Consider the following 72,089-nt stretch of genomic DNA (forward strand, 5'->3'; position numbering starts at 1 on the left):
ACAGGACAACGCCAGGTCCCACACAGCACGTGCCACCGTGGACTAGCTGGCCAATAACAACATCAATACCCTCCCCTGCCCCTCCAGATCCCCGCATCGAAATCCCATCGAACACCTTTGGGATCAGATACGGGTACGTCAACATCGTAATCCACCACATAATCTTCAACAGTTGTTCCACATGCTGCAGGAGGAATGGAGACGAATTCCACAACAAAACATCCAACGACTGATTCGATCTGTACCCAGGAAGTGTCGAGCAGTGGTAGCAGTTGGAGGTGGTCATACGAGGTACTGACGTCAACACCACCTGTTGGACAGCAGTAATAACTGTGATGACTGGTATTCTCATGAAATATGGACAAGACAGCGATGCATTACTCCACAAAATTTCATTTACGTATCTTTGATCTACACGTTCTTGGATTTAGGTTTTTTCGTTTCAGTGTACATTCCAGCAAGATGTTGGTGCAAAGAGCTTTTGGGGAAACGGTATGTTTTCAAATGACTCCAAGACTACTTTCTAGTTTGGTGTGGACTGAATGAGTGGAATTACCTTCGACAAAAGGGTCGTTTGGGGAGGTTCAGAAATGAGTGGGTTTACGTCACTTTTAGCAATATTTCAGCAGTATCACTGCCCATTATGCCAGAAATGGGCTTCACATATTGTACCCATGTGGGGAATCGAACCCTGGGTTTTGCGTGAGAAGTCAACACTTTAACAATTCGCCACTATCACACCGTTCTCAGGTTCATTAATGAGGTATGGTGCAGTCACTGTGAGTAGCAGACAAGCAGAGATGAGCATCGATGCAGGATAACCCAGGTCAGCATCGATATGGGATCGCATAGATACTAATATTGGAACATACACACCAGCATCGATATGGGAGATTAACATAGATATCGGGACACGTACATCACAATCGATTTGGGATCACATGCATCGACATCAATAAACGGATCACATAGATCAGCATTGATATGGGATCATATAATCAGCATTCATATGGCATCACATACATCAGCATCTACACAGAATCATTTACATCAAAATCGATATAGGAGCACACAGATCAACATCGACATAGAATCACATAGATAAGCATCGATGTGGGATCATATAGAAAAGAATCGATACGAGATCACATAGCACATTGATGTGGGATCACCTAGATCAACATCAAAAAGGGATTACATAGATCAACATGGATATAGCATCACATAGATCAACATGGATATAGCATCACACAGATCAACATCGACATGGTATCATACAGATCAACATCAATATGGCATCATATAGATCAGCATCGATATGGGATCACATAGATCAGCATCGATATGGGATCACATAGATCAGCATGTATGTACAGTGTGTTTAGCGGTTACTTCTGAACACTTGGTTATATAGCAATGTTTAGCAGACAGCATATTTGTTCCATGTACCAACCTGGTGAGGAGTTATTCCGTCGCTAGGTGCTATCTGGAATGCAAGAGACACATCACAGTAATTTCCCTGAACAACACAAACAAGTACAACTTTTGAACACTTAAGCATTGGACTCCCGACCCACATTGACCAACCATCAACGACAATGGTGTGCGGACCTTGAAGGGAATATTTTATATGATATCTTGCAACCAGGCAGTACAAATATGTAGACTCAGAACGTGTCAGCAATCTCTTGTATATCAACACGATCTACTCAGTTGCTGTTCTTGTGTTCACTTCAGTAATGTATAGAGAGTACAAAGAGAAATTCACACACGTCAGACCATTGTTTGTGCTAATGTATATATGTGTTCAGCGCTCTATGGCTCAACAGCTGAGCAAATATGTATTGATACTTAATGTGCATTAAACACTTGAAAACTATTTGAAACGGAGACATCTTGAACACTCCACAACTGTCAAACCCGTGAAGAGTGTGTATATAACCACAACCAGACGTGTTTGTATTCAGACTGCAACCATGAAGCTACCGCTGTATGTTTCTACGATCGTCCAGGTTGGGATAGCCACAGGTATGTATTCATGTGTTTGATACGATCTGTTGCTTTATCAGTTGTCTCTACATATAATCTGAACAATCATGTTGTTTTATCAGTTGTGTCTAGATACAATCTGAACAGTCAAGTTGTTTTATCAGTTGTGTTTAGATACAAAATGAACAATCATAGTGTTTTATCAGTTGGGTCTAGATACGATCTGAACAATCATGTTTTTTTATCAGTTGTGTCTAGATAGGATCTGAACAGTCATGCTGTTTTATCAGCTGTGTCTAGATACGCTATGAACAGTCATGTTCTTAAGTTAAAAGTGTCCTCCTGCGATATGAATAATCACGTTGTTTTGTCAGTTGTGTTCACCAATGACATGAACAATCATGTCAATGGTGTTGAGTCAATGGTGTTGAGTCAATGGTGTTGAGTCAATGGTGTTGAAATTAAAGAAGGAAGTTCCTACACTGGGTATTATTTGTTTCCTTGGTCACAGCTGTGGTCTTGAATCCGAACAATGCGGACTGTCCCGCGGACCGGAGGTTCCTGCATGACCTGAAGTCACTGTTGAGGATACATCTGGGAGAGAAGATTATACCACCTGAAACTGATTCTTCACAATGGACCAGATCGGGTAAACGATTAAGTTAACCTTACAATGGCATACTGAATTCACCTGTGAAAACCGAATTACACTTCATGCTTGTCGTAAGAGACGACTAACGGGATCAGGAGGTCAGACTCGCTGACTTGGAAGACGCAGGTCGATGCTCATGCTGGTGACCCCTGGATTGTATGGTCCACACTCGATTATTTACAAACCACCGCCATGTATCTGGAATATTGTTGAATAGGGCGTAAACTAACTCACTCACTTGTACTCCATTACTATCTGATATTTTCTTTGATATTTGTTTCACTTGGAGTAGGAGGAGCGACATTCACACGATGGGGAAAGACAACATGTCCCAAAGGAAATGATGTCGTGTACAAAGGTACGTAGAAGTGGTGAAATCCTGTTTATGCCAAATATCTCAAACGTGTCTGTCATAAAACGCTTTGGAAGCTGTATTGAGACCTTGAATGATGTAGCCTTGATCAATGAACTTTTGTGTATGCTGTTGTGGCTCACGTCAATTTCAAGTGTGAATCGGATGAAAATGCAGTAGTGCTCCCGTGTTTGAATCATTTGGTTGTGTACCAGATATGCTGATCTTATTCCGAACACCCGGTCTCATACTATTCAGTGATACTTTCCTTCAGTTGTTACCGTTTTGTACACCGTTCCGATGTGGAATTTATTTAGCCTCTTTTGTTGATGTTATGGAATTTTGTAGACCCATGACGACAATGAATGTGGGCAATCGAACCGGTGTCTTTCGGGTGACGAGGGAACGCTGTCACCACTAGACTGCCTCAAAGCTCCAAAGATGATAATAGCTACATCACGTGCAGTTCAGTCAGTGTTCATCCTCATCATTATCATCGTCATCATCAATATTGTTAATTATGTACAGAAGGGCACCCATATCTTATCAATTATGGTTGGTCTAATTTCAGGTTATCCCGGTGGAAGTCATTATCAGGCAAAAGGGGGTCCGGGAACAACGCTGTGCCTCCCCGAAGCACCCATCTACGAAAAGTACACTAGTGAAGCATCAGACAGTTATATCTATGGCAGTGAGTATCAAACAAATAGAAAGGCATCTCCTCTTCATCGGCTGCTTCAAGACGATGTCCCGTGTGTGGTGTGCCAGAGTCATCACAAAACAAGTGCCATCATGGTACCTGCAAGGAACGAGTGTTTTCCGGGATGGGACCTGGAATACAAGGGCTATCTGTTTGGTGGTCCTACTGCACACACTGGTTCCAGTGATTATGTCTGTGTAGATAGTGAGCCAGAAGCCATGCCTGGGGGTAAAGCAAACACAAACGGCCATCTCTTGTATATGATCGATGCCAAATGTGGTGCCCTGCCCTGCCCACCTTATGTCGATGGCTGGGAGTTGACATGTGCCCTTTGCACTAAATAGAAATATTGTAAACAGATGTGTGTTTTCTCAAATTCTGTACGAGTCTATGTACTGAGAGAATTATTTCAGTATTGACCATACATGAAGATTAGATTCAACGCTATACGCGCTTCATAATATTTCGAAGACAGTGCAGCCAATCACCTGTTTGTAAATCGTTATCACAGGGAAACATCATTTGTGAATGAATTTGGGAACATTTCTTGTGTGATATGTATCCACCTGTCCGCATATACAACAGAATCTGTATGGATCGAAATGCGTATACTAAACTAGTGCTGAAAAGAAACTATGCAGGGTGTTTGACCAAACTTGAAAAGAAAAATATAAAAAAATTAACATCTAGTATATTTCAAAACATAGTTCAGTTTTACAGCAAATGTACACAATTTCATTTCATAATACATCGAAAGTACCGTTAGACTGACACTGGAGAACGTGGTATGGTTTTCTCCACAATGTCATCATATGTTGAATCAATAGTAAGTGTGTCCACTACTGACGTCAGTACACATAAAAACTCGTCGACATGATTCGTGGCCATTCCCATTTGAGCCATTGTTCCAGCTGTTTAGTCATCTGATTTGTAGGTAGTCCCATAAGTGTTCTATCGGTTTCATGTCGCAGTAAAGACTGGACACAACAAAGCTGTATGAGGCCTTGCGTTATCGTGTTGGCACATAATGCCACGTGCTAACTGCTTGAAAACTAGCTTCACAATTGGTTGCCAAAACCTTATCACTGTATATTCGAGCATTCAGATTGCTATCAATAAGCAAAATTCTGGTTTCTAGATCGCCGCAGATCCCATCCCTATCAAGCCACCGGCTCAAAACGGTTTGAACGCTTTTCGGCGTTAAACCCAAATCCTACTCAGGTCGTTGAACATCACACGTCGTCAATCACGCATCTGACAACGTCGATCCCGACTGGCCCATGTCAGTCTACGACGTCGGTTTTGAAGAGTCAGACGTAGTCCGCGGTAGGGTCGAAGTGCTCGAATACCACTTAGTCTCCAATGCAATGTACATCGACTGATACGGTGGCCTTGTGCCGTCGCTGTCGTTGACGTCGACGTTCTCAGATGAATTTGTCGTGGTCGACCACTTCAAGGCCTGTCTGACGTACTGGCAGTTTGTCTTAATTGTTGCATCAGCGTGATAACAATTGCTCTGATGCAGCTGAAAGTTCTGTCAATAAACTCCTTGTTCATCCATTCCCTTAGCTCTCCCTCTCTCTCTCTTACGATTTGAATCAAACATGTGTTGTTCACATCTGGGTTGCTGGCGTGTGGCGAGGGCTGATTTGTAATGTCAGTATGCATGTGCATTTCGTTGTACATCAGAAAAAGTCGATTTGCGTTTTTCGCGGGTTTGGTTTGTTCCCGGATGTGTCGGTATGTGTAACATCTCTCAGTATATGTACTTATGTGTGACATCTACTCTGAGGTAGGGTCGTCGTGCTCGAATGCGACTTTCTCCTAGTATACTGTACATCGACTGATAGGATGGCCTAGTGCCGTCGCTGCCGTTGACGTTGACGGTACAAAAAGAATTCTCAAATGAATTGTCCGAATGTGGCGACGTTGTCAGACATGTTTGACCACTTCAAGGCCTGTCTGACGTATTGGCAGTTTGTCTTAGTCGTTGCATCAGTCCGATGGCAATTGCTCTGATGTAGCTGAAAGTTCTGGCAATGAAGATAATTCCGACAGCGTTCTCTCTCTCTTATGATTTGAATCAAACATGTTTTTCATAACTTTGTTGCTGGTGTGTCGCGTTGACTGATTTGTAATATCAGTGTGTACGTGGATTTCGTGTTACATCCGAAAAAGTTGTTTTGGATTTTTCTCGATTTTGGTTTGTTTCCGGATTGACATGGTTCAATATAGTTTTATTACTTTATGTTTAACTATGTGAATCCTAAATATGCAATATTCTTCGGTGTGTAGTTCTTTTTAGCACCGGTTCATTTATCGTATTATATTGCTTTTAGGACTGAATATCGATATAGGTCCCTATAACCCTTAACTAAATAATGATCGATTTTCTAAGAATATGGGAGACGTAGCTGTCAGGAAATATGCCCCAAATCAACAAATTTAACATCACGATGTTTGTTGGAATTATTAGCAACAGCATCCTGATCATAATTTAGAAGTAGATCATTACATGTCCGAAAATTGCAGACAGTGTGAGGAACGTCTTTCCTCTAACAAAGGTTCATGTATGACATTGTCAAAATGCAATTTTCATGTCGATTAAAATCTTTTTCACATTTTGGACCTTGAGTGGCCAGGTGAATTTAAGGCACAAACTATGTTGAACAAGGGCTCGAATCTCCTATTCAGTCTGACGGTTTGGTTTGTCACGCCCAGATTCGTGGTCTTCATGACACTGGAGAAAATCTTTCCAGTTTTCTTGGCTTATCTACAAATCATAGAAATACATACATACAGGCAACTAACGAGATCGGGTGGTCAGGCTCGAAGAATTGGCTGAAACATGTCATCGTGTCCTAATTGTATAAGTCGCCGTTCATGTTGTTGATCACTGGATTGTCTGATCCTGACTGGAATATCTAAAGACAGCTTGAATGTTGCCGAGTGCGGTAACCACAGGTCAGTATGCCTTAAACGGGTTACCGTTATACATGTCATCCGTTATTGTGCATTCATTGAACGTGTCAGTGCTCTGTGCGTATCTACGTGCATTCCAGCGAGATGTTGGTGTCAAGAGTGTTTGAGGAAACGGTATGTTTTCAGCTGACTCAAGGACTACTTTCTAGGCTGATGTAGACGAAATCAGGGGAATTACGTTCGATAGAAATGTTTTTTTGTCGAGGTTCAGGAATGAGTGGTTTTACGCCACTTCTAGCAATATTTCAGCAGTATCACTGCGGGACATGCCAGAAATGGACTTCACATATTGCACCCATGTGTGGAATCGAACCCTGGGTTTTGCATGATAAGCCAACGCTTTAACCACTAGGCTGTGATACCGCCCTCAGGTTCATTAATGAGGTATAGTGCAGTCACTGTGAGTAGCAGACAAGCATCGATGAGGGATCACACAGATCAGCATCGATATGGGATGACATAGATAAGTATCGATACTGGTATTGGAACATGCAGATAAGCATCGATATGGGATGACATAGATCAACATAGATATGAGATCATATTGATCACAATCGATTTGGGGTCACATGCCTCAACATCGCTAAGGGATCGCCCTGATCAGCATTGATATGGAATTATACAGATTGACATCGATCTGTGATCACACAGATGAACATTGATGTGGGATGATATAATCAGCTTTCATATGGCATCAGCATGTACATAGACTCACACAGATCAACATCGACATGGAATCACACAGATAAACATCGATATGGGACCACATAGATCAGGATCGATATGGCATTATATTGACCAGCATTGATATGGGATCGCATAGAGCACCCTCCATATGGTATCATGTAGATCAGCATCGATATGGGATCACATAGATCAACATCCATCTGGCATCACATAGATCTGCATCGATATAGGATCGCATGTATATACAGTGTATTTGGTGGTTACTTCTGCACACTTGGTTACAGAGGAATGTTTAGCAGGCAGCATATTAGTTCCATGTACCAACCTGTTGCAGATATATTGTGCCACTAAGTGGTATCTGGAATGCAAGAGGCACATGGCAGTTATTTACCCGAACAACGCAACTTTAACTTTGGAACATTTGAAACTTCGACTCCCGACCCACAATGACCAGCCATCAACGACAATGGTGTACGGACCTTGAAGGGAATATTTTATATGATATCTTGCAACCAGGCAGTACAAATATGTAGACTCAGAACGTGTCAGCAATCTCTTGTATATCAACACGATCTACTCAGTTGTTGTTCTTGTGTTGTGTTCAGTTCAGCGATGTATTGAGAGTACAAAGAGAAATTCACAAACGTCAACCTTGTTGTTTAGGAATATACAAATGTATGTACATATTCAGCACTCTATGGCCCAACACCTGGTGAAAATATGTACGGATACTTAATGTGCATTAAACACTTGAAAACTGTTTGAAACGGAGACATCTTGAACACTTCACAACTGTCATACCCGTGAAGAGTGTGTATATAACCACAACCAAAACAACCAAAGGTGTTTGTATTCAGACTTGCAACCATGAAGCTAACGCTGTATGTTGCTACCATCGTCCTGGTTGGGACAACCAGAGGTATGTGTTCATATGTTCGCGCTTAGATGATCGATTCTCTTGTTTTCCTAAAGAGAACGACAGTGTAGAAAACAACATGATCGTATCATTTGTTAAAACTGACCCAGCCTGTAAGGGCAAATGAATCTGCAGGTATGTCTATCACACGAATGACTTCAAGAAACCATGTTGTTTTGACAGTGCTGTCCATCGTCTTTATTATACACAGTCATGTTGTTCTATCACTTGTGTGTTGATACGATGTGAACAGTCATTTTGTTTTATCATTTATGTCTAGATACGATCTGACCAGTCATGTTGTTTTGTCAATTGTGTCTAGATATGATGTGATCAACCATGTTCGTTTATCAGCTGTGTCAAGATATGATCTGAACACTCATGTAGTTTTATCAGCTGTGTCTAGATAGGAAATGAATAGTCATGTTGTTTTATCAGTTGTTTTTTGTTGTTTCTAAGTACGATCTGAACAATCACGTTGTTGTTTCAGTTGGTTCTAAACACCTTCTGAAAAATCATTTTCTTTTATCAGTTGTGTCTAGATATGATTTGAACAACCATGCTCTTTTATCAGTGGGGTCAAGATACGATATGAACAGTCATGTTGTTTGATCAGTTGTGTCTAGATACGATGTGAACAATCATATCGCTTTATCAGTTGTGTCTAGATATAAGCTGAACAATCATTTTGTTTTATCAGTTGGGTCTACATACGATCTGATCAATCATGTTGTTTTATGAGTTGTCTCTAGATACGATCTCACCAGTCATGTTGATTTGTCAATTCTATCTAGATACGTTATCAACAGTCAGGTTGTTTTATCAGTTGTGAGTAGTATCTAGATACTTTATGAACAATCATTTAGTTTTATCATTTGGGTCATGATACGATACGAACAGTTTTGTTGTTTTCTCAATTGTGTCTAGATACCACATACATTGTCATGTTGTTTTATCAGTTGTGTCTAGATAAGATCTGAACAATAACGTTGTTTTCTCAGTTGAGTGTAGAAACAATATGAACAGTCATGTTGTTTTATCAGTTGTGTCTAGATGCCATCTGAACAATCATGTTGTTTTATCAGTTGTGTCTAGATGCCATCTGAACAATCATGTTGTTGTATCCGTTCTGTCTAGATACGATATGAACAGTCATGCTATTTTATCAGTAGTGTCTATATACATTATGAAGAGTCATGTTATTTTATCTGTTGTGTTTAGAGACGATCTGAACAACCATTTTGTTGTATCAGTTTTGTGTGTAGACGATAGAATACAGCCGCGATTCTGACTGAAATAAGGCCAGATAAATTCCCAGATACATTCCTTCAATAGGCTTGCACCAACACGATATATCGCGCCACGAAATAAAAATAATACTGGTATTTTATTTTATTTCAGTAAGAATCACTGCTGTATTTTCTACAAGTTCCCAATCAGAATTCGCCCATAATCGAGAGTGGGGTGTTTGACAACTTTGTGCACGTTAGATCCCTTTCCTTCTTTATATATATATGGATATCAGTGTACGCCTGTTGGACCCAGGACGTATTATTTTCAGCAATACAAGCCCCTGTGGATTCAACGAGATACATGATATAAAACGCTTAATGATATTTCGAAGACAGTGCAGCCAATCAATGTAGCCTTAAAGGATAATTTCCGCGTTTTCTCCTGTTATGAAATCGAAACATCATTTGTGAATGAATTTAGGAAAATTTCTCATCTGGTATGTATCACCATTCCGCATATAAAACAGAATCTGCATGGGTCAAAATGCTTATACGAAACTAGTGTTAAACAGAAAGTATGCAGGGTGTTTGACCAAACTTGAAAAGAAAAGAAAAACATACATAAATTAATATTTATTATGTTTCAAAATATAGTTCAGATGTACAGCAAATGTACACAATTTCATTTCAAAATACGTCGAAAGTATCGCTAGACTGACACTGAAGGACGTGGTATGGTTTTCTCCACAATGTCATCATATGTTAAATCAATAGTAAGTGTGTCCACTATTGACGTCAGTACACATCAAAACCCGTCGTGTTGGCAGATAATGCGATGTTGTAATTGCTGGAGAAATAACCTCACAACTCTTTGCCCAAACCTGTATTTTCGAGCATTCAAATTGTCATCAACAAGCAAAATTCTCGTTTTGAGATCGCCACAAATCCCATTCCTATCACGTTACTGGCTTCAAACAGTTTGAACGCATTTCGGCGCTGAACCCACCCGTCTGTTAACACAAGCCCGACCGTCATTACTCAAAACCTACTGAGGACGGTGAACATCACACGTCGTCAATCACGCATCTACCAGCGTCCATCCCGACTGGCCCATGTCAGTCTAAGACATCGGTTTTGAAGAGTCAGACGCAGTCCGTGGTAGGGTCGTCGTGGTCGAATGCCATGTTCTTCTAGTACACTGTATATCGACTGATACGGTGGCCTAGTGCCGTCGCTGCTGTTGACGTCGACGTTACAAAAAGAATTGTCCAGATGTGGTGATCATCACCGGACGTTGTCAGACGTGGTCGACCACTTCAAGGCCTGTCTGACGTACTGGCAGTTTGTCTTAGTCGTTCCATCAGTATGATGACAATTCCTCTGATGCAGCTGAAAGTTCTGGCACTGACCATAAGCTCATTGTTCAGCCATAGCGCTCTCTCTCTCTTACCATTCGAATCAGCTCTCTCTCTCTTACGATGTGAATTAAACATGTGTTTTTCACAACTAGGTTGCTGGCGTGTCGCGTGGGCTGATTTGTAATGCCAGTATGTATGTGCATTTCGTGTTGCATTAGAAAAAGTAGTTTTGCGTTTTTGCGAGTTTGGTTTGTTCCTGGTTGGGTCGGTACGTGTGACATCTCTAAGTATAGTTTTATCACTTTATCTTTAATTATGTGTAGTTCTTTTTAGCACTGGTTCATTTATCCTATTATATCGCTTTTAGGACTAAATATAGATGTTGGTAATAGGTACCTATAATCCCTAGCTTGATATCGATCGATTACCTATGAATATCGGAGACGTAGCTTTGGGCAAAACTGCCCCAACTCAACATATTTTACGGTGACATGTGTTTGCTGGGATTATTAGCAACAGCATCCTGAACAGAATTTAGAAGCAGACCACTACATGTCCGAATATTGCAAATTGTGTGAGGAATTTAAAACCTACTTTTTTCACAAAGGTTCATATACGACTTTAACAAAATGCAATTTTCATATGAATTAAAATCTTTTCCGATCGAAGATGTTTCAGATTATTGGTGTTTTTTGGCCAGACCAAATCGCTTTCTCACACTTTGGACCTTGAATTAAGGCTCAAACTATCCTGAAAAAGGGTTCGAATCTCCTAGTCTGACAGTATGGTTTCTCACGCCCAGACTCGTGGTCTTCATGACACTGGAGAATATCTTTCTAGTTCTCTGGGATTATCTACAACATACATACAGGCGACTAACGAGATCGGGTGGTCAGGCTCTCTGACTTGGTTGAGACATGCCATCGTGTCCTAATTGTGTAAATTGACGCTCATGTTGTTGATCACTGGATTGTCTGGTCGTTTTCGGGAGGTTCAGAAATGAGTGGGCTTATGCCACTTTTAGCAATATTTCAGCAGTATCACTACGCATCATGCCAGAAATGGTCTTCACATATTGTACCCATGTGGGGAATCGAACCCTGGGTTTTGCGTGACAAGCCAACGCTTTAACCAAAAGGCTACCACACCTCTCTCGGGTTCATTAATAGGGTATGGTGCAGCCACTGTGTGTAGCAGACAAACAGAGATGTGCATCAATCAGGGAGCACCCAGGTCAGCATCGATATGGGATCGGATATATATATATATATATATATGAGCATGGACACTAGCATTTGAATATACAGTTCAGCATCGGTATGGGATCAGATAGATCAACATAGATATGGGATCACATGGATCATCATCTATATGGCATCACCTAGGTCAACATCCGTATGGCATCATATACATCAGCATCGATACTAGTATTGGAATATACAGATCAGCATCGATAGGGATCACATAGATCAACATCAACAAGGGATCGGAGAGATCAGCACTGATCTGGAATTACACAGGTTGACATCGACATGGGATCACACAGATCAACACTGATATGGAATCATAAAGTTAGATTTCATATGGCATCACGTACATCAGCATCTACATGGAATCACATAGATAAGCATCGATATAGGATCACATAAATCACGTTCGATTTGGGATCACATAGATCAACATCAATAAGGAATCACACAGATCACCACCGATGTAGAATCACATAGATCAGCATATGGCATCATATGAGTCAGGATCGATATGGGATCACATAGATCAACATGCATATAAGATCACACATATCAACATCGACATGGGATCACACAGATAAATATTGATACGGGATCACTTGATCAACATCGATAGGAGATCACATAGATCAAAATTCATATGAGATCACACAGATCAGTATCCATATGGGATCACACATACTTATGAATCTTGATAATATTAGGAATTATGGAGTACATGCTCAATACCTGTTTATCATTGTTTGACTATCACCGTCACTTTCACCGATTTGTGAATGCCTTTGAGTTCACAACAATTATGTAAACAAATATATCAGATTGGTATAAACAGTAGTAATGTATTGGTAATTAAGAACATAATATTGAGTGCAACTGGGTAATTTCGTAATTTGTATGCACATCACATGTTCAACATTCGGGTTTGAAGCATCCATAAAAGAGTGATGTACGCATTGTCTGTTATTTCATATGGATTAAAGTGGCCAAAGGTAGTTTGTATATTATTCAGTTCACGAGTAATATGTATATAGAAACTATTTACAGAACTTGTATTGTTTTTTACCGCTACAACGAATAAAGTCAACATTCCATGGGTTAACTTACTGTTATAAAATCTCGAATGAGATTGACACAGTACAGTAAATAAACCATATTATTGTCCCTAGCCCCGCCTACAGTGCTCTAAGTAGGTTATCCGAGTTATTCAGTAGCCCACGCTTGTCATAATAACCAAATAACGGCATCGGGTGGTCAGGCTCGCTGACTTGCGTTGAACGATGCTCATGCTGTTGATCACTGGCTTGCGGAGTCCAGACTCGAATATTTGCTGATCGTCGTCTTTTACCTGGAGTACTTCCGAGTACAGCATTAAACAACAATAACTCAATCAGTTAATCAATCATTTTATTCTGAACATAGCTTTCAGTCGTAATACTTTATTGGAACAGTTCTTACATTTGCCAATTTCGACATAATAGGGAACGAGACAACATTTACAGGAAGGAAACTCGGTGTTATAATTACCATAAACCAACATGTATTTAGTCCGTGTGCAAGTACAATCGGTATCCTCTTCTCTTCTCTAAATTGGGATGCTATAGTATACTTCCCTATTACTGTGTAGGTACAAGGTACTACCTTTACACTGTGTTTCATGGGATTAGTGATATTAGAGACTACCCCACCGTCGCTCTTTCGCTGGATCCTACTGGGGACGATTGTTTACCCTGTGAGCTACTGGTCAGGGTGGTCCAGACTGTGTGTTTTTGTGCTGACATGGTCAGGTCCTGCTTTGAGGAACAACTTTGAGTTAATGGACCAACCGAGAGACGTCAAAGAATGTAGCATGTTTCTGAAATTCTTCTCCGGACCGGTACGCCCAAATCGTTGTGGAATGTGTGTTTCGAGAACATGTACAGAGATAAACGGAATATACACGACTAAGAAAAACGCTGAAATTGTCATCAAGGTCAATGTCACCTTCCAGTGTTCCTGTTCTGTTGGGCCCGTGAAGGTCCTGGGGTAGAATAGGCCTTTAGCAATCCATGCTTGCCACAGAAGGCGACTATGCTAGTCGTAAGAGGCGACTAACGGGATCGTGTGGCCAGGCTCGCTGACTTGGTTGACACATGTCATCAGTTCCCAATTGCTCAGATCGATGCTCATGTTGGTAGTCACTGGATTGTCTGATCCAGACTCGATTATTTACAAACCACCACCATGTGGCAGGAATATTACTGAGTGTGGCGGAAAACTAAACTCACCCCTCACCCCTTTTCAGCTGTGCCAAAGAGGGACTTCCGTCGACGTCTGATTACAGTCAACTAAATCCACATACCAATGTTCAATGCCAGAAGAAGACACGGTGGAATATATGTGAGAAATATTTTAATTACTATATTGTCGTAAATTGTTAGAAATGACAAATGACAAATGAAAAGTATAGTTTTTTACTGAATGATATATGCATACTGATTTAGTGTTTAATGGACTCCCCAAACAAAGCGCGTTTGAATTTTTTTAGGGATGTGCAACATACATATGATAAGAAACAGAGCAATGCTCAATGAGTGAGGAAGAAAGTCTTCGCCTTGAGCGGAAAGGATATGACAATCAGTCTCTCAAGAGCCAAAAGACAGATGATGATTGCGGACACTTTGGGAAAGGCGAGTTCCATGTAGTGCTTAGTTGAAACAGTCAAAACAGATGACAAGTAATTAGAATACATGACGTCATACTGCGTTCATATGTCAGCTGGCAGTCGCAGGATTCCACAGAGGAGAACCCACAGTCACATAACGTTAGGATATGCGACGTGACGATTTGTGTAGAAGTACACAACATCCGATGACATTCATCACTAAACCGGAAACGATGGGTCTTAGGATATGATTAACATAAAATGTTGTTCTTTCTACTGTGTGGGTGGTGACGATTCCTGGTGTTTTATGAGGCCTTTGCTTTGCTGGAGGTGATGAGGATACATTTCTATGAGTTGCCAACGAAGATACTGTGATGTTACTGCTCTCGCTGAGGGCAACAAGGAACAGCAGGATGGACACGTTTCAACTCAGTGGGATCATTTCCAAGTTTGGTGATTTTCTCTGCAACAGACAAAGCTAACATAACAGACGAACGTAATGTGAATGTATGTATAGGAGAAAACATGCCTCTGAGGTTTAGGTCGACAAGTGTCTGGAGGGAAATTTTCCGGCCTGGATGATTTTAGCATTTTCTACCACAACCGAGGAGAAGTGTTTTCTTTAACATATATACCGTAAATGAGGGGAAATTACAATGTAGATGAGCATTTAATGAAGCTACATAGCAATGACTGAAGCGCACGTAAAATCAATTTAATGACAGTAACTATAATAGTTTAACCCCACCTCCTTCGTCGATCCGGTGGCCGTGCGGAAGAGCGTTTGCAATTAAACACAAATGTTTTGCGATTTGCGGTTCAACACCCGCTTGTGAAAACATTTGAATTGTGAGTTTAATCTTGAAAGATCTGAATGTTGATGTTCATATAAAGTTAGGAAAAGTAAAACCTGGGAAGCGGTCTTCCTAGCGAAAAGTAAAATCTGTCCCTCCAAAACAAAAACCTCAAATGCGGTTATTCTGGGAAAGCAAGAGATGACCTAATATGTGTATTGGAGAAACGACGCCCAACAAGGTTTGGGTACACAATGTAAAACTGGAGTGGCAGGGACCGATTATAACGAGCTGATTGCTATAACGCGTCCTTGGAGCTACAGCATAAAGCACAATTTTTAGCGATAACTTCTTTGTGAGGCATTTAGAAGTTTGGAATGATAACAACATATGGGTGCATGAGATCTTTTCGCTGTTTTGCCCATAATGCCTGTCGTTGAAATAGTCGTTACTTAATGGCCCCAAAGAGTTCGTAACAAAGGTGGATTGTACGATGACAAAGTACCAAGTAACCTTGACCCTCAGACATAATCCGCTATGCCACACGTTCTAACAACACAACCCTTAGACGGACCGGATCTCTATAGATAAACAATCTAGATTTCTCTATACTTTATGGAGAGGTGCAGACAGCATGACCTGAACTTAGACGTAATAGACTGTCTCTGTTTGATGATGTCGTAAAATGATTCACAATGCATCTACTTCACCGGTTACACCTGTTACGTGTTTTTAAGCATATTCAGCGTAGTTCTGTAACGCAGAATGAGACTGATATAATATCAGTTCCAAACCAGACCACCAAACCCTTCTAACGGCAGAGCCTCGTTTTGAGATCGCCATAATTTCCAGGTGTCAGTTTGTCAGAGCACGCTTTACGACGTGTTTGAAAGGATTATGAGCATGGTGTTGCAATATACAAGTGCGCAGATGCATCGGATCATACTGATTAATGTTTATGTATCCAGTTAAAAGAATTAGTCTAAACATTCTGGGCTGGTTATTGCACCAAGTGGCACAATAAGACTGAATCCAATCAACAGGAAACGGGAATGTTGTGTAACCAGTGTTTTTATTTGATGGTTTGGTTTCTTTAATTACGATGAGGAGGTCGTACCCTTAGCCTTACTGTGCATTTTCAGAAGATGCACTCTGATATTGAGAGACAGGAACTTTTCCTCCCACATACACATTTTATCGTTGTATAAAGACAAAATAAGCAAACAGATGCTTGGAATATTTAACCCAATAAATAAACGAATGAAAGAGTTGAGTAAGTGAGTGAGCGAGTAAGCGAGAGAACGAACGAACGAACGAACGAAAGAACGAACAAACGAACGAACGAACGAACAAATAAATGGCTGAGTAAATGTCGATGCTTGTGTATACCAGTTGAAAATTAAGCAGCTTATATGTTTCTGAAAAAGGGTGACTAAACTGATGGGGTCAGACTCGCTGACTTGAAAACTCATGTCATCATGTCCCCATTGTTTGGATGCATGCTCATGCCGTTGTTCACTTGATTGTCTGGTCCAGACTCGATTATTTACAGACCACCATCATATCGCTTGTATATTGCTGAATTCGCTATCAACAACCAACGAATCAATCATTGTTTCCAGAAACTAATTATAGAGTGGAAAAGCTGGGAGCGTGAATTTTCTGCAGCATACCGATGTCCATTTGCATGACATTAGATTCCTTGGTCTTCGAATTAGGTGTGGATTGGCATGTAGCATGTGTTTTAGAGTTTCCTTGCAAGTTAGCGCCACATTCATGCTAGCTGTTTGGTGACTAACTTTTGTACAAAATGACTGCGACGATGCGTGGTGGGGCTCATGGAAACACGATGTGTTATCCTGGGTTTCCGGGGCGGTGTGGTAACCATAGCGTTAAAGTTTCCCATCCCCATGCTAAAGACCCGAGTTCAATTCCACACGGACAACGTGTGAAGCCCGTTTCTGGTATCCCACGCCAAACTATTGTTGGAATATTGCTTAAGATGGCGTAAAACCCAGCTCACTCACTCTCTCGGGTTTTCGGTTAATGCTTTGAATCTTGTCGATGTCTGAGTGCATAGCAGTGTTTTCACCAGCTCGAAATGTGTTCTTGGTCTTGCAGGAGAATAATGACAGTATCCAGCAAACACATCCTGCAATACACTGAATCGGTGGAATTAATTTGCTGAAGGCATTAGTGGTGTTCCTTTGTAATCTCGGTTTCTGGGTTTATAAGGTATTGTGAAAGCATCACGAACATACGGTCTTGCCTTTGGGGCACAACCGATTGATGAAGTATCAGTCTGCACGGAATTCTCTAGAGAACTCTACAGTAGATCATTTGTTCCAGCATTCAAGGTATATGGATGGACGGATGCGACAAGCGGAAAGATCATCTGTTCAGCTGTAGCTTGTTGCCAGACTGTAAGATGTAGTCTTTTACATCAATAGTGCATGTATGTATGATCCGGTCATCGCTAAGGTTGAAACCTTCACTCGCACTAAGATACCAAATCTAACACGCTCAAGCCCAAGCTGAACCCACAAACACCTAATGCCCAACCCCTAAACCGTTTTCGAATTCCTGGATTCGCCTTTTGTAATGTGTATGAGCGACCAAGTGTGAGTGAGTATGATTTCACGCTACTTTCAGTACTGTCATGGCAATTTTCTGGACAAGGACATCAGAAATGGCCTTCACACGTTGATGTGAATGGACACGGATCCTTGGCGTCACGTGCAAATGTTTTAAGCACTAGGCCCCACCGAACGACCAAGAAAACATTTCTAATAAAGCATGATGACAGATATTACAATTAGTGTTTCACTCCATCAATTGAACATCTACAAGTCGGCGAAAAAAAATGCTCCATGATAATAAGTTGAGTTGTACGAGGTACATTTTCATAATATTATTGAGACTCCCCATATTAGGAGAAACGCCTTATATCGAGATCTTAAAACAACATCCAGTAGTTTGACATATCGTAGTTTCACATCATGCCGTTGAGGAGCGTAATCTTGCGTCAAAACATTTGAGTATAGCGTAAAATCAAAACATATGTGATCGCATATCAGTGTTGATCTTGTGTGATCCCATAGATGCCGATCTATGTGATCCCAAATTGATGCGCATCTTGTTATCCGATCTATGTGATCCCATATTTATGCTGATCTATGTTATCTATAACGATGCTGCTCTAAATGATACCACACCGATGCTCTTTTATGTAATCCAATATGGATTCTGATGTATGTGATCCCATGTGATCGCATATGGACTTTGATCTGTATTAGCCAAAATCGATGCTGATCCTTGTGATCACATATCGATGCTGATCTATGTGTTCCCATATCGACGCTGATCTGTGTGATGCCATATCAGCGCTAGTACTTGTGATCCTATGTCGATTCTGATCTGTGTGATCTTATATTGATACTGATGTATGTTATCCCCTATCGATAGTGATCTATGTGATCCCAAGTTGATGCTCATCTGTGTGATCCCATATCGATCTATGAAATCATGTAGATCAGCATCGATGAGGGATAGAATAAATCAGCATGTATATACGGTGTATGTAGTGGTTACTTCACTGTACCTGGCTACAGAGTAACGTTTAGCAGGCAGCATATTTGTTCCATGTACCAACCTGGCGAGGAGATATTGCGTCACTAGGTGGTATCTGGAATGTAAGAGACTCATGGCAGCAATTTACCCGAACAACACAAATACTTTCAAGTTTGGATCACTTGAAACTTCGACTCCCGACCCACAATGACCAACCATCAACAACAATCGTGTGCGGACCTTGAAGGGAATATTTCATATGATATCATGCAACCAGGCAGTACAAATATGTAAACTGAGAACGTGTCTCCAGTCTGTTGTAGATCAACACGATCTACTCAGTTGTGTTCTTGTGTTCTCTGCAGCGATGTATTGAGTGAATATACTTCTACATGTGTATATTCAGCACTTTATGACTCAACAGCTGAACAAATATGTACTGATACTTAATGTGCATTAAACACTTGTAAACAGTTTGGAAAGAAGAAATCCTGAACACTTAACAACAGTCATACCCGTAAAGAGTGTGTATATATATCCACAATCACACGTGTTTGTATTCAGACTGCAACCATGAAGCTAACGCTGTATGCCGCTATCATCGTTCTGGTTGGGATAGCCACAGGTATGTATTCATGTGTTTGCGCTTAGATGATCGATTTCCTAGTTTTCCTAAATATCATGATCTATGAAACAACAGACTTTGGTCAAGAAGTAGCATACAACTCGTCCAAACAGACAGTCTGTAACGTTCTGGTCAGATGAATCTGCGAGTATGTCTATGAAGCGAAGGAATTAAAGAAAGAAAGAAAGAAAGAAAGAAAGAAAGAAAGGAAAGAAAGCATGTTGTTATGACAATGATGTTCACCAATGTGAACAGATATGTTATTATGCCAATAGTGTCCACTTACGACATGAACTATCATGGTGTTATAACAATTGTGTCCACCTGCGACATGAACGATCCTTTTGGTATGCCAGCTGTGTCCACTTGCGATGTTAACAATGTCAGTGGTGTCCATCTTCAGTATGAACAATAATGCTGTTCTGTCAGTTGTGTCCACCAGAAATACAATTCTGTCCACCAGAATAATCATGCTGCTATGTTAATGGTGTTTAGCTGGGATATCAACAAATGATGATGCCCTTATGTCATTGGTATTCACCAGCAATATGAGCAGTCAGGTTGTCATGTCAATGGTGTCACACTTAAAGAACTTCCTACACTTCAACAATTCATGTGGTCATGTCAAGTACATATTCTGCTAATATACGAGCACAACATCAGGTTATCTCTGACGACCATGATTGAAATTAAAATCAAACGCAATTATAAGTTAGAGAAGTTCCATAAACTTGGTACTATTTGTTTTCTTGGGCACAGTTGCGACCTTAAATCAGAACAATGTGGACTGTCCCGCGGACCGGAGGTTCCTGCATGATCTGAAGTCACTTTTGAGGTTACACCTGGGAGAGATGATTATACCGCCTGAAACTGACTTTGCATACTGGACCAGCTCGGGTAAACGCTTAGCTAATTCTACGATGTCATATTGGATAACCGATGAAGAACCGGGATAGAACTGATCTTCAGTAGCCCATGCTTGCCGAAAGAGGCGACTAACGGGATCGGGTGGTCAGTTTCGCTGATTTGGAAGACACAGCTCGACGCTCATGCTGTTGACCCCTTGATTGTGAGGTCCACACTCGATTATTTACCCTTGATTATTGACCTGCCGCCACATATCTGGAGTATTGCTGAGTACAGTGTAAAACTAACTCACTCACGTCGTCGTTTAATGAGACCTGATATTTTCTTTGATTTTCTTGTTTCATTTGGCGCTGCAGGAGCGACATTCACACGCTGGGGAAGGACAACATGTCCGAAAGGAAATGATGTCGTGTACAAAGGTACGTAAAAGCTGTGAAATCCTGTTTACGTGTGTACACTACTTAAACAAGAAACGTACAGCTGAAACTTGTTATGAGTTTATGCACTTAAGGTTCAGTAATACAGGACAGTCAAGAAAAACACCTGAATGAACATTAACGGTCCAATGCTGCAAGAAACTGTACGTCACAAATGACAAGTCTTCCGAGGTCAAGGTCGCAGAGGAGTCAGTATCTTGTGTGGCCACCGTTAGCATCAAAGGTTGCTTGGCATTGGTGTCCCATAGTCTGGACCAGACTCGGGATGAAGTGCCTTGGAATGTGTTCCCTCAACGCCACAAACAGTGCAGATAACGTCTGTGGCTGAGGGTCACGCTGTCGCACACGACGATCCAATTCGTCCCACAAATGTTCAAGAGGGTAAAGATCCGGTGATCGTGAGGGCCAATCAAGAACCTGAACGTTGTTCTGGGCAAGGAAATCCCTGCTTATTCTTGCTGTATGCGACCAAGCATGATCATGCTGAAAAATGACGTTCTGGCGGTTCATGAAAGGAAGGACATGAGGTCTGATGATTTCATCACTGTAACATCGAGCTGTCCAATCGCCCTGGACCTGAAAGAGATCTGTCCTGCCATTGTATGAAATGCTAACCCAAACCATGACACTTTCACCACTAAATCTGTCCACTTCCTGCACACAATTTGCAGCGTAGCGTTCATTACGACGTCGATGGGTCGGGACGTCGCAGCATGTAACGTGACTCGTCACAAAGCTAACAGTTTTCCACCTTTCCAGTGGTCATGGGAGATGTTGGCGACATCGTTGTAAGCGGTTCCTCACAGTCTGATCTGATCAGAGTCCTGGCACTACCGATGCTGCGAAGGATGCTGTGGTGAACCTGTTTCGCACATGTCGAAGCCGAATAAACCTGGAATGTGCGTGCAAAAGGAAACGTGTGAATTTTTGTCCCGTTCAGAATTTATTGCATTTATTGAGGAAAACAGATTTTGGTGGGTTTTGGCGAGTTGTCCTCAATGACAATGGATTCAAACTTGGAAATGCTTGCATTCAGCGTTCACCATCGATAATATCAGTATATTATACTGATTACATAGACACATGTGATTCAAATTCGAAAAGGGAAAATACTACCTATTCGTTTCTTGTTTTGAGTAGTTTACATAAGAAAGACTGGATGTGTTTAGTAGAAACGTTGATTGCACCTTTCTGAATATATATGTCATAGAGACAAACACATTTCCGCCAATAGGGGACACATTACACGTGTGAAAAACACATGCACATGCAGGTCAACATAAAGTGAGCATAAGGAATTGCTTCGGGGATGATTTGGGGCTCTGATGCGTCAAACTTGGAAATAGCTCCAACGTGTCTGTCATGAAATCCTTTGGAAGCTGTATTGAGACCCTGAATGTTGTATCCTTGATCAAAGAAGAGAGAGTGGGGTTGTGGCTCATGAGAAATTCAGTTGTGAATCAGTTGAAAAATGCAGTTGTGTTTAGGTGTTTGAATCATTAGGTTGAATACCGGATATGACTCGTTGACATTATCCCGAACACCTGGTGTCAAAGTTTTCAGTGACGCTCTCCTTCAAATGTTACCGTTTTGTACACCTTTCAGATGGAAAATCTATTTAGTCTGTTTTGTTGATGTTCGACCATCTTGTAAACCCATGACGTCATTTTCTGTTCCCATTTCTCACTCACTCCACAAACCTAACGCATAATAGGGCCGGCGGTTTACGCATTCGCTCACCACACCGAAGACCCGGATTCAGGCCCATTTCCGGTAATAACCGCTATAAAAAGCGGCGTAAAACCATACTCACGCACTAACACATAACCACATGTTTCTATGTGATTCCAAAGTCTATTACGCACTGATATGTGTTTGACTAGTTGGATAGATTTTGCACAAAACACTAGGCGGTGCAAACAAATTGTCTACTTGAAATCTTATGTGTTTGTACGATGGCTGCTAAATTGAAACTTGAAAAAATACAGTATAGCATTAAACAATTTTAGAAACGAAATAACTCCCTTTGTTGACTTACTAAGTATGGTTTTATACGCTTTTAGCAATATTCCAGCAAAATCACAGCGGGGAACACCAAAATGGACTTCAAGCAATGTATGGAGAAGAATCCGAGCCTACGGTTTGACAGGAGAACCCTTGAACCACTAGATTGCCCGAAGCCCCAAGGATGTCAAATGGTTACATCATATGCAGTTCCGTCAGTAGTCATCCTCATCACCATTACTGTTAATTACGGTCAGAACTGTACCAATGTCATCAATTATGGACTAATTTCAGGTTATGCCGGTGGAAGTCATTATCAGGCGAAAGGGGGTCCGGGAACAACGCTGTGCCTCTCCGAAGCACCCATCTACGAAAAGTACACTAGTGAGGTATCAGAAAGTTATATCTATGGAACTGAATATCAAACAGATAGAAAGGCATCTCCTCTTCACCGGCTGCTTCAAGACGATGTCCCGTGTGTGGTGTGCTAGAGTCATCACAAAACAAGTGCCATCATGGTACCTGCCAGGAACGAGTGTTTTCCTGGATGGCACCTGGAATACAAGGGCTATCTGTTTGGTGGCCCTACTGCACACACTGCTTCCAGTGATTATGTCTGTGTAGATAGTGAACCAGAAGCTATCCCTGGGGGTAAAGCAAACACAAACGGCCATATCTTGTATATGATCGACGCCAAATGTGGTGCCCTGCCCTGCCCCCCTTATGTAGACGGCTGGGAGTTGACATGTGCCCTTTGCACTAAATAGAAATATTGTAAACAACCTGTGTGTTATCTCAAATTCCGTATAAGTCGACTCAATGTAGCCTTAAAGGAGACTTTCCACGTTTTCTCCCGTTTGTAAATCGTTATAAAAGGAAACATCATTTGTGAATGAATTGAGGAAAACTTCTCATGTGGTATGTATCCACCAGTCCGCATATACAACAGATTCTGTATGGGTCGAAATGCGTATACTAAACTAGTGTTAAAAAGAAGGTGTCCAGGGTGTTTGATCAAACTTGAAAAGAAAAGAAAAACATCTATAAATGAACATCTATTATATTTCAAAACATACTTCTCTTTTACAGCAAATGTACACAATTTCATTTCATAATACGTCGAAAGTACCGTTAGACTGACACTGAAGGACGTAGTATGGTTTTCTCCACAATGTCATCATAAGTTGAATCAATAGTAAGTGTGTCAACTATTGGTGTCAGTACACATCAAAACTCGTCGACTCATTGAGGATGTAAGCCGACGAAAGACGTTAGACGTGAATCTTGGTCATTCCCATGGGAACCATTGTTCAAACAACGATGAGATGTTATAAAGAAAGTATACAGATCGTTTGCGTTATCGTGATAGCAGACAATGCGACGTGGTAACTGCTGGTAAAATGGCCTCACAATTGGTTGCCAAAACCTTATGCCTTTGTCTTCGAGCATTCAGATTGTCATCAACAAGCAAAATTGTCGTTTTAAGGTCCCTGTCAGGCTACCGGCTCCAAACGGTTGAACGCATTTCGACGCTAAACCCACTCGTCTGTAAACACAAGACCGACCGTCATTACTCAAAACCTATTCAGGTCGTTGAACATCACACGTCGTCAATCACGCATCTGACAACGTCGATCTCCGACTGGCCCATGTCAGTCCACGACGTCGGTTATGAAGAGTCAGACGCAGTCCGCGGTAGGGTGCTCGAATACCATGTTCACTTAGTCTCCGATGCACTGTACATCGACTGATACGGTGGCCTAGTGTCGTCGCTGCCGTTGACGTCAACGTTACAAAAAGAATTCTCAGATGAATTTTGTGGCGATCATCACCGGACGTAGTCAGACGTGGTCGACCACTCCATGGTCTGTCTGACGTATCGGTAGTTTGTCTTAGTCGTTGCATCAACGTGATAACAATGGCTCTGATGCAGCCGATAGTTCTGGCAATGACGATCGACTCCTTGTTCAGCTCTCCGATAGCTCTCTCTTTCTTACGATGTGAATCAAACATGTGTTTTTCACAACTGGGTTGGTGGCGTGTCGCGTGGGCTGATTTGTAATGTCAGTATGCGTGTGCATGGTGTGTAGTTTTTTTTTGGTTTTTTAGCACTGGTTCATTTATCCTATTACATCGCTTTTAGGACTGAATATCGATATAGGTAATAGGTACCTGTAATCCTTAGCTTGATATCGATCAATCAAATACGCACCAACTCAACACCACTTTTAGCAATATTTCAGCAGTATCACTGCGGGGCATGCCAGAAATGAGCTTCACATATTGTACCCATGTGGGGAATCGAACCCTGGGTTTTAGGTGACAAGCCAACACTTTATCCATCAGGCTACCACACCGTCCTCAGGTTCATTAATGGGGTATGGTTCAGTCACTGTGAGTAGCAGACAAGCAGAGATGTGCATCAATGAGGGATCACCCAGGTCAGCATCGATATGGGATCGGATATATATATATATATATATATGAGCATGGATACTAGCATTTGAATATACAGATCAGCATCGGTATCGGATCAAGTAGATCAACATAGATATGGAATCACATGGATCAGCATGTATGCTCAGTGTGTTTTGGTGGTTACTTCTGTACACTTTGTTACAGAGGAATGTTAGCAGGCAGCATATTTGTTCCATGTACCAACCTGGTGAGGAGTTATTGGCGTGAATAAGTGGTATCTGGAATGCAAGAGGCATATGGCAGAAATTTACCCGAACAACACAAATACGTTCAACTGTGGAACACTTGAAACTTCGACTCCCGACTCACAATGACCAACCATCAACGACAATAATGTGCGGACCTTGAAGGGAATATTTTAGATGATATCTTGCAAGCAGGCAGTACAAATATGTAGACTCAGAACGTGTCTGCAATATCTTGTATATCAACACGATCTACTCAGTTGTTGTTCTTGTGTTCACTTCAGCGATGTTTTGAGAGTACAAAGAGAAATTCACACACGTCAAACCATTGTTTGTGCTAATGTATGTATGTGTTCAGCACTCTATGGTTCAACAGCTGAGCAAATATCTACTGGTACTTAATGTGCATTAAACACTTGAAAACTATTTGAAACGGAGACATCTTGAACACTCCACAACAGTCATACCTGTGAAGAGGGTGTATATAACCACAACCAGACGTGTTTGTATTCAGACTGCAACCATGAAGCTACCGCTGTATGTTTCTACGATCGTCCAGGTTGGGATAGCCACAGGTATGTATTCATGTGTTTGATACGATCTGTTCCTTTATCAGTTGTCTCTACATATAATCTGAACAATCATGTTGTTTCATCAGTTGTGTCTAGATACAATCTGAACAGTCATGTTGTTTTATCAGTTGTGTCTAGATACAAAATAAACAATCATAGTGTTTTATCAGTTGTGTTTTGATACAAAATGAACTATCATAGTGTTTTATCAGTTGGGTCTAGATACGATCTGAACAATCATGTTGTTTTATCAGTTGTGTCCAGATACAATCTGAACAGTCAAGTTGTTTTATCAGTTGTGTTTAGATACAAAATGAACAATCATAGTGTTTTATCAGTTGGGTCTAGATACGATCTGAACAATCATGATTTTTTATCAGTTGTGTCTATATACAATCTGAACAGTCATGTTGTTTTATCAGTTGTGTCTATATACAATCTGAACAATCATGTTCTTTTATCAGTTGTGTCTAGATACAATCTGAACAGTCAAGTTGTTTTATCAGTTGTGTTTAGATACAAAATGAACAATCATGTTGTTTTATCAGTTGTGTCTATATACAATCTGAACAGTCAAGTTGTTTTATCAGTTGTGTTTAGATACAAAATGAACAATCATGTTGTTTTATCAGTTGTGTCTATATACAATCTGAACAGTCATGTTGTTTTATCAGTTGTGTCCAGATACAATCTGAACAGTCAAGTTGTTTTATCAGTTGTGTTTAGATACAAAATGAACAATCATAGTGTTTTATCAGTTGGGTCTAGATACGATCTGAACAATCATGTTTTTTTATCAGTTGTGTCTACATAGGATCTGAACAGTCATGCTGTTTTATCAGTTGTGTCTAGATACGATATGAACAGTCATGTTCTTAAGTTAAAAGTGTCCTCCTGCGATATGAATAATCACGTTGTTATGTCAGTTGTGTTCACCTATGACATGAACAATCATGTCAATGGTGTTGAGTCAATGGTGTTGAGTCAATGGTGTTGAAATTAAAGAAGGAAGTTCCTACACTGGGTATTATTTGTTTCCTTGGTCACAGCTGTGGTCTTGAATCCGAACAATGCAGACTGTCCCGCGGACCGGAGGTTCCTGCATGACCTGAAGTCACTGTTGAGGATACACCTGGGAGAGAAGATTATACCGCCTGAAACTGATCCTTCACACTGGACCAGATCGGGTAAACGATTAAGTTAACCTTACAATGCCATACTAAATTCACCGGTGAAAAAAACCAGATTAGAATTGATGCTTGTCGTAAGAGACGACTAACGGGATCGGGAGGTCAGACTCGTTGACTTGGAAGACACAGGTCGATCCTCATGCTGGTAACCCCTGGATTGTGTGGTCCACACTCGATTATTTACAAACCGCCGCCATGTATCTAGAATATTGTTGAATACGGCGTAAACTAACTCACTCACTTGTACTGCATTACTGTTTGATGTGTTCTTTGATATTTGTTTTTACTTGGAGTAGGAGGAGCGACATTCACACGCTGGGGAAAGACAACATGTCCCAAAGGAAATGATGTCGTGTACTAAGGTACGTAAAAGTGGTGAAATCCTGTTTACATATATGCATAAGTCTTGATTTGTTTACTAGAAACGTTGATTGCACCTTTCTGAATATATATGTGATGGAGACAAAAAGGCCTCCACTAATAGGGGACACACCCGGTCGTGCACGTAAGACGTGTCACAAACACATGTACAGGCAGGTCAACATAAGGCCAACATTAGGAATTGCTTCGGGCATCATTTAGGGCTCTGATGCGTCAAACGTGCAAATATCTCCAAAGTGTCTGTCATAAAACGTTTTGGAAGCTGTATTGAGATCTTGAATGATGTAGCCTTGATCAATGAACATTTGAGTATGCTGTTGTGGCTCACGTCAATTTCAAGTGTGAATCGGTTGAAATGCAGTTGTGCTCCCGTGTTTGAATCATTAGATTGAGTACCAGATATGCTGATCTTATTCCGAACACCCGGTCTCATACTATTCAGTGACACTTTCCTTCAGTTGTTACCGCTTTGTACACCGTTCCGATGTGGAATTTATTGAGCCTCTTTTGTTGATGTTATGGAATTTTGTAGACCCATGACGACAATGAATATGGGCAATCGAACCCGTGTCTTTCGGGTGACGAGGGAACGCTGTCACCACTAGACTGCCCCAAAGCTCCAAAGATTATAATAGCTACATCGCGTGCAGTTCAGTCAGTGTTCATCCTCATCATTATCATCGTCATCATCAATATTGTTAATTATGTACTGAGTTCGAAGGGCCCCCCGTATCCTATCAATTATGGTTGGACAAATTTCAGGTTATGTCGGTGGATGTGATTATCAAGCAAAAGGGGTTCCGGGAACAACGCTGTGCCTCCCCGAAGCACCAACCCTGACTGGAATATCTAAAGACAGTTAGAATGTTGCCGAGTGCGGTAACCACACGTCAGTATGCCTTAAACGGATTACCGTTATACATGTCATCCGTTATTGTGCATTCAGTGAACGTGTCAGTGCTCTGTGCGTATCTACGTGCATTCCAGCGAGATGTTGGTGTCAAGAGCGTTTGAGGAAACGGTATGTTTTCAGCTGACTCAAGGACTACGTTCTAGGTTGATGTAGACGAAATTAGTGGAATTACGTTCGACAGAAAGGTCGTCTTGGGGAGGTTCAGGAATGAGTGTTTTTACGCCACTTTTAGCAATATTTTAGCAGTATAACTGCGGGGTATGCCAGAAATGGACTTCACATATTGTACCTAATTGGGGAATCGATCCTGGGTTTTGCATGATAAGCCAACGCTTTAACCACTAGGCTGTGATACCGCCCTCAGGTGCAGTCACTGTGAGTAGCAGACAAGCATCGATGAGGGATCACACAGATCAGCATTGGTATGGGATGCGATAGATCAACATAGATATGGGATCATATTGATCACAATCGATTTGGGGTCACATGCATCAACATCGCTAAGGGATCGCCCTGATCAGCATTGGTATGGAATGAAACAGATTGACATCGATATGGGATCACACAGATGAACATTGATGTGGGATGATATAATCAGCTTTCATATGGCATCACGTACATCAGCATGTGCAAAAACTCCCACAGATCAACATCGACATGGAATCACATAGATAAACATCGATATGGGACCACAGAGATCACAAGCGATTTAGGATCACATAGCTCAACATCAATAAGGAATCACACATATCACCATCGATATGGAATCACATAGATCAGCATTGATACAGGATCACATAGATCAACATCAATATAGGATTAGATAGATCATCATCGATATAGAATCACATAGATCAAATGGCTATAAAATCACATAGATCATCGACAAAGTATCATATAGTTCAGTATCGATACGGGATCACTTGATCAGCATCGATATGGGATCACATAGAACACAGATCAGCATAGATTTGGGATCACATGTTTGGGCATCGATATAGAATCACATAGGTCAACATCCATATGGGATCATCTCGATCAGCATCGTTATGGGATCCCATAGATCTGTATCGATACTAGTGTTGGAACATACAGATAAGCATCGTTAAGGGATCACATAGATCAACATAGATATGGAATCACACCAATAAGGGTTTGCACAGATCAGCATTGATTTGCAATTACACAGTTTGACATCGATATGGGATCACATAGATCAACATCCATATAGGAGCACGCAGATCAACATCGTCATGGAATCACATAGATAAGCATCGATGTGGGACTACAGAGATCAAAAGCGATTTAGGATCACATAGATCAATATCAATAAGGAATCACACAGATCGCCATCGATATGGGATCACACACATAAGCATCGATATTGGACCACATAGATCAGCATCCATATGATATCACGTACATCAGCAACGATATTTGATCACGCAGATAAGCATCGATATGGGATCATATAGATCAACAACTGTATGGAATCACATAGATCAACATCCATATGGGATCATATAGATCAGCATCGATATGGGACCGTATAGAACAGCATCGATATGGGATCACATAGATCAGCATGTATGTACAGTGTGTTTGGTGGTTACTTCTGTACACTTGGTTACAGTTTAACAGGCAGCATATTTGTTCCATGTACAAACCTGGCCAGGAGATATTGTGTCGCTAAGTGGTATCTGGAATGCAAGAGACACATGGCAGTAATTTATCCGAACAACACAAATACGTTCAACTGTGGAACACTTGAAACTTCGACTCCCGACCCGCAATGACCAACCATCAACGACAATGGTGTGCGGACATTGAAGGGAATATTTTATATGATATCTTGCAACCAGGCAGTACAAATATGTAGACTCAGAACGTGTCAGTAGTCTCTTCTATATCAACACGATCTACTCAGTTGCTGTTCTTGTGTTCACTTCAGCAATATATAGAGAGTACAAAGAGAAATTCACACACGTCAGACCATTGTTTGTGCTAATGTATGTATATGTTCAGCACTCTATGGCTCAACAGCTGAGCAAATATGTACTGATACTTAATGTGCATTAAACACTTGAAAACTGTTTGAAACGGAGACATCTTGAACACTTCACAACTGTCATACCCGTGAAGAGTGTGTATATAACCACAACCAGACGTGTTTGTATTCAGACTGCAGCCATGAAGCTACCGCTGTATGTTTCTACGATCGTCCAGGTTGGGATAGCCACAGGTATGTATTCATGTGTTTGATACGATCTGTTGCTTTATCAGTTGTCTCTACATATGATCTGAACAGTCATGTTGTTTTATCAGTTGCGTCTAGATACAATCTGAACAGTCAAGTTGTTTTATCAGTTGTGTTTAGATACAAAATGAACAATCATAGTGTTTTATCAGTTGGGTCTAGGTACGATCTGAACAATCATGTTTTTTCATCAGTTGTGTCTAGATAGGATCTGCACAGTCATGCTGTTTTATCAGCTGTGTCTAGATACGATATGAACAGTCATGTTCTTAAGTTAAAAGTGTCCTCCTGCGATATGAATAATCACGTTGTTATGTCAGTTGTGTTCACCTATGACATGAACAATCATGTCAATGGTGTTGAGTCAATGGTGTTGAGTAAATGGTGTTGAGTCAATGGTGTTGAAATTAAAGAAGGAAGTTCCTACACTGGGTATTATTTGTTTCCTTCGTTACAGCTGTGGTCTTGAATCAGAACAATGCGGACTGTCCCGCGGACCGGAGGTTCCTGCATGATCTGAAGTCACTGTTGAGGATACACCTGGGAGAGAAGATTATACCACCTGAAACTGATTCTTCACAATGGACCAGATCGGGTAAACGATTAAGTTAACCTTACAATGCCATACTGAATTCACCGGTGAAAACCGAATTACACTTGATGCTTGTCGTAAGAGACGACTAACGGGATCGGGAGGTCAGACTCGCTGACTTGGAAGACACGGGTCGATGCTCATGCTGGTGACCCCTGGATTGTATGGTCCACACTCGATTATTTACAAACCGCCGACATGTATCTGGAATATTGTTGAATAGGGCGTAAACTAACTCACTCACTTGTATTCCATTACTATCTGATATTTTCTTTGATATTTGTTTCACTTGGAGTAGGAGGAGCGACATTCACACGCTGGGGAAAGACAACATGTCCCAAAGGAAATGATGTCGTGTACAAAGGTACGTAAAAGTGGTGAAATCCTGTCTACATATATGCATAAGTCTTGATTTGTTTACTAGAAACGTTGATTGCAGCTTTCTGAATATATATGTGATGGAGACAAAAAGGCCTTCACCAATAGGGGACACACCCAATCGTGCACGTAAGACGTGTCACAAACACATGTACAGACAGGTCAACATAAAGCCAGCATTAGGAATTGCTTCGGGCATCATTTTGGGCTCTGATGCGTCAAACATGCAAATATCTCCGATGTGTCTGTCATAAAACGCTTTGGAAGCTGTATTGAGACTTTGAATGATGTAGCCTTGATCAATGAACTTTTGTGTATGCTGTTGTGGCTCACGTCAATTTCAAGTGTGAATCGGTTGAAAATGCAGTAGTGCTCCCGTGTTTGAATCATTAGGTTGTGTACCAGATATGCTGATCTTATTCCGAACACCCGGTCTCATACTATTCAGTGACACTTTCCTTCAGTTGTTACCGTTTTGTACACCGTTCCGATGTGGAATTTATTTAGCCTCTTTTGTTGATGTTATGGAATTTTGTAGACCCATGACAACAATGAATGTGGGCAATCGAACCGGTGTCTTTCGGGTGACGGGGGAACGCTGTCACCACTAGACTGCCTCAAAGCTCCAAAGATCATAATTGCTACAACACGTGCAGTTCAGTCAGTGTTCATCCTCATCATTATCATCGTCATCATCAATATTGTTAATTATGTACAGAAGGGCACCCGGACAAAATCAGTTATGGTTGGACTAATTTCAGGTTATGCCGGTGGAAGTCATTATGAGGCAAAAGGGGGTCCGGGAACAACGCTGTGCCTCCCCGAAGCACCCATCTACGAAAAGTACACTAGTGAAGTATCAGACAGTTATATCTATGGCACTGAGTATCAAACAAATAGAGAGGCATCTCCTCTTCATCGGCTGCTTCAAGACGATGTCCCGTGTGTGGTGTGCCTGAGTCATCACAAAACAAGTGCCATCATGGTACCTGCCAGGAACGAGTGTTTTCCGGGATGGCACCTGGAATACAAGGGCTATCTGTTTGGCGGTCGTACTGCACACACTGCTTCCAGTGATTATGTCTGTGTAGATACTGAAGCAGAAGCCATGCCTGGGGGTAAAGCAGACACAAACGGCCATCTCTTGTATATGATCGACGCCAAATGTGGTGCCCTGCCATGCCCACCTTATGTCGACGGTTGGGAGTTGACGTGTGCCCTTTGCACTATATAAGAATATTGTAAACAAGATGTGTGTTTTCTCAAATTCTGTATGAGTCTATGTATTGAGCGAATTATTTCAGTTTTGACCATACATGCAGATTAGGTTCAATGCTATACGAGCTTCATAATATTTCGAAGACAGTGCAGCCAATCACCTGTTTGTAAATCGTTATCAAAGCGAAATATCATTTGTGAATGAATTTGGGAACATTTCTTGTGTGGTATGTATCCACCAGTCCGCATATACAACAGAATCTGTATGGGTCGAAATGCGTATACTAAAGTAGTGCTAAACAGAAACTATGCATGGTGTTTGACGAAACTTGAAAAGAAAAATATAAATAAATTAATATCTATTATATTTTAAACCATAGTTCAGTTTTACAGCAAATGTACACAATTTCATTTCATAACACATCGAAAGTACCGTTAGACTGACACTGAAGGACGTGGTATGTTTTTCTCCACAATGTCATCATATGTTGAATCAATAGTAAGCGTATCCTCTACTGGCGTTAGTACACATCAAAACACGTCGACTCATTGAGGATGTAAGCCGACGAAAGACGTTAGGGGTGATTCGTTGCCATCCCCATGGGAACCATTGTTGTTTAGTCTTCTGATTTGTAGTCCCATAAGTGTTCTATCGGTTTCATGTCGCAGTAAAGACTGGACACAGCAAATCTGTATGAGGCTTTGCGTCATCGTGTTGGCAGATAATGTCACGTGCTAACTGCTTGAAAACTGACCTCACAATTGGTTGCCAAAACCTTATCTCTGTATATTCGAGCATTCAGATTGCTATCAATAAGAAAAATTCTGGTTTCTAGATCGCCACAGATCCCATCCCTATCAAGCCACCGGCTCCAAACAGTTTGAACGCATTTCGGCGTAAAACCCAAATCCTACTCAGGTCGTTGAACTTCACACGTCGTCAATCGCGCATCTGCCAGCGTTGATCCCGACTGGCCCATGTCAGCCTACGACGTCGGTTTTGAAGAGTCAGACGTAGTCCGCGGTAGGGTCGAAGTGCTCGATTACCATGTTCACTTAGTCTCCTATGCAATGTACATCGACTGATACGGTGGCCTAGTGCCGTCGCTGCCGTTGACGTCGACGTTCTCAGATGAATTTTTCGAATGTGGCGATCATTACCGGACGTTGTCAGACGTGGTCGACCACTTCAAGGCCTGTCTAACGAACTGGCAGTTTGTCTTAATCGTTGCATCAGTGTGATAAGAATTGCTCTGAAGCAGCTGAAAGTTCTGTCAATAAACTCCTTGTTCAGCCATTCCCTTAGCTCTCCCTCTCTTTCTCTTACGATTTGAATCAAAGATGCGTTTTTCACATCTGGGTTGCTGGCATGTCGCGTGGGCTGATTTGTCATGTCAGTATGCATGTGCATTTCGTGGTACATCAGAAAAAGTCGTTTTCGGTTTTTCAAGGGTTTGGTTTGTTCTGGGATGTGTCGGTATGTGTAACATCTCTCAGTATGTGTCGGTATGTGTGACATCTGTGTCGGTATGTGTGACATCTACTCTGCGGTAGGGTCGTCCTGCTCGAACGCCACTTTTTCCTGGTATACTGTACATCGACTGATACGGTGGCCTAGTGCCGTCGCTGCCGTTGACGTTGACGTTACAAAAAGAATTTTCAGATGAATTGTCCGAATATGGCGACGTTGTCAGACGTGTTTGAACACTTCAAGGCCTGTCTGACGTATTGACAGTTTGTGTTAGTCGTTGCATCAGACCGATGGCAATTGCTCTGATGTAGCTGAAAGTTCTGGCAATGACGATAATTCCTGTAGCGCGCTCTCTCTCTTATGATTTGAATCAAACATGTTTTTCATAACTTTGTTGCTGGCGTGTCGCGTGGGCTCATTTGTAATATCAGTGTGTACGTGCATTTCGTGTTACATCCGAAAAAGTTGTTTTGGATTTTTCTCGATTTTGGTTTGTTTCCGGATTGACATGGTTCAATATAGTTTTATTACTTTATGTTTAATTATGTGAATCCTTGATATGCAATATTCTTCGGTGTGTAGTTCTTTTTAGCACTGGTTCATTTATCCTGTTATATTGCTTTTAGGACTGAATATCGATATAGGTCCCTATAACCCTTAACTAAATAATGATCGATTTTCTAGGAATATGGGAGACGTAGCTGTCAGGAAATATGCCCCAAATCAACATATTTCATATCACGGTGTTTGTTGGAATTATTAGCAACAGCATCCTGATCATAATTTAGAAGTAGATCATTACATGTCCGAAAATTGCAGACTGTGTGACGAACGTCTTTCCTCTAACAAAGGTTTATATGTATGACATTATCAAAATGCAGTTTTCATGTCGATTAAAATCTTTCCCGATCGAAAATGTTTCAGATCATTGGTGGATTTTTTTGGGCCAGACCAAAGGGGTTTTTCACATTTTGGACCTTGAGTGGCTAGGTGAATTTAAGGCACAAACTATGTTGAACAAAGGCTCGAATCTCCTATTCAGTCTGACAGTATGGTTTCTCTTCCTGACACTGGAGAAAATCATTCCAGTTTTCTTGGCTTATCTACAACTCATAGAAATACATACATACAGGCAATTAACGAGATCGGGTGGTCAGGTTCGCTGAATTGGCTGAAACATGTCATCGTGTCCTAATTGTATAAGTCGCCGCTCATGTTGTTGATCACTGGATTGTCTGATCCTGACTGGAATATCTAAAGACAGCTTGAATGTTGCCGAGTGCGGTAACCACAGGTCAGTATGCCTTAAACGGGTTACCGTTATACATGTCATCCGTTATTGTGCATTCAGTGAACGTGTCAGTGCTCTGTGCGTATCTGCGTGCATTTCCAGCAAGATGTTGGTGTCAAGAGTGTTTGAGGAAACGGTATGTTTTCAGCTGACTCAAGGACTACTTTCTAGGTTGATGTAGACGAAATTAGTGGAATTACCTTCGACAGAAAGGTCGTTTTGGGGAGGATCAGGAATGAGTGGTTTTACGCCACTTTCAGCAATATCTCAGCAAGTTCACTGCGGGGCATGCTAGAAATGGACTTCACATATTGTACCTATTTGGGGAATCGAATACTTTGAAAACTAGGCTGTGATACCGCCCTCAGGTTCATTAATGGGGTATGGTGCAGTCACTGTGAGTAGCAGACAAGCTTCGATGAGGGATCACACAGATCAGCATCGATATGGGATCGCATAGATAGGTATTGATACTGGTTTTGGAACATAGAGATAAGCATCGATATGGGATCGCATAGATCAACATAGATATTTGATTATATTGATCACAATCGATTTGGGGTCACATGCATCAACATCGCTAAGGGATCACCCTGATCAGCATTGATGTGGAAATATACAGATTGACATTGATATGGGATCACACAGATGAACATTGATGTGGGATGATATAATCAGCTTTCATATGGCATCACGTACATCAGCATGTACATAAACTCACGTAGATAAACATCGATATGGGACCACGGAGATCACAAGCGATTTAGGATCACATAGCTCAACATTAATAAGGAATCACACATATCACCATCGATATGGAATCACATAGATCAGCATTGATACAGGATCACATAGATCAACATCAATATGGGATTAGATAGATCAGCATCGATATAGAATCACATAGATCAAATGGCTATAAATTACACATAGACCATCGACAAAGTATCATACAGATCAGTATCGATACTGGATCACTTGAACAGCATCGATATGGGATCTCATAGATAAGCATAGATGTGGGATCACATGGGTCAGCATCGATATGGGACAACATAGATCAACATCCATATGGGATCATATCGATCAGCATCGATATGGGATCCCATAGATCTGTATGGATACTAGTGTTGGAACATACAGATAAGCATCGTTAAGGGATCACATAGATGAACATAGATATGGGATCACACCAATAAGGGATTGCACAGATCAGCATTGATTTGCAATTACACAGTTTGACATCGATATGGGATCACATAGATCAGCATGTATGTACAGTGTGTTTGGTGGTTACTTCTGTACTCTTGGTTAGAGAGGAATGTCTAGCAGGCAGCATATTTGTTCCATGTACAAACCTGGCCAAGAGATATTGTGTCGCTAAGTGGTATCTGGAATGCAAGAGACACATGGCAGTAATTTATCCGAACAACACAAATACGTTCAACTGTGGAACACTTGAAACTTCGACTCCCGACCCGCAATGACCAACCATCAACGACAATGGTGTGCGGACATTGAAGGGAATATTTTATATGATATCTTGCAACCAGGCAGTACAAATATGTAGACTCAGAACGTGTCAGTAGTCTCTTCTATATCAACACGATCTACTCAGTTGTTGTTCTTGTGTTCACTTCAGCGGTGTGTTGAGAGTACAAAGAGAAATTCACACACGTCAACCCTGTTGTTTAGGAATGTACAAACGTATGTACATATTCAGCACTCTATGGTTCAACAGTTGGGGAAATATCTATTGATACTTAATGTGCATTAAACACTTGAAAACTGTTTGAAACGGAGACATCTTGAACACTTCACAACTGTCAAACCCGTGAAGAGTGTGTATATAACCACAACCAAAGGTGTTTGCATTCAGACTTCCAACCATGAAGCTAACGCTGTATGTTGCTACCATCGTTCAGGTTGGGACAACCAGAGGTATGTGTTCATATGTTCGCGCTTAGATGATCGACTCTCTAGTTTTCCTAAAGAACACGACAGTCTCTAAAACAACAGGCCTTTGTGATCATATCATATCATTCGTTAAAACTGACCCAGCCTGTAAGGGCTAATGAATCTGCAGGTATGTCTATCACACGAATGACTTCAAGAAACCATGTTGTTTTGACAGTGCTGTCCATCGTCTTTATTATACACAGTCATGTTGTTCTATCACTTGTGTGTTGATACGATATGAACAGTCATTTTGTTTTATCATTTATGTCTAGATACGATCTGACCAGTTATGTTGTTTTGTCAATTGTGTCTAGATATGATGTGAACAACCATGTTGGTTTACAGCTGTGTCAAGATAATGATCTGAACAGTCATGTTGTTTTATCAGCTGTGTCTAGATAGGAAATGAATAGTCATGTTGTTTTATCGGTTGTTTCTAAGTACGATCTGAACAATCGTGTTGTTTTTTGAGTTGGTTCTAAACACCTTCTGCAAAATCATTTTGTTTTTTCAGTTGTGTCTAGATATGATCTAAACAATCATGCCGTTTTATCAGTGTTGTCAAGGTACGAAATGAACAGTCATGTTGTTTGATCAGTTGTGTCTAGATACAAGCTGAACAATCATTTTGTTTTATCAGCTGGGTCTACATACGGTCTGAGCAATCATGTTGTTTTATGAGTTGTCTCTAGATACGATCTCACCAGTCATGTTTATTTGTCAATTCTATCTAGATACGATATCAAGAGTCAGGTTGTTTTATCAGTTGTGAGTAGTATCTAGATACTTTATGAACAATCATGTAGTTTTATCATTTGGGTCAAGATACGATATGAACAGTCATGTTGTTTTCTCAAATGTGTCTAGATACGACATACATTGTCATGTTCTCCTATCAGTTGTGTCTAGATACGACATACATTGTCATGTTCTCCTATCAGTTGTGTCTAGATACGACATACATTGTCATGTTCTCCTATCAGTTGTGTCTAGATACGACATACATTGTCATGTTCTCCTATCAGTTGTGTCTAGATACGACATACATTGTCATGTTCTCCTATCAGTTGTGTCTAGATACGACATACATTGTCATGTTCTCCTATCAGTTGTGTCTAGATAAGACATACATTGTCATGTTCTCCTATCAGTTGTGTCTAGATACGACATACATTGTCATGTTCTCCTATCAGTTGTGTCTAGATACGACATACATTGTCATGTTCTCCTATCAGTTGTGTCTAGATACGACATACATTGTCATGTTCTCCTATCAGTTGTGTCTAGATACGACATACATTGTCATGTTCTCCTATCAGTTGTGTCTAGATACGACATACATTGTCATGTTCTCCTATCAGTTGTGTCTAGATACGACATACATTGTCATGTTCTCCTATCAGTTGTGTCTAGATACGACATACATTGTCATGTTCTCCTATCAGTTGTGTCTAGATAAGACATACATTGTCATGTTCTCCTATCAGTTGTGTCTAGATACGACATACATTGTCATGTTCTCCTATCAGTTGTGTCTAGATACGACATACATTGTCATGTTGTTTTATCAGTTGTGTCTAGATAAGACATACATTGTCATGTTCTCCTATCAGTTGTGTCTAGATAAGATGTGAACAATAACGTTGTTTTCTCAGTTGGGTGTAGATACAATATGAACCATCATGTTGTTTTATCAGTTGTGTCTAGATGTCATCTGAACAATCATGTTGTTTTATCCGTTCTGTCGAGATACAATATGAACCATCATGCTGTTTTATCAGTTGTGTCTAGATGTCATCTGAACAATCATGTTGTTTTATCCGTTCTGTCGAGATACGATATGAACCATCATGCTGTTTTATCAGTAGTGTCTATATACATTATGAAGAGTCATGTTATTTTATCTGTTGTGTTTAGAGACGATCTGAACAACCATTTTGTTGTATCAGTTTTGTGTGGAGACGATATGACCAATGAGTTTCTTTTATCAGTCGTGTGTAGATACGATATGAACAATCATGTTCTTTGATCCGATGTGTCTAGATACAGTATGAAAAATCGTGTCAAAATGTTGTGTCTATATACGATATAAAGAGTCACTTTTTATCAGTTGGGTCTAGATACGATGTGAACAGTGATGTTTTTTTCATCAGCTGGGTCTAGATGCGTTATAAAAGAGTCATGTTGTTTTGTAAGTTGTGTATAGATACGATGTGAAGCATCATGTTGTTCTATCAGTTGTGTCCAGAGACGATATAATGCATCATCTTCTTTTATCAGTTATGTCTAAATGCGAGCTAAACAATCACGTTGTTTTTTCACTTCTGTCTAGATACGATCCGATCAATAACGTTGTTTATCAGTTCGTCTAGATACGATATGAACAGTCATGTTGTTTTATCAGTCTTTTACAAATTCGATATGAACAGTCATCTTGTTGTGTCTGGATATGACATGAATAGTTGTCATGAATCATGTTGTTTCATCAATTGTGTCTAAATGTGAGCTAAACAATCACGTTTTTATCTCAGTTGGGTGTAGATACCATATGAACAGTCACGTTGTTTTATCATTTGTGTCTAGATACAATATGAACATTTATGTTGTTTTATCAGTTGTGTGTAGATACGATCTGAACAACAATATTGTTTCATCATTTTGTTCTAGATACGATATGAACAGTCATCTTGTTTTATCAGTTGTGTCTAGATACGACCTGAAGAATAACGTTATTTTCTCAGTTGGGTGTAGATACGATATGAACAATCATGTTGTTTTATCAGTTGTGTCTAGATACGATATGAAGAGTCATGTTTTTTTATCAGTTATGTCTAGGTACGATAGAAACAGTCTTGTTGTATCATTTGTGTCTAGATACGATATGAACAATCATGCTGTTTTTCAGTTGTCTAGATATGATATGAACAATCATATTTTTAGTGAATAACGTCCACCTGCGATATGAATAATCACGTTGTTGTGTCAGTTGTGTCGAAAATAAAGAAGGGAGTTCCTACTCTGGGTATTATTTGTTTCGTTTGACACAGCTGCTGCCCTGAATCCGAACAATGCGGACTGTCCCGCGGACCGGAGGTTCCCGCATGACCTAAAGTCACTGTTGAGGATACACCTGGGAGAGAAGATTACACCACCTGAAACTGACTCTTCACAATGGACCAGAACGGGTAAACGATTAAGTTAACCTAACAATGTTATACTGAATTCACCGGTGAAAACCAGATTACACTTGATGCTTGTGGTAAGAGGCGATTAACAGGGGGTCAGGCTACTGACTTGGAAGACACGGGTCGATGCTCATGCTGGTGAACCCCTGGATTGTGTTGTCCACACTCGATTATTTACAAACCGCCGACATGTATCTGGAATATTGTTGAATAGGGCGTAAACTAACTCACTCACTTGTACTCCATTACTATCTGATATTTTCTTTGATATTTGTTTCACTTGGAGTAGGAGGAGCGACATTCACACGCTGGGGAAAGACAACATGTCCCAAAGGAAATGATGTCGTGTACAAAGGTACGTAAAAGTGGTGAAATCCTGTTTACATATATGCATAAGTCTTGATTTGTTTACTAGAAACGTTGATTGCACCTTTCTGAACATATATGTGATGGAGACAAAAAGGCCTCCACCAATAGGGGACACACCCGGTCGTGCACGTAAGACGTGTCACAAACACATGTACAGACAGGTCAACATAAAGCCAGCATTAGGAATTGCTTCGGGCATCATTTTGGGCTCTGATGCGTCAAACGTGCAAATATCTCCGATGTGTCTGTCATAAAACGCTTTGGAAGCTGTATTGAGACCTTGAATGATGTAGTCTTGATGAATGAACTTTTGTGTATGCTGTTGTGGCTCACGTCAATTTCAAGTGTGAATCGGTTGAAAATGCAGTTGTGCTCCCGTGTTTGAATCATTAGGTTGTGTACCAGATATGCTCATCTTATTCCGAACACCCGGTCTCAGACTCTTCAGTGACACTTTCCTTCAGTTGTTACCGTTTTGTACACCGTTCCGATGTGGAATTTATTTAGCCTCTTTTGTTGATGTTCAGTCAGTGTTCATCCTCATCATTATCATCGTCATCATCAATATTCTTAATTATGTACAGAATTCGAAGGGCACCCGTACAATATCAATTATGGTTGGACTAATTTCAGGTTATGCCGGTGGAAGCCATTATCAGGCAAAAGGGGGACCGGGAACAACGCTGTGCCTTCCCGAAACACCCATCTACGAAAAGTACACTAGTGAGGCATCAGACAGTTATATCTATGGCACTGAGTATGAAACAGATAGAGAGGCATCTCCTCTCCATCGGCTGGATGAAGACGATGTTTCGTGTGTGGTGTGCCAGTCATCACAAAACAAGTGCCATCATGGTACCTGCCAGGAACGAGTGTTTTGCTGGATGGCACCTGGAATACAAGGGCTATCTGTTTGGCGGTGGTACTGCACACACTGGTTCTAGTGATAATGTCTGTGTAGATAGTGAAGCAGAGGTTATCCCTGGGGGTAAAGCAAACACAAGCGGCCATCTCTTGTATATGATCGACGCCAAATGTGGTGCCCTGCCCTGTCCACCTTATGTCGATGGCTGGGAGTTGACATGTGCCCTTTGCACTAAATAGAAATATTGTAAACAAGCTGTGTGTTATCTTAAAATCTGTATAAGTCTGTGTATTGAGAGAAATGTTTCAGTATTGGCCATGACTGTCGCACATGCAGATTGGATTCAACGCTATACGAGCTTCATAATATTTCGAAGACAGTGCAGCCAATCACTTGTCAGAGGGAAACATCATTTGTGAATGAATTTGGGAACATTTCTAATGTGGTATGTATCCACCAGTTCGGATATACAACAGAATCTGTGTGGGTCGAAATACGTATACTAAAGTAGTGCTAAAAAGAAGGTATGCATGGTGTTTGATCAAACATGAAGAGAAAAGAATAACATATATAAATTAACATCTATTATATTTTAAACCATAGTTGAGTTTTACAGCAAATGTACACAATTTCTTTTCATAACACATCGAAAGGACCGTTAGACTGACACTGAAGGACGTGGTATGTTTTTCTCCACAATGTCATCATATGTTGAATCAATAGTAAGTGTGTCCACTATTGGCATCAGTACACATCAAAACTCGTCGACTCACTGAGGATGTAAGCCGACGAAAGACGTTAGACGTGAATCTTGGTCATTCCCGTGGGAACCATTGTTCCAGCTGTTTAGTCTTCTGATTTGTAGGTAGTCCCATAAGTGTTCAATCGGATTCATGTCGCAGTAAAGACTGGACACAGCAAAGCTGTATGCGTTATCGTGTTGGCAGATAATGCCACGTGCTAACTGCTGGAAAACTGGCCTCACAATTGGTTGCCAAAACTTTATCACTGTATATTCGAGCATTCATATTGTCATTAATAAGCAAAATTCTGGATTCTAGATCGCCGCAGATCCCATCCCTATGAAGGATAGGGTTTGAACGCATTTCGGCGCTAAACCCAAATCCTATTAACACATCACACATCGTCAATCACGCATCTGACAACGTCGATCCGGACTGGCCCATGTCCAGCGACGTCGGTTTTGAAGAGTCAGACGCAGTCCTCGGTAGTAATCGTTGCATCAGTGTGATGACAATTGCTCTGATGCAGCTGAAAGCTCTGGCAATAAACCCCCGGTTCAGCCATTCCCTTAGATCTCCCTCTCTTTCTCTTACGATTTGAATCAAACATGTGTTTTTCACATCTGGGTTGCTGGCATGTCGCGTGGGCTGATTTGTAATGTCAGTATGCATGTGCATTTCGTTGTACATCAGAAAAAGTCGTTTTGCGTTTTTCGCGGGTTTGGTTTGTTCCCGGATGTGTCGGTATGTGTAACATCTCTCAGTATGTGTCGGTATGTGTGACATCTGTGTCGGTATGTGTGAGATCTACTCTGCGGTAGGGTTGAAGTGCTCGAATGCCATTTTCTCCTTCTATATAGTATATTGACTGATACGGTGGCCTAGTGTCGTCGCTGTCGTTGACGACGTTACAAAAGGAATTCTCAGATGAATTGTCCGAATGTGGTGACGTTGTCAGATGTGTTTGACCACTTCAAAGCCTGTCTGACGTATTGGCAGTTTGTCATAGTTGTTGCATCAGTCCGATGGCTATTGATCTGATGTAGCTGAAAGTTCTGGGCAATGACGAAAAGCTCCTTGTTTAACCATTCCGGTAGCTCGCTCTCTCTCTCTCATATGATTTGAATCAAACATGTTTTTCACAACTTTGTTGCTGGCGTGTTGCGTGAGCTGATTTGTAATATCAGTGTGTACGTGCATTTCGTGTTACATCCGAAAAAGTTGTTTTGCGTTTTTCGCGGGTTTGGTTTGTTCCCGGATGTATCGGTATGTGTAACATCTCTCAGTATGTGTACGTATGTGTAACATCTACTCTGCGGTAGGGTCGTCGTGCTCTGATACGGTGGCCTAGCACCGTCGCTGTCGTTGACGTTGACGTTACAAAAAGAATTCTCAAATGAATTGTCCGAATGTGGTGACGTTGTCAGATGTGTTTGACCACTTCAAGGCCTGTCTGACGTATTGACAGTTTGTCTTAGTCGTTGCATCAGTCCGATGGTTTTCGCGGGTTTCTGAATATCGATATAGGTCCCTATAACCCTTAACTAAATAATGATCGATTTCCTAGGAATATCGGAGACGTAGTTGTGAGGAAATATGCCCCAATTCAACATATTTCACACCACGGTGTTTGTTGGAATTATAAGCAACAACATACTGATAATAATTTAGAAGTAGACCATTAAATGTAAGAAAATTGCAGACTGTGTGAGGAACGTCTTTCCTCTAACAAAGGTTCATGTATGACATTATCAAAATGCAATTTTCATGTCGATTAAAATCTTTTCCGATCGAAAATGTTTCAGATCATTGGTGTTTTGGGGGCCAGACCAAAGCGGTTTTTCACATTTTGGACCTTGAGTGGCCAGGTGAATTTAAGGCATAAACTATGTTGAACAAGGGCTCGAATCTCCTATTGAGTCTGACAGTTTGGTTTGTCACGCCCAGATTCGTGGTCTTCCTGACACTGGAGAATATCAACACAGTTCTCTTTGGCTTATCTACAACTCACAGAAATACATACATACAGGCGAGTAATGGGATCGGGTGGTCAGGCTCGCTCACATGTCATCGTGTTCTAATTTTGTAAATCGACGCTCATGCTGTTGATCACTGGAATGTCTGATCCAGAGTGGAATATCTAAAAACAGCTTGAATGTTGCTGAGTAGGGCAACCACAAGTCAGCATGCCTTAAACGGGTCATCGTTATACATTAAATTCAAAAATAATACTTACAATTTTGTACACATATGTAAACTCAAACATTTTCTTAGGGTTGCACATTGGTTCTGGAATGTTTTATAAGATCATGCTTGACCAAACGCAAACAAAACTGATTTGGAACGGTGTTATTAATCAGGATTGTAATGATGTACGTGAATCTCATGCAGGACGAATATCAGGTACAATGACTGTTTCTCATGAGCAAAGCATTAGTACAGCATGTGACTATAAAAGATCTAAATGAATATCACAATTTCATCCACGATCTTTGAAAGTATAGTACAGGAAAATGGGACGTCTCAACGCTGTCGATCGAAATCAGGCAATTGGATGATTGCACGCTGGCGAATCAGAGAGTGAGGTGGCGAGGATCTTCATCGTTCATCCCATTACATTAACTCGATTGTGGGATCGATTTCGTCAAATAAATCCGACAACTGGCCGTCTAAGATAAGAAAGACCTAGAGTTCCCACACCTGCCCAAGATCGGTAGATCCGGGTAACCCACCTACGTGACTGCCATCGTATCGCATGGGACACAGCACAAGAACAGTTTGGAGCCCGAAGAGTGTCCGATCAGACAATCAGGAACCGTCTCCGAGAAGTAGGAATACGTGCCAAAAGTCCAAAAGTTGTCTCCCTCCTAAACACGACTACATCGACGTCAACGAGTGAGATGGTGTAACACGGTGCTGTCATGGAACCAGACAAACTGGAGGCACATATATGGTTTAGCGATGAATCCCGTTATCTCCTCAGGCAACGTGATGGTAGAGACCGTGTCTACAGACGACGTCATGAACGTTTTGCTCCTAACTGCATCGTGCAGGTGAACAACTTCGATGGCGAGTGTGTTATGGTGTGGAAGAGAATCTCATACACCCACAGATTGGAACTTGTGGTGCTTGTCCAAGGCAATCTGACGGCCAATCGATACATCGACCAGGTTATCCGTCCGCACGTTCTTCACCTTGTTGACTGTCAACGGCAGCTCTCCCAACAGGACAACGCCAGGTCCCACACAGCACGTGCCACCGTGGACTAGCTGGCCAATAACAACATCAATACCCTCCCCTGCCCATCCAGATCGCCGCATCGAAATCCCATCGAACACCTTTGGGATCAGATCGATAGACGGGTACGTCAACATCGTAATCCACCACATAATCTTCAACAGTTGTTCCACATGCTGCAGGAGGAATGGAGACGAATTCCACAACAAAACATCCAACGACTGATTCGATCTGTACCCAGGAAGTGTCGAGCAGTGGTAGCAGTTGGAGGTGGTCATACGAGGTACTGACGTCAACACCACCTGTTGGACAGCAGTAATAACTGTGATGACTGGTATTCTCATGAAATATGGACAAGACAGCAATGCATTACTCCACAAAATTTCATTTACGTATCTTTGATCTACACGTTCTTGAATTTAGGTTTTTTCGTTTCAGTGTACATTCCAGCAAGATGTTGGTGCAAAGAGCTTTTGGGGAAACGGTATGTTTTCAAATGACTCCAAGACTACTTTCTAGTTTGGTGTAGACTGAATGAGCGGAATTACCTTCGACAGAAGGGTCGTTTGGGGAGGTTCAGAAATGAGTGGGTTTACGTCACTTTTAGCAATATTTCAGCAGTATCACTGCCCATTATGCCAGAAATGGGCTTCACATATTGTACCCATGTGGGGAATCGAACCCTGGGTTTTGCGTGAGAAGTCAACACTTTAACAATTCGCCACTATCACACCGTTCTCAGGTTCATTAATGAGGTATGGTGCAGTCACTGTGAGTAGCAGACAAGCAGAGATGATCATCGATGCAGGATAACCCAGGTCAGCATCGATATGGGATCGCATAGATACTAATATTGGAACATACAGATCAGCATCGATATGGGAGATTAACATAGATATCGGGACACGTATATCACAATCGATTTGGGATCACATGCATCGACATCAATAAACGGATCACATAGATCAGCATTCATGTGCAATTATACAGATTGGCATCGATATGGGATCACACAGAACAACACTGATATGGGATCATATAATCAGCATTCATATGGCATCACATACATCAGCATCTACACAGAATCACTTACATCAAAATCGATATAGGAGCACACAGATCAACATCGACATAGAATCACATAGATAAGCATCGATGTGGGATCATATAGAAAAGAATCGATACGAGATCACATAGCACATTGATGTGGGATCACCTAGATCAACATCAAAAAGGGATTACATAGATCAACATCGATATAGAATCACATAGATCAACATGGATATAGCATCACACAGATCAACATCGACATGCTATCATACAGATCAACATCAATATGGCATCATATAGATCAGCATCGATATGGGATCACATAGATCAGCATCGATATGGGATCACATAGATCAGCATGTATGTACAGTCTGAACACTTGGTTATATAGCAATGTTTAGCAGACAGCATATTTGTTCCATGTACCAACCTGGTGAGGAGTTATTCCGTCGCTAGGTGCTATCTGGAATGCAAGAGACACATGGCAGTAATTTCCCTGAACAACACAAACAAGTACAACTTTTGAACACTTAAGCATTGGACTCCCAACCCACAATGACCAACCATCAACGACAATGGTGTGCGGACATTGAAGGGAATATTTTATATGATATCTTGCAACCAGGCAGTACAAATATGTAGACTCAGAACGTGTCAGCAATATCAACACGATCTACTCAGTTGTTGTTCTTGTGTTCACTTCAGCAATGTATTGAGAGTACAAAGAGAAATTCACACACGTCAGACCATTGTTTGTGCTAATGTATATATGTGTTCAGCACTTCATGACTCAACAGCTGAGCAAATATGTACTGATACTTAATGTGCATTAAACACTTGTAAACAGTTTGGAAAGAAGAAATCCTGAACACTTCACAACAGTCATACCCGTGAAGAGTGTGTATATAACAACAACCAGACGTGTTTGTATTCAGACTGCAGCCATGAAGCTACCGCTGTATGTTTCTACGATCGTCCAGGTTGGGATAGCCACAGGTATGTATTCATGTGTTTGATGCGATCTGTTGTTTTATCAGTTGTCTCTACATATAATCTGAACAATCATGTTGTTTTATCAGTTGTGTCTAGATACAATCTGAACAGTCAAGTTGTTTTATCAGTTGTGTTTAGATACAAAATGAACAATCATAGTGTTTTATCAGTTGGGTCTAGATACGATCTGAACAATCATGTTTTTTCATCAGTTGTGTCTAGATAGGATCTGAACAGTCATGCTGTTTTATCAGCTGTGTCTAGATACGATATGAACAGTCATGTTCTTAAGTTAAAAGTGTCCTCCTGCGATATGAATAATCACGTTGTTATGTCAGTTGTGTTCACCTATGACATGAACAATCATGTCAATGGTGTTGAGTAAATGGTGTTGAGTAAATGGTGTTGAAATTAAAGAAGGAAGTTCCTACACTGGGTATTATTTGTTTCCTTGGTCACAGCTGTGGTCTTGAATCCGAACAATGCCGACTGTCCCGCGGACCGGAGGTTCCTGCATGACCTAAAGTCACTGTTGAGGATACACCTGGGAGAGAAGATTATACCACCTGAAACTGACTCTTCACAATGGACCAGATCGGGTAAACGATTAAGTTAACCTTACAATGTTATACTGAATTCACCGGTGAAAACCAGATTACACTTGATGCTTGTGGTAAGAGGCGATTAACAGGGGGTCAGGCTACTGACTTGGAAGACACGGGTCGATGCTCATGCTGGTGAACCCCTGGATTGTGTTGTCCACACTCGATTATTTACAAACCGCCGACACGTATCTGGAATATTGTTGAATAGGGCGTAAACTAACTCACTCACTTGTACTCCATTACTATCTGATATTTTCTTTGATATTTGTTTCACTTGGAGTAGGAGGAGCGACATTCACACGCTGGGGAAAGACAACATGTCCCAAAGGAAATGATGTCGTGTACAAAGGTACGTAAAAGTGGTGAAATCCTGTTTACATATATGCATAAGTCTTGATGTGTTTACTAGAAACGTTGATTGCACCTTTCTGAACATATATGTGATGGAGACAAAAAGGCCTCCACCAATAGGGGACACACCCGGTCGTGCACGTAAGACGTGTCACAAACACATGTACAGACAGGTCAACATAAAGCCAGCATTAGGAATTGCTTCGGGCATCATTTTGGGCTCTGATGCGTCAAACGTGCAAATATCTCCGATGTGTCTGTCATAAAACGCTTTGGAAGCTGTATTGAGACCTTGAATGATGTAGTCTTGATGAATGTACTTTTGTGTATGCTGTTGTGGCTCACGTCAATTTCAAGTGTGAATCGGTTGAAAATGCAGTTGTGCTCCCGTGTTTGAATCATTAGGTTGCATACCAGATATGCTGATCTTATTTATTTAGCCTCTTTTGTTGATGTTCAGTCAGTGTTCATCCTCATCATTATCATCGTCATCATCAATATTCTTAATTATGTACAGAGTTCGAAGGGCACCCGCACAATATCAATTATGGTTGGACTAATTTCAGGTTATGCCGGTGGAAGCCATTATCAGGCAAAAGGGGGACCGGGAACAACGCTGTGCCTTCCCGAAACACCCATCTACGAAAAGTACACTAGTGAGGCATCAGACAGTTATATCTATGGCACTGAGTATGAAACAGATAGAGAGGCATCTCCTCTCCATCGGCTGGATGAAGACGATGTCCCGTGTGTGGTGTACCAGAGTCATCACAAAACAAGTGCCATCATGGTACCTGCCAGGAACGAGTGTTTTGCTGGATGGCACCTGGAATACAAGGGCTATCTGTTTGGCGGTGGTACTGCACACACTGGTTCTAGTGATAATGTCTGTGTAGATAGTGAAGCAGAGGTTATCCCTGGGGGTAAAGCAAACACAAACGGCCATCTCTTGTATATGATCGACGCCAAATGTGGTGCCCTGCCCTGTCCACCTTATGTCGATGGCTGGGAGTTGACATGTGCCCTTTGCACTAAATAGAAATATTGTAAACAAGCTGTGTGTTATCTTAAATTCTGTGTAAGTCTGTGTATTGAGAGAAATGTTTCAGTATTGGCCATGACTGTCGCACATGCAGATTAGATTCAACGCTATACGAGCTTCATAATATTTCGAAGACAGTGCAGCCAATCACTTGTTTGTAAATCGTTATCACAGGGAAACATCATTTGTGAATGAATTTGGGAATATTTCTAATGTGGTATGTATCCACCAGTTCGGATATACAACAGAATCTGTGTGGGTCGAAATGCGTATACTAAAGTAGTGCTAAAAAGAAGGTATGCATGGTGTTTGACCAAACATGAAGAGAAAAGAATAACATATATAAATTAACATCTAGTATATTTTAAACCATAGTTCAGTTTTACAGCAAATGTACACAATTTCTTTTCATAACACATCGAAAGGACCGTTAGACTGACACTGAAGGACGTGGTATGTTTTTCTCCACAATGTCATCATATGTTGAATCAATAGTAAGTGTGTCCACTATTGGCATCAGTACACATCAAAACTCGTCGACTCACTGAGGATGTAAGCAGACGAAAGACGTTAGGCGTGATTCGTGGTCATTCCCGTGGGAACCATTGTTCCAGCTGTTTAGTCTTCTGATTTGTAGGTAGTCCCATAAGTGTTCTATCGGATTCATGTCGCAGTTAACACTGGACACAGCAAAGCTGTATGCGTTATCGTGTTGGCAGATAATGCCACGTGCTAACTGCTGGAAAACTGGCCTCACAATTGGTTGCCAAAACTTTATCACTGTATATTCGAGCATTCATATTGTCATTAATAAGCAAAATTCTGGTTTCTAGATCGCCGCAGATCCCATCCCTATGAAGGATAGGGTTTGAACGCATGTCGGCGCTAAACCCAAATCCTATTCACACATCACACATCGTCAATCACGCATCTGACAACGTCGATCCGGACTGGCCCATGTCCAGCGACGTCGGTTTTGAAGAGTCAGACGCAGTCCTCGGTAGTAATCGTTGCATCAGTGTGATGACAATTGCTCTGATGCAGCTGAAAGTTCTGGCAATAAACCCCTGGTTCAGCCATCCCCTTAGATCTCCCTCTCTTTCTCTTACGATTTGAATCAAACATGTGTTTTTCACATCTGGGTTGCTGGCATGTCGCGTGGGCTGATTTGTAATGTCAGTATGCATGTGCATTTCGTTGTACATCAGAAAAAGTCGTTTTGCGTTTTTCGCGGGTTTGGTTTGTTCCCGGATGTGTCGGTATGTGTAACATCTCTCAGTATGTGTCGGTATGTGTGACATCTGTGTCGGTATGTGTGAGATCTACTCTGCGGTAGGGTCGAAGTGCTCGAATGCCATTTTCTCCTTGTATACTGTATATTGACTGATACGGTGGCCTAGTGTCGTCGCTGTCGTTGACGACGTTACAAAAGGAATTCTCAGATGAATTGTCCGAATGTGGTGACGTTGTCAGATGTGTTTGACCACTTCAAGGCCTGTCTGACGTATTGGCAGTTTGTCTTAGTCGTTGCATCAGTCCGATGGCTATTGATCTGATGTAGCTGAAAGTTCTGGGCAATGACGAAAAGCTCCTTGTTTAACCATTCCGGTAGCTCGCTCTCTCTCTCTCTTATGATTTGAATCAAACATGTTTTTCACAACTTTGTTGCTGGCGTGTTGCGTGAGCTGATTTGTAATATCAGTGTGTACGTGCATTTCGTGTTACATCCGAAAAAGTTGTTTTGCGTTTTTCGCGGGTTTGGTTTGTTCCCGGATGTATCGGTGTGTGTAACATCACTCAGTATGTGTACGTATGTGTAACATCTACTCTGCGGTAGGGTCGTCGTGCTCTGATACGGTGGCCTGGCACCGTCGCTGTCGTTGACGTTGACGTTACAAAAAGAATTCTCAAATGAATTGTCCGAATGTGGTGACGTTGTCAGATGTGTTTGACCACTTCAAGGCCTGTCTGACGTATTGACGATGGTTTTCGCGGGTTTCTGAATATCGATATAGGTCCCTATAACCCTTAACTAAATAATGATCGATTTCCTAGGAATATCGGAGACGTAGTTGTGAGGAAATATGCCCTAACTCAACATATTTCACACCACGATGTTTGTTGGAATTATTAGCAACAACATCCTGATCATAATTTAGAAGTAGACCATTAAATGTAAGAAAATTACAGACTGTGTGAGGAACGTCTTTCCTCTAACAAAGGTTCATGTATGACATTATCAAAATGCAATTTTCATGTCGATTAAAATCTTTTCCGATCGAAAATGTTTCAGATCATTGGTGTTTTGGGGGCCAGACCAAAGCGGTTTTTCACATTTTGGACCTTGAGTGGCCAGGTGAATTTAAGGCATAAACTATGTTGAACAAGGGCTCGAATCTCCTATTGAGTCTGACAGTTTGGTTTGTCACGCCCAGATTCGTGGTCTTCCTGACACTGGAGAATATCAACACAGTTCTCTTTGGCTTATCTACAACTCACAGAAATACATACATACAGGCGAGTAATGGGATCGGGTGGTCAGGCTCGCTCACATGTCATCGTGTTCTAATTTTGTAAATCGACGCTCATGCTGTTGATCACTGGAATGTCTGATCCAGAGTGGAATATCTAAAAACAGCTTGAATGTTGCTGAGTAGGGCAACCACACGTCAGCATGCCTTAAACGGGTCATCGTTATACATTAAATTAAAAAACAATACTTACAGTTTTGTACACATATCTAAACTCAAACATTTTCTTAGGGTTGCACATTGGTTCTGGAATGTTTTATAAGATCATGCTTGACCAAACGCAACCAAAACTGATTTGGAACGGTGTTATCAATCAGGATTGTTATGATGTACGTGAATCTCATGCCGGACGAATATCTGGTACAATGACTGTTTCTCATGAGCAAAGCATTAGTACAGCATGTGACTATAAAAGATCTAAATGAATATCACAATTTCATCCACGATCTTTGAAAGTATAGTACAGGAAAATGGGACGTCTCAACGCTGTCGATCGAAATCAGGCAATTGGATGATTGCACGCTGGCGAATCAGAGAGTGAGGTGGCGAGGATCTTCATCGTTCATCCCATTACATTAACTCGATTGTGGGATCGATTTCGTCAAATAAATCCGACAACTGGCCGTCTAAGATAAGAAAGACCTAGAGTTCCCACACCTGCCCAAGATCGGTAGATCCGGGTAACCCACCTACGTGACTGCCATCGTATCGCATGGGACACAGCACAAGAACAGTTTGGAGCCCGAAGAGTGTCCGATCAGACAACCAGGAACCGTCTCCGAGAAGTAGGAATACGTGCCAAAAGTCCAAAAGTTGTCTCCCTCCTAAACACGACTACATCGACGTCAACGAGTGAGATGGTGTAACACGGCGCTGTCATGGAACCAGACAAACTGGAGGCACATATATGGTTTAGCGATGAATCCCGTTATCTCCTCAGGCAACGTGATGGTAGAGACCGTGTCTACAGACGACGTCATGAACGTTTTGCTCCTAACTGCATCGTGCAGGTGAACAACTTCGATGGCGAGTGTGTTATGGTGAGGAAGAGAATCTCATACACCCACAGATTGGAACTTGTGGTGCTTGTCCAAGGCAATCTGACGGCCAATCGATACATCGACCAGGTTATCCGTCCGCACGTTCTTCACCTTGTTGGCTGTCAACGGCAGCTCTCCCAACAGGACAACGCCAGGTCCCACACAGCACGTGCCACCGTGGACTAGCTGGCCAATAACAACATCAATACCCTCCCCTGCCCATCCAGATCCCCGCATCGAAATCCCATCGAACACCTTTGGGATCAGATACGGGTACGTCAGCATCGTAATCCACCACATAATCTTCAACAGTTGTTCCACATGCTGCAGGAGGAATGGAGACGAATTCCACAACAAAACATCCAACGACTGATTCGATCTGTACCCAGGAAGTGTCGAGCAGTGGTAGCAGTTGGAGGTGGTCATACGAGGTACTGACGTCAACACCACCTGTTGGACAGCAGTAATAACTGTGATGACTGGTATTCTCATGAAATATGGACAAGACAGCAATGCATTACTCCACAAAATTTCATTTACGTATCTTTGATCTACACGTTCTTGAATTTAGGTTTTTTCGTTTCATTTTTTGAAGAGTGTACATTCCAGCAAGATGTTGGTGCAAAGAGCTTTTGGGGAAACGGTATGTTTTCAAATGACTCCAAGACTACTTTCTAGTTTGGTGTGGACGGAATGAGTGGAATTACCTTCGACAAAAGGGTCGTTTGGGGAGGTTCAGAAATGAGTGGGTTTACGTCACGTTTAGCAATATTTCAGCAGTATCACTGCCCATTATGCCAGAAATGGGCTTCACATATTGTACCCATGTGGGGAATCGAACCCTGGGTTTTGCGTGAGAAGTCAACACTTTAACAATTCGCCACTATCACACCGTTCTCAGGTTCATTAATGAGGTATGGTGCAGTCACTGTGAGTAGCAGACAAGCAGAGATGAGCATCGATGCAGGATAACCCAGGTCAGCATCGATATGGGATCGCATAGATACTAATATTGGAACATACAGATAAGCATCGATATGGGAGATTAACATAGATATCGGGACACGTACATCACAATCGATTTGGGATCACATGCATCGACATCAATAAACGGATCACATAGATCAGCATTGATATGCAATTATACAGATTGGCATCGATATGGGATCACACAGAACAACACTGATATGGGATCATATAATCAGCATTCATATGGCATCACATACATCAGCATCTACACAGAATCACTTACATCAAAATCGATATAGGAGCACACAGATCAACATCGACATAGAATCACATAGATAAGCATCGATGTGGGATCATATAGAAAAGAATCGATACGAGATCACATAGCACATTGATGTGGGATCACATAGATCAACATCAAAAAGGGATTACATAGATCAGCATCGATATAGAATCACATAGATCAACATGGATATAGCATCACACAGATCAACATCGACATGGTATCATACAGATCAACATCAATATGGCATCATATAGATCAGCATCGATATGGGATCACATAGATCAGCATCGATATGGGATCACATAGATCAGCATGTATGTACAGTGTGTTTAGCGGTTACTTCTGAACACTTGGTTATATAGCAATGTTTAGCAGACAGCATATTTGTTACATGTACCAACCTGGTGAGGAGTTATTCCGTCGCTAGGTGCTATCTGGAATGCAAGAGACACATGGCAGTAATTTCCCTGAACAACACAAACAAGTACAACTTTTGAACACTTAAGCATTGTACTCCCGACCCACAATGACCAACCATCAACGACAATGGTGTGCGGACCTTGAAGGGAATATTTTATATGATATCTTGCAACCAGGCAGTACAAATATGTAGACTCAGAACGTGTCAGCAATCTCTTGTATATCAACACGATCTACTCAGTTGCTGTTCTTGTGTTCACTTCAGCAATGTATAGAGAGTACAAAGAGAAATTCACACACGTCAGACCATTGTTTGTGCTAATGTATATATGTGTTCAGCGCTCTATGGCTCAACAGCTGAGCAAATATGTACTGATACTTAATGTGCATTAAACACTTGAAAACTATTTGAAACGGAGACATCTTGAACACTCCACAACTGTCAAACCCGTGAAGAGTGTGTATATAACCACACCCAGACGTGTTTGTATTCAGACTGCAACCATGAAGCTACCGCTGTATGTTTCTACGATCGTCCAGGTTGGGATAGCCACAGGTATGTATTCATGTGTTTGATACGATCTGTTGCTTTATCAGTTGTCTCTACATATAATCTGAACAATCATGTTGTTTTATCAGTTGTGTCTATATACAATCTGAACAGTCAAGTTTTTTTATCAGTTGTGTTTAGATACAAAATGAACAATCATAGTGTTTTATCAGTTGTGTCTAGATACGATCTGAACAATCATGTTTTTTCATCAGTTGTGTCTAGATAGGATCTGAACAGTCATGCTGTTTTATCAGCTGTGTCTAGATACGATATGAACAGTCATGTTCTTAAGTTAAAAGTGTCCTCCTGCGATATGAATAATCACGTTGTTATGTCAGTTGTGTTCACCTATGACATGAACAATCATGTCAATGGTGTTGAGTCAATGGTGTTGAGTAAATGGTGTTGAGTCAATGGTGTTGAAATTAAAGAAGGAAGTTCCTACACTGGGTATTATTTGTTTCCTTGGTCACAGCTGTGGTCTTGAATCCGAACAATGCGGACTGTCCCGCGGACCGGAGGTTCCTGCATGACCTAAAGTCACTGTTGAGGATACATCTGGGAGAGAAGATTATACCACCTGAAACTGATTCTTCACAATGGACCAGATCGGGTAAACGGTTAAGTTAACCTTACAATGTTATACTGAATTCACCTGTGAAAACCGAATTACACTTCATGCTTGTCGTAAGAGACGACTAACGGGATCAGGAGGACAGACTCGCTGACTTGGAAGACACAGGTCGATGCTCATGCTGGTGACCCCTGGATTGTATGGTCCACACTCGATTATTTACAAACCGCCGCCATGTATCTGGAATATTGTTGAATAGGGCGTAAACTAACTCACTCACTTGTACTCCATTACTATCTGATATTTTCTTTGATATTTGTTTCACTTGGAGTAGGAGGAGCGACATTCACACGCTGGGGAAAGACAACATGTCCCAAAGGAAATGATGTCGTGTACAAAGGTACGTAAAAGTGGAGAAATCCTGTTTATGCCAAATATCTCAAACGTGTCTGTCATAAAACGCTTTGGAAGCTGTATTGAGACCTTGAATGATGTAGCCTTGATCAATGAACTTTTGTGTATGCTGTTGTGGCTCACGTCAATTTCAAGTGTGAATCGGATGAAAATGCAGTAGTGCTCCCGTGTTTGAATCATTAGGTTGTGTACCAGATATGCTGATCTTATTCCGAACACCCGGTCTCATACTATTCAGTGACACTTTCCTTCAGTTGTTACCGTTTTGTACACCGTTCCGATGTGGAATTTATTTAGCCTCTTTTGTTGATGTTATGGAATTTTGTAGACCCATGATAACAATGAATGTGGGCAATCGAACCGGTGTCTTTCGGGTGACGAGGGAACGCTGTCACCACTAGACTGCCTCAAAGCTCCAAAGATGATAATAGCTACATCACGTGCAGTTCAGTCAGTGTTCATCCTCATCATTATCATCGTCATCATCAATATTGTTAATTATGTACAGAAGGGCACCCATATCTTATCAATTATGGTTGGACTAATTTCAGGTTATGCCGGTGGAAGTCATTATCAGGCAAAAGGGGGTCCGGGAACAACGCTGTGCCTCCCCGAAGCACCCATCTACGAAAAGTACACTAGTGAAGCATCAGACAGTTAAATCTATGGCACTGAGTATCAAACAAATAGAGAGGCATGTCCTCTTCATCGGCTGCTTCAAGACGATGTCCCGTGTGTGGTGTGCTAGAGTCATCACAAAACAAGTGCCATCATGGTACCTGCCAGGAACGAGTGTTTTCCGGGATGGCACCTGGAATACAAGGGCTATCTGTTTGGTGGTCCTACTGCACACACTGGTTCCAGTGATTATGTCTGTGTAGATAGTGAGCCAGAAGCCATGCCTGGGGGTAAAGCAAACACAAACGGCCATCTCTTGTATATGATCGATGCCAAATGTGGTGCCCTGCCCTGCCCACCTTATGTCGACGGATGGGAGTTGACATGTGCCCTTTGCACTAAATAGAAATATTGTAAACAGATGTGTGTTTTCTCAAATTCTGTACGAGTCTATGTACTGAGAGAATTATTTCAGTATTGACCATACATGAAGATTAGATTCAACGCTATACGCGCTTCATAATATTTCGAAGACAGTGCAGCCAATCACCTGTTTGTAAATCGTTATCACAGGGAAACATCATTTGTGATTGAATTTGGGAACATTTCTTGTGTGATATGTATCCACCTGTCCGCATATACAACAGAATCTGTATGGATCGAAATGTGTATACTAAACTAGTGCTGAAAAGAAACTATGCAGGGTGTTTGAGCAAACTTGAAAAGAAAAATATAAAAAAATTAACATCTAGTATATTTCAAAACATAGTTCAGTTTTACAGCAAATGTACACAATTTCATTTCATAATACATCGAAAGTACCGTTAGACTGACACTGGAGAACGTGGTATGGTTTTATCCACAATGTCATCATATGTTGAATCAATAGTAAGTGTGTCCACTACTGACGTCAGTACACATAAAAACTCGTCGACATGATTCGTGGCCATTCCCATTTGAACCATTGTTCCAGCTGTTTAGTCTTCTGATTTGTAGGTAGTCCCATAAGTGTTCTATCGGTTTCATGTCGCAGTAAAGACTGGACACAACAAAGCTGTATGAGGCCTTGCGTTATCGTGTTGGCACATAATGCCACGTGCTAACTGCTTGAAAACTAGCTTCACAATTGGTTGCAAAAACCTTATCACTGTATATTCGAGCATTCAGATTGCTATCACTAAGCAAAATTCTGGTTTCTAGATCGCCGCAGATCCCATCCCTATCAAGCCACCGGCTCAAAACGGTTTGAACGCTTTTCGGCGTTAAACCCAAATCCTACTCAGGTCGTTGAACATCACACGTCGTCAATCACGCATCTGACAACGTCGATCCCGACTGGCCCATGTCAGTCTACGACGTCGGTTTTGAAGAGTCAGACGTAGTCCGCGGTAGGGTCGAAGTGCTCGAATACCACTTAGTCTCCAATGCAATGTACATCGACTGATACGGTGGCCTTGTGCCGTCGCTGTCGTTGACGTCGACGTTCTCAGATGAATTTGTCGTGGTCGACCACTTCAAGGCCTGTCTGACGTACTGGCAGTTTGTCTTAATTGTTGCATCAGCGTGATAACAATTGCTCTGATGCAGCTGAAAGTTCTGTCAATAAACTCCTTGTTCATCCATTCCCTTAGCTCTCCCTCTCTCTCTCTTACGATTTGAATCAAACATGTGTTGTTCACATCTGGGTTGCTGGCGTGTGGCGAGGGCTGATTTGTAATGTCAGTATGCATGTGCATTTCGTTGTACATCAGAAAAAGTCGATTTGCGTTTTTCGCGGGTTTGGTTTGTTCCCGGATGTGTCGGTATGTGTAACATCTCTCAGTATATGTACTTATGTGTGACATCTACTCTGCGGTAGGGTCGTCGTGCTCGAATGCGACTTTCTCCTAGTATACTGTACATCGACTGATAGGATGGCCTAGTGCCGTCGCTGCCGTTGACGTTGACGGTACAAAAAGAATTCTCAAATGAATTGTCCGAATGTGGCGACGTTGTCAGACATGTTTGACCACTTCAAGGCCTGTCTGACGTATTGGCAGTTTGTCTTAGTCGTTGCATCAGTCCGATGGCAATTGCTCTGATGTAGCTGAAAGTTCTGGCAATGACGATAATTCCGACAGCGTTCTCTCTCTCTTATGATTTGAATCAAACATGTTTTTCATAACTTTGTTGCTGGTGTGTCGCGTTGGCTGATTTGTAATATCAGTGTGTACGTGCATTTCGTGTTACATCCGAAAAAGTTGTTTTGGATTTTTCTCGATTTTGGTTTGTTTCCGGATTGACATGGTTCAATATAGTTTTAGCACTTTATGTTTAATTATGTGAATCCTAAATATGCAATATTCTTCGGTGTGTAGTTCTTTTTAGCACTGGTTCATTTATCCTATTATATTGCTTTTAGGACTGAATATCGATATAGGTCCCTATAACACTTCACTAAATAATGATCGATTTTCTAAGAATATGGGAGACGTATCTTTGAGGAAATATGCCCCAAGTCGACATATTTCACATCACGATGTTTGTTGGAATTATTAGCAACAGCATCCTGATCATAATTTAGAAGTAGACCATTACATGTCCGAAAATTGCAGATTGTGTAAGGAACGTCTTTCCTCTAACAAAGGTTCATGTATGACATTATCAAAATGCAATTTTCATGTCGATTAAAATCTTTTTCACATTTTGGACCTTGAGTGGCCAGGTGAATTTAAGGCACAAACTATGTTGAACAAGGGCTTGAATCTCCTATTCAGTCTGACGGTTTGGTTTGTCACGCCCAGATTCGTGGTCTTCATGACACTGGAGAAAATCTTTCCAGTTTTCTTGGCTTATCTACAACTCATAGAAATACATACATACAGGCAACTAACGAGATCGGGTGGTCAGGCTCGAAGAATTGGCTGAAACATGTCATCGTGTCCTAATTGTATAAGTCGCCGTTCATGTTGTTGATCACTGGATTGTCTGATCCTGACTGGAATATCTAAAGACAGCTTGAATGTTGCCGAGTGCGGTAACCACAGGTCAGTATGCCTTAAACGGGTTACCGTTATACATGTCATCCGTTATTGTGCATTCATTGAACGTGTCAGTGCTCTGTGCGTATCTACGTGCATTCCAGCGAGATGTTGGTGTCAAGAGTGTTTGAGGAAACGGTATGTTTTCAGCTGACTCAAGGACTACTTTCTAGGCTGATGTAGACGAAATCAGGGGAATTACGTTCGATAGAAATGTTTTTTTGTCGAGGTTCAGGAATGAGTGGTTTTACGCCACTTCTAGCAATATTTCAGCAGTATCACTGCGGGACATGCCAGAAATGGACTTCACATATTGCACCCATGTGTGGAATCGAACCCTGGGTTTTGCATGATAAGCCAACGCTTTAACCACTAGGCTGTGATACCGCCCTCAGGTTCATTAATGAGGTATAGTGCAGTCACTGTGAGTAGCAGACAAGCATCGATGACAGATCACACAGATCAGCATCGATATGGGATGACATAGATAAGTATCGATACTGGTATTGGAACATGCAGATAAGCATCGATATGGGATGACATAGATCAACATAGATATGAGATCATATTGATCACAATCGATTTGGGGTCACATGCCTCACCATCGCTAAGGGATCGCCCTGATCAGCATTGATATGGAATTATACAGATTGACATCGATCTGTGATCACACAGATGAACATTGATGTGGGATGATATAATCAGCTTTCATATGGCATCACGTACATCAGCATGTACATAGACTCACACAGATCAACATCGACATGGAATCACACAGATAAACATCGATATGGGACCACATAGATCAGGATCGATATGGCATTATATTGACCAGCATTGATATGGGATCGCATAGAGCACCCTCCATATGGTATCATATAGATCAGCATCGATATGGGATCACATAGATCAACATCCATCTGGCATCACATAGATCTGCATCGATATAGGATCGCATGTATATACAGTGTATTTGGTGGTTACTTCTGCACACTTGGTTACAGAGGAATGTTTAGCAGGCAGCATATTAGTTCCATGTACCAACCTGTTGCAGATATATTGTGCCACTAAGTGGTATCTGGAATGCAAGAGGCACATGGCAGTTATTTACCCGAACAACGCAACTTTAACTTTGGAACATTTGAAACTTCGACTCCCGACCCACAATGACCAGCCATCAACGACAATGGTGTACGGACCTTGAAGGGAATATTTTATATGATATCTTGCAACCAGGCAGTACAAATATGTAGACTCAGAACGTGTCAGTAGTCTCTTCTATATCAACACGATGTACTCAGTTGTTGTTCTTGTGTTGTGTTCAGTTCAGCGATGTATTGAGAGTACAAAGAGAAATTCACAAACGTCAACCCTGTTGTTTAGGAATATACAAATGTATGTACATATTCAGCACTCTATGGCCCAACACCTGGTGAAATATTCACTGATACTTAATGTGCATTAAACACTTGAAAACTGTTTGAAACGGAGACATCTTGAACACTTCACAACTGTCATACCCGTTAAGAGTGTGTATATAACCAGAACCAAAACAACCAAAGGTGTTTGTATTCAGACTTGCAACCATGAAGCTAACGCTGTATGTTGCTACCATCGTCCTGGTTGGGACAACCAGAGGTATGTGTTCATATGTTCGCGCTTAGATGATCGATTCTCTAGTTTTCCTAAAGAGAACGACAGTGTAGAAAACAACATGATCGTATCATTTGTTAAAACTGACCCAGCCTGTAAGGGCAAATGAATCTGCAGGTATGTCTATCACACGAATGACTTCAAGAAACCATGTTGTTTTGACAGTGCTGTCCATCGTCTTTATTATACACAGTCATGTTGTTCTATCACTTGTGTGTTGATACGATGTGAACAGTCATTTTGTTTTATCATTTATGTCTAGATACGATCTGACCAGTCATGTTGTTTTGTCAATTGTGTCTAGATATGATGTGATCAACCATGTTCGTTTATCAGCTGTGTCAAGATATGATCTGAACACTCATGTAGTTTTATCAGCTGTGTCTAGATAGGAAATGAATAGTCATGTTGTTTTATCAGTTGTTTTTTGTTGTTTCTAAGTACGATCTGAACAATCACGTTGTTGTTTCAGTTGGTTCTAAACACCTTCTGAAAAATCATTTTCTTTTATCAGTTGTGTCTAGATATGATTTGAACAACCATGCTCTTTTATCAGTGGGGTCAAGATACGATATGAACAGTCATGTTGTTTGATCAGTTGTGTCTAGATACGATGTGAACAATCATGTCGCTTTATCAGTTGTGTCTAGATATAAGCTGAGCAATCATTTTGTTTTATCAGTTGGGTCTACATACGATCTGATCAATCATGTTGTTTTATGAGTTGTCTCTAGATACGATCTCACCAGTCATGTTGATTTGTCAATCCTATCTAGATACGATGTCAACAGTCAGGTTGTTTTATCAGTTGTGAGTAGTATCTAGATACTTTATGAACAATCATTTAGTTTTATCATTTGGGTCATGATACGATATGAACAGTTTTGTTGTTTTCTCAATTGTGTCTAGATACCACATACATTGTCATGTTGTTTTATCAGTTGTGTCTAGATAAGATCTGAACAATAACGTTGTTTTCTCAGTTGAGTGTAGATACAATATGAACAGTCATGTTGTTTTATCAGTTGTGTCTAGATGCCATCTGAACAGTCATGTTGTTTTATCAGTTGTGTCTAGATGCCATCTGAACAATCATGTTGTTGTATCCGTTCTGTCTAGATACGATATGAACAGTCATGCTATTTTATCAGTAGTGTCTATATACATTATGAAGAGTCATGTTATTTTATCTGTTGTGTTTAGAGACGATCTGAACAACCATTTTGTTGTATCAGTTTTGTGTGTAGACGATAGAATACAGCCGCGATTCTGACTGAAATAAGGCCAGATAAATTCCCAGATACATTCCTTCAATAGGCTTGCACCAACACGATATATCGCGCCACGAAATAAAAATAATACTGGTATTTTATTTTATTTCAGTAAGAATCACTGCTGTATTTTCTACAAGTTCCCAATCAGAATTCGCCCATAATCGAGAGTGGGGTGTTTGACAACTTTGTGCACGTTAGATCCCTTTCCTTCTTTATATATATATGGATATCAGTGTACGCCTGTTGGACCCAGGACGTATTATTTTCAGCAATACAAGCCCCTGTGGATTCAACGAGATACATGATATAAAACGCTTAATGATATTTCGAAGACAGTGCAGCCAATCAATGTAGCCTTAAAGGATGATTTCCGCGTTTTCTCCTGTTATGAAATCGAAACATCATTTGTGAATGAATTTAGGAAAATTTCTCATCTGGTATGTATCACCATTCCGCATATAAAACAGAATCTGCATGGGTCAAAATGCTTATACGAAACTAGTGTTAAACAGAAAGTATGCAGGGTGTTTGACCAAACTTGAAAAGAAAAGAAAAACATACATAAATTAATATTTATTATGTTTCAAAATATAGTTCAGATGTACAGCAAATGTACACAATTTCATTTCAAAATACGTCGAAAGTATCGTTAGACTGACACTGAAGGACGTGGTATGGTTTTCTCCACAATGTCATCATATGTTAAATCAATATTAAGTGTGTCCACTATTGACGTCAGTACACATCAAAACCCGTCGTGTTGGCAGATAATGCGATGTTGTAATTGCTGGAGAAATAACCTCACAACTCTTTGCCCAAACCTGTATTTTCGAGCATTCAAATTGTCATCAACAAGCAAAATTCTCGTTTTGAGATCGCCACAAATCCCATTCCTATCACGTTACTGGCTTCAAACAGTTTGAACGCATTTCGGCGCTGAACCCACCCGTCTGTTAACACAAGCCCGACCGTCATTACTCAAAACCTACTGAGGACGGTGAACATCACACGTCGTCAATCACGCATCTACCAGCGTCCATCCCGACTGGCCCATGTCAGTCTAAGACATCGGTTTTGAAGAGTCAGACGCAGTCCGTGGTAGGGTCGTCGTGGTCGAATGCCATGTTCTTCTAGTACACTGTATATCGACTGATACGGTGGCCAAGTGCCGTCGCTGCTGTTGACGTCGACGTTACAAAAAGAATTGTCCAGATGTGGTGATCATCACCGGACGTTGTCAGACGTGGTCGACCACTTCAAGGCCTGTCTGACGTACTGGCAGTTTGTCTTAGTCGTTCCATCAGTATGATGACAATTCCTCTGATGCAGCTGGAAGTTCTGGCACTGACCATGAGCTCATTGTTCAGCCATAGCGCTCTCTCTCTCTTACCATTCGAATCAGCTCTCTCTCTCTTACGATGTGAATTAAACATGTGTTTTTCACAACTAGGTTGCTGGCGTGTCGCGTGGGCTGATTTATAATGCCAGTATGTATGTGCATTTCGTGTTGCATTAGAAAAAGTAGTTTTGCGTTTTTGCGAGTTTGGTTTGTTCCTGGTTGGGTCGGTACGTGTGACATCTCTCAGTATAGTTTTATCACTTTATCTTTAATTATGTGTAGTTCTTTTTAGCACTGGTTCATTTATCCTATTATATCGCTTTTAGGACTAAATATAGATGTTGGTAATAGGTACCTATAATCCCTAGCTTGATATCGATCGATTACCTATGAATATCGGAGACGTAGCTTTGGGCAAAACTGCCCCAACTCAACATATTTTACGGTGACATGTGTTTGCTGGGATTATTAGCAACAGCATCCTGAACAGAATTTAGAAGCAGACCACTACATGTCCGAATATTGCAGATTGTGTGAGGAATTTAAAACTTACTTTTTTCACAAAGGTTCATATACGACTTTAACAAAATGCAATTTTCATATGAATTAAAATCTTTTCCGATCGAAGATGTTTCAGATTATTGGTGTTTTTTGGCCAGACCAAATCGCTTTCTCACACTTTGGACCTTGAATTAAGGCTCAAACTATCCTGAAAAAGGGTTCGAATCTCCTAGTCTGACAGTATGGTTTCTCACGCCCAGACTCGTGGTCTTCATGACACTGGAGAATATCATTCCAGTTCTCTGGGATTATCTACAACATACATACAGGCGACTAACGAGATCGGGTGGTCAGGCTCTCTGACTTGGTTGAGACATGCCATCGTGTCCTAATTGTGTAAATTGACGCTCATGTTGTTGATCACTGGATTGTCTGGTCGTTTTCGGGAGGTTCAGAAATGAGTGGGCTTATGCCACTTTTAGCAATATTTCAGCAGTATCACTACGCATCATGCCAGAAATGGGCTTCACATATTGTACCCATGTGGGGAATCGAACCCTGGGTTTTGCGTGACAAGCCAACGCTTTAACCAAAAGGCTACCACACCTCTCTCGGGTTCATTAATAGGGTATGGTGCAGCCACTGTGTGTAGCAGACAAACAGAGATGTGCATCAATCAGGGAGCACCCAGGTCAGCATCGATATGGGATCGGATATATATATATATATATATATATATATATGTATATATATATATATATATATATATATATATATATATATATATATATATATATGAGCATGGACACTAGCATTTGAATATACAGTTCAGCATCGGTATGGGATCAGATAGATCAACATAGATATGGGATCACATGGATCATCATCTATATGGCATCACCTAGGTCAACATCCGTATGGCATCATATAGATCAGCATCGATACTAGTATTGGAATATACAGATCAGCATCGATAGGGATCACATAGATCAACATCAACAAGGGATCGGAGAGATCAGCACTGATCTGGAATTACACAGGTTGACATCGACATGGGATCACACAGATCAACACTGATATGGAATCATAAAGTTAGATTTCATATGGCATCACGTACATCAGCATCTACATGGAATCACATAGATAAGCATCGATATAGGATCACATAAATCACGTTCGATTTGGGATCACATAGATCAACATCAATAAGGAATCACACAGATCACCACCGATGTAGAATCACATAGATCAGCATATGGCATCATATGAGTCAGGATCGATATGGGATCACATAGATCAACATGCATATAAGATCACACATATCAACATCGACATGGGATCACACAGATAAATATTGATACGGGATCACTTGATCAACATCGATAGGAGATCACATAGATCAAAATTCATATGAGATCACACAGATCAGTATCCATATGGGATCACACATACTTATGAATCTTGATAATATTAGGAATTATGGAGTACATGCTCAATACCTGTTTATCATTGTTTGACTATCACCGTCACTTTCACCGATTTGTGAATGCCTTTGAGTTCACAACAATTATGTAAACAAATATATCAGATTGGTATAAACAGTAGTAATGTATTGGTAATTAAGAACATAATATTGAGTGCAACTGGGTAATTTCGTAATTTGTATGCACATCACATGTTCAACATTCGGGTTTGAAGCATCCATAAAAGAGTGATGTACGCATTGTCTGTTATTTCATATGGATTAAAGTGGCCAAAGGTAGTTTGTATATTATTCAGTTCACGAGTAATATGTATATAGAAACTATTTACAGAACTTGTATTGTTTTTTACCGCTACAACGAATAAAGTCAACATTCCATGGGTTAACTTACTGTTATAAAATCTCGAATGAGATTGACACAGTACAGTAAATAAACCATATTATTGTCCCTAGCCCCGCCTACAGTGCTCTAAGTAGGTTATCCGAGTTATTCAGTAGCCCACGCTTGTCATAATAACCAAATAACGGCATCGGGTGGTCAGGCTCGCTGACTTGCGTTGAACGATGCTCATGCTGTTGATCACTGGCTTGCGGAGTCCAGACTCGAATATTTGCTGATCGTCGTCTTTTACCTGGAGTACTTCCGAGTACAGCATTAAACAACAATAACTCAATCAGTTAATCAATCATTTTATTCTGAACATAGCTTTCAGTCGTAATACTTTATTGGAACAGTTCTTACATTTGCCAATTTCGACATAATAGGGAACGAGACAACATTTACAGGAAGGAAACTCGGTGTTATAATTACCATAAACCAACATGTATTTAGTCCGTGTGCAAGTACAATCGGTATCCTCTTCTCTTCTCTACATTGGGATGCTATAGTATACTTCCCTATTACTGTGTAGGTACAAGGTACTACCTTTACACTGTGTTTCATGGGATTAGTGATATTAGAGACTACCCCACCGTCGCTCTTTCGCTGGATCCTACTGGGGACGATTGTTTACCCTGTGAGCTACTGGTCAGGGTGGTCCAGACTGTGTGTTTTTGTGCTGACATGGTCAGGTCCTGCTTTGAGGAACAACTTTGAGTTAATGGACCAACCGAGAGACGTCAAAGAATGTAGCATGTTTCTGAAATTCTTCTCCGGACCGGTACGCCCAAATCGTTGTGGAATGTGTGTTTCGAGAACATGTACAGAGATAAACGGAATATACACGACTAAGAAAAACGCTGAAATTGTCATCAAGGTCAATGTCACCTTCCAGTGTTCCTGTTCTGCTGGGCCCGTGAAGGTCCTGGGGTAGAATAGGCCTTTAGCAATCCATGCTTGCCACAGAAGGCGACTATGCTAGTCGTAAGAGGCGACTAACGGGATCGTGTGGCCAGGCTCGCTGACTTGGTTGACACATGTCATCAGTTCCCAATTGCTCAGATCGATGCTCATGTTGGTAGTCACTGGATTGTCTGATCCAGACTCGATTATTTACAAACCACCACCATGTGGCAGGAATATTACTGAGTGTGGCGGAAAACTAAACTCACCCCTCACCCCTTTTCAGCTGTGCCAAAGAGGGACTTCCGTCGACGTCTGATTACAGTCAACTAAATCCACATACCAATGTTCAATGCCAGAAGAAGACACGGTGGAATATATGTGAGAAATATTTTAATTACTATATTGTCGTAAATTGTTAGAAATGACAAATGACAAATGAAAAGTATAGTTTTTTACTGAATGATATATGCATACTGATTTAGTGTTTAATGGACTCCCCAAACAAAGCGCGTTTGAATTTTTTTAGGGATGTGCAACATACATATGATAAGAAACAGAGCAATGCTCAATGAGTGAGGAAGAAAGTCTTCGCCTTGAGCGGAAAGGATATGACAATCAGTCTCTCAAGAGCCAAAAGACAGATGATGATTGCGGACACTTTGGGAAAGGCGAGTTCCATGTAGTGCTTAGTTGAAACAGTCAAAACAGATGACAAGTAATTAGAATACATGACGTCATACTGCGTTCATATGTCAGCTGGCAGTCGCAGGATTCCACAGAGGAGAACCCACAGTCACATAACGTTAGGATATGCGACGTGACGATTTGTGTAGAAGTACACAACATCCGATGACATTCATCACTAAACCGGAAACGATGGGCCTTAGGATATGATTAACATAAAATGTTGTTCTTTCTACTGTGTGGGTGGTGACGATTCCTGGTGTTTTATGAGGCCTTTGCTTTGCTGGAGGTGATGAGGATACATTTCTATGAGTTGCCAACGAAGATACTGTGATGTTACTGCTCTCGCTGAGGGCAACAAGGAACAGCAGGATGGACACGTTTCAACTCAGTGGGATCATTTCCAAGTTTGGTGATTTTCTCTGCAACAGACAAAGCTAACATAACAGACGAACGTAATGTGAATGTATGTATAGGAGAAAACATGCCTCTGAGGTTTAGGTCGACAAGTGTCTGGAGGGAAATTTTCCGGCCTGGATGATTTTAGCATTTTCTACCACAACCGAGGAGAAGTGTTTTCTTTAACATATATACCGTAAATGAGGGGAAATTACAATGTAGATGAGCATTTAATGAAGCTACATAGCAATGACTGAAGCGCACGTAAAATCAATTTAATGACAGTAACTATAATAGTTTAACCCCACCTCCTTCGTCGATCCGGTGGCCGTGCGGAAGAGCGTTTGCAATTAAACACAAATGTTTTGCGATTTGCGGTTCAACACCCGCTTGTGAAAACATTTGAATTGTGAGTTTAATCTTGAAAGATCTGAATGTTGATGTTCACATAAAGTTAGGAAAAGTAAAACCTGGGAAGCGGTCTTCCTAGCAAAAAGTAAAATCTGTCCCTCCAAAACAAAAACCTCAAATGCGGTTATTCTGGGAAAGCAAGAGATGACCTAATATGTGTATTGGAGAAACGACGCCCAACAAGGTTTGGGTACACAATGTAAAACTGGAGTGGCAGGGACCGATTATAACGAGCTGATTGCTATAACGCGTCCTTGGAGCTACAGCATAAAGCACAATTTTTAGCGATAACTTCTTTGTGAGGCATTTAGAAGTTTGGAATGATAACAACATATGGGTGCATGAGATCTTTTCGCTGTTTTGCCCATAATGCCTGTCGTTGAAATAGTCGTTACTTAATGGCCCCAAAGAGTTCGTAACAAAGGTGGATTGTACGATGACAAAGTACCAAGTAACCTTGACCCTCAGACATAATCCGCTATGCCACACGTTCTAACAACACAACCCTTAGACGGACCGGATCTCTATAGATAAACAATCTAGATTTCTCTATGCTTTATGGAGAGGTGCAGACAGCATGACCTGAACTTAGACGTAATAGACTGTCTCTGTTTGATGATGTCGTAAAATGATTCACAATGCATCTACTTCACCGGTTACACCTGTTACGTGTTTTTAAGCATATTCAGCGTAGTTCTGTAACGCAGAATGAGACTGATATAATATCAGTTCCAAACCAGACCACCAAACCCTTCTAGCGGTAGAGCCTCGTTTTGAGATCGCCATAATTTCCTGGTGTCAGTTTGTCAGAGCACGCTTTACGACGTGTTTGAAAGGATTATGAGCATGGTGTTGCAATATACAAGTGCGCAGATGCATCGGATCATACTGATTAATGTTTATGTATCCAGTTAAAAGAATTAGTCTAAACATTCTGGGCTGGTTATTGCACCAAGTGGCACAATAAGACTGAATCCAATCAACAGGAAACGGGAATGTTGTGTAACCAGTGTTTTTATTTGATGGTTTGGTTTTTTTAATTACGATGAGGAGGTCGTACCCTTAGCCTTACTGTGAATTTTCAGAAGATGCACTCTGATATTGAGAGACAGGAACTTTTCCTCCCACATACACATTTTATCGTTGTATAAAGACAAAATAAGCTAACAGATGCTTGGAATATTTAACCCAATAAATAAACGAATGAAAGAGTTGAGTAAGTGAGTGAGCGAGTAAGCGAGAGAACGAACGAACGAACGAACGAAAGAACGAACAAATAAATGGCTGAGTAAATGTCGATGCTTGTGTATACCAGTTGAAAATTAAGCAGCTTATATGTTTCTGAAAAAGGGTGACTAAACTGATGGGGTCAGACTCGCTGACTTGAAAACTCATGTCATCATGTCCCCATTGTTTGGATGCATGCTCATGCCGTTGTTCACTTGATTGTCTGGTCCAGACTCGATTATTTACAGACCACCATCATATCGCTTGTATATTGCTGAATTCGCTATCAACAACCAACGAATCAATCATTGTTTCCAGAAACTAATTATAGAGTGGAAAAGCTGGGAGCGTGAATTTTCTGCAGCATACCGATGTCCATTTGCATGACATTAGATTCCTTGGTCTTTGAATTAGGTGTGGATTGGCATGTAGCATGTGTTTTAGAGTTTCCTTGCAAGTTAGCGCCACATTCATGCTAGCTGTTTGGTGACTAACTTTTGTACAAAATGACTGCGACGATGCGTGGTGGGGCTCATGGAAACACGATGTGTTATCCTGGGTTTCCGGGGCGGTGTGGTAACCATAGCGTTAAAGTTTCCCATCCCCATGCTAAAGACCCGAGTTCAATTCCACACGGACAACGTGTGAAGCCCGTTTCTGGTATCCCACGCCAAACTATTGTTGGAATATTGCTTAAGATGGCGTAAAACCCAGCTCACTCACTCTCTCGGGTTTTCGGTTAATGCTTTGAATCTTGTCGATGTCTGAGTGCATAGCAGTGTTTTCACCAGCTCGAAATGTGTTCTTGGTCTTGCAGGAGAATAATGACAGTATCCAGCAAACACATCCTGCAATACACTGAATCGGTGGAATTAATTTGCTGAAGGCATTAGTGGTGTTCCTTTGTAATCTCGGTTTCTGGGTTTATAAGGTATTGTGAAAGCATCACGAACATACGGTCTTGCCTTTGGGGCACAACCGATTGATGAAGTATCAGTCTGCACGGAATTCTCTAGAGAACTCTACA

The 72,089-nt window shown here is 41.1% G+C and overlaps 3 protein-coding genes and 5 pseudogenes across 3 annotated transcripts; 6 read left to right on the top strand and 2 right to left on the bottom strand.

Annotated features, from left to right (window-relative positions):
- Positions 1-1,976: 1,976 nt before the first annotated feature.
- Positions 1,977-4,037, top strand: LOC137273621 (uncharacterized). Its single transcript, XM_067806382.1, has 4 exons — positions 1,977-2,028; positions 2,501-2,638; positions 2,934-2,999; positions 3,565-4,037. Exons 1-4 carry the CDS (start codon positions 1,977-1,979, stop codon positions 4,035-4,037), a joined length of 729 nt encoding a protein of 242 aa, XP_067662483.1.
- A 9,815-nt stretch (positions 4,038-13,852) lies between these two features.
- LOC137273627 (uncharacterized) lies at positions 13,853-16,746 on the bottom strand (annotated as a pseudogene).
- A 2,950-nt stretch (positions 16,747-19,696) lies between these two features.
- LOC137273635 (uncharacterized) lies at positions 19,697-23,823 on the top strand (annotated as a pseudogene).
- A 2,419-nt stretch (positions 23,824-26,242) lies between these two features.
- On the top strand, positions 26,243-33,236 carry LOC137273648 (uncharacterized). The gene is made up of 5 exons (XM_067806432.1): positions 26,243-26,294; positions 27,341-27,478; positions 31,490-31,627; positions 31,923-31,988; positions 32,764-33,236. Exons 1-5 carry the CDS (start codon positions 26,243-26,245, stop codon positions 33,234-33,236), a joined length of 867 nt encoding a protein of 288 aa, XP_067662533.1.
- Positions 33,237-37,871: 4,635 nt separating this feature from the next.
- LOC137273653 (uncharacterized) lies at positions 37,872-42,599 on the top strand (annotated as a pseudogene).
- A 5,735-nt stretch (positions 42,600-48,334) lies between these two features.
- LOC137273662 (uncharacterized) lies at positions 48,335-50,378 on the top strand. Its single transcript, XM_067806455.1, has 4 exons — positions 48,335-48,386; positions 48,845-48,982; positions 49,272-49,337; positions 49,906-50,378. The coding sequence occupies exons 1-4, from the start codon at positions 48,335-48,337 to the stop codon at positions 50,376-50,378; spliced, it is 729 nt and encodes a 242-aa protein (XP_067662556.1).
- Positions 50,379-56,131: 5,753 nt separating this feature from the next.
- Positions 56,132-58,192, top strand: LOC137273670 (uncharacterized; annotated as a pseudogene).
- Positions 58,193-68,077: 9,885 nt separating this feature from the next.
- Positions 68,078-70,971, bottom strand: LOC137273680 (uncharacterized; annotated as a pseudogene).
- Positions 70,972-72,089: the final 1,118 nt, after the last annotated feature.

This window comes from Haliotis asinina, chromosome 1 (assembly GCF_037392515.1).
Source record: "Haliotis asinina isolate JCU_RB_2024 chromosome 1, JCU_Hal_asi_v2, whole genome shotgun sequence".
In the NCBI taxonomy this organism is placed as follows: domain Eukaryota; kingdom Metazoa; phylum Mollusca; class Gastropoda; order Lepetellida; family Haliotidae; genus Haliotis; species Haliotis asinina.

Excerpts from the sequence above, each read along its gene's own strand:
- LOC137273621 (XM_067806382.1), top strand. The coding sequence starts at position 1,977 with ATGAAGCTACCGCTGTATGTTTCTACGATCGTCCAGGTTGGGATAGCC. Across the intron at positions 2,029-2,500 it reads CCAGGTTGGGATAGCCACAG|CTGTGGTCTTGAATCCGAAC; the intron begins GTATGTATTCAT and ends CCTTGGTCACAG. Across the intron at positions 2,639-2,933 it reads TTCACAATGGACCAGATCGG|GAGGAGCGACATTCACACGA; the intron begins GTAAACGATTAA and ends CACTTGGAGTAG.
- LOC137273648 (XM_067806432.1), top strand. The coding sequence starts at position 26,243 with ATGAAGCTACCGCTGTATGTTTCTACGATCGTCCAGGTTGGGATAGCC. Across the intron at positions 27,479-31,489 it reads TTCACACTGGACCAGATCGG|CTGTGGTCTTGAATCAGAAC; the intron begins GTAAACGATTAA and ends CCTTCGTTACAG. Across the intron at positions 31,989-32,763 it reads AAATGATGTCGTGTACAAAG|GTTATGCCGGTGGAAGTCAT; the intron begins GTACGTAAAAGT and ends GACTAATTTCAG.
- LOC137273662 (XM_067806455.1), top strand. The coding sequence starts at position 48,335 with ATGAAGCTACCGCTGTATGTTTCTACGATCGTCCAGGTTGGGATAGCC. Across the intron at positions 48,387-48,844 it reads CCAGGTTGGGATAGCCACAG|CTGTGGTCTTGAATCCGAAC; the intron begins GTATGTATTCAT and ends CCTTGGTCACAG. Across the intron at positions 48,983-49,271 it reads TTCACAATGGACCAGATCGG|GAGGAGCGACATTCACACGC; the intron begins GTAAACGATTAA and ends CACTTGGAGTAG.